Source organism: Myotis yumanensis, unplaced genomic scaffold (genome assembly GCF_028538775.1).
Source record: "Myotis yumanensis isolate MYYU_CA2020_CCGP unplaced genomic scaffold, mMyoYum1.0.hap1 SCAF_6, whole genome shotgun sequence".
NCBI lineage: Eukaryota > Metazoa > Chordata > Mammalia > Chiroptera > Vespertilionidae > Myotis > Myotis yumanensis.
The window spans coordinates 90151723-90217681 of record NW_027223757.1 but is presented as its reverse complement, the minus strand read 5'-3'; the positions used below and the strand labels follow the sequence as shown (position 1 = coordinate 90217681).

Here is a 65959-nt window from a genome sequence, read left to right as displayed (position 1 = left end):
CACCCTGGCCATTGTGGCTCAGTTGGTTGGAGTGTCCTCATTTGCACCAAAGGGTCTTGGGTTTGATTCCCAGTTGGCACATGCCCAATTTGCTTTCATGTGGGAGGCAGCCTCTTAATAATAATAATAATAAAGCCTCCTAGCCCTTTCAGGTTACTCTGTTTTCTCCTTCAAACACAACTTTCATTAAACCTACCTCCCACCCCAGGAGCATTTTAAATGACTTCCTTTTGCCTGATTTAGGCTTTTCCCCTGCAAGGACCCTAAAGTGAAGTTCATCCACAGCCTCAGCTATCATTGCAGCGGCGCGCTAACACCACCCACAAGTCAGATTTCTGTAACTTCCTCGCACAAACCGTTTCTCCTTTCGCTTTTCCTCCCCATTGTCCCCCGCTGTCTGTTTTTCCTTCTGACCTTGACGTGGATCCCCTGTTAGCTCTGTCATTGACTCTGCCTTAAATGGCTACCGAACTTTTTGTGTATATTTGGTCCTTTCAGACCGTTCCATGTAAGGCAGCCACAGAGTGTTGTCTTGCATCATTTTGTATCTTCCACAGCACCAAATACGGGGATATACTTGCAGTTAATGTTCAGTAAATTCTTTGTAAGTGATTGAATAATTTCCCTAAGCAAAGGCATTAAAGTAAAAATAGAGGTCAGTTCAAACAGACACATAGGAAACCAAACAGAAGCAAATATATAACTGTACTATGGCTATAGTTCCACAACCCAGGGCTCATAGGAACACCAAGAGAGAGAAAAGTTCACAACCAAAAAATTACAAACCCCTCAAAAACACATCCCATCATGACAGTGAATGGCCAAAATAGGAAGCTTACTACTCCCGGGAACTTCACACAAAGAGCAATCTGAAAGAAACGTTAAGGGAGAAAATGTCGTTTTCAAATAAAAAATAAAAAAAAGATAAAGAATAGAAAGTATAAGAAAAAGACACTGTGAACAAAGAACAGGTACATTTGAAAAAAGGAATCCAACAGATGGGCTGGAAATGGACGCACGCTCCCTGCAATGGCTGAATGAAAGAAAAGCCTGCTCAGAGTTCACTCCGCGGAGCAGCTGGTCGTGTGTGTGCAGTGGTCCCTGGGCCAGTTGGTGCCCCTGCCCTGCCCCATGCTCCCGTTTGTCCGTAGTCACCACCCCAGAGTGCTCGCCACACTGTGCTGTGGCTTCTGCTTTGTCAGTCTCCCCCGTTAGAGCGCAGGGACTGTCCTATTCATGGTTGGCACAGCGCCTGGCACATGGCAGGAACCCCCTGTTTTCCAAGAAAATGTATGAAAAAGCAAAAATAATTTTAACAAAGATAAAATTTGTGGTAACGCCACTTACAGAATGCAAACTTTAGCAAGACCTATATGCCCCAAATTAGGATCCAACAACAGCAGGAAATGAACAAGAACTACGACTCTTGTAGACTTTATTGCCAAGGATATAAACCACCGTCCCTGGAACCCCGCGGGAAACTAATGAAAAGGGAATACAGCCCCACCCGGTTTGGCTCAGTGGACAGAGCGTTGGCCTGCGGACTGAAGGGTCCCGGGTTCAATTCCGGTCAAGGGCATGTACCAGTAGGGGGTGTGCAGGAGGCAGCTGATCGATGTTTCTCTCTCATCCATGTCTCTAACTCTCTATCCTTCTCCCTTCCTCTCTGTAAAAAAAATCAATGAAATATATATTTCTAAAAAAAAGAGAATACAAAATAGTAAGTACCCACTATTGCAGCTAAACAGACATCAAACTAATCAGGTCGGGAGTGAACTTGAGATGATGTCAAGGTCAGCCTGAGAGTGCAGGCCTCATCCGGGGACGGGCAAGGCACAGCAGGTGTCAGGAGACTTTACCCCGGTGGAAAGCCTGGGTGTAGGCTCCCAGTTTACTAGTTCTGGGTGAGAACATTCTGGCTGCACTGTTCACCTGTTGGCCTGGGTAGGGGTAGGGAGCACTGGCCTTCCTTCTGTCTGGACCTCTAGGGTCCCATACCCAGACATCAACCCCACCCAGAGACCAAGCTGCAAAAGGAACCAATTTTAGGTTCTGGCATCCCTGCCCCTACTGCTCCCCACCCTTCCCCAAAGCACGTAGGATTCTACTGCGCAGTTTTAAGAGCTAAATTCAACCAGCTGTCCTATTTTCAGGGACTCTTCAGCTAAGTGCAGTGAGGCCTGCCTACACAGGTACCCAGGTCCTCCCAGACAAGGTTGCTACTGGCTTTACCTATATTAACTCCAGTGATTATTTCAATACTAGTGCCCCAGTGCACAGATTTGTGCACATGTAAAGGAAATTAATTAGAAGGTGGCCGCCGGGGAAGGACTGGGCGAGACAGGGCCAGACACGCCCTGGAGCCAACCTCCCTCGGTCCCTCCCAGATGGCTGCACCTAGGGCGGCGCTGTGGCTCCAAGAGTATCTGTGGAGTGAGTGGGGTCCCTCCACCTGACCTGTGGGGAAATCATTCTGAAACCGGCTCTCCCACATCCCCCGAGGGGTCCCGGATTGTGAGAGGACGGTTCACCACAGCTTGGTAGCTCCTGCATCGAGCATCTGCCCCCTAGTGGTCATTGCATGTCATAGCTACCAGTTGGATGGTCACTTAGCCTTTTATATATATAGACTAGAAGGCCCATGCACAAGAATTTGTGCACTGGCAGGGGAGGGGGGGGGGTCCTTCAGCCCAACCTGTGCCCTCTCACAGTCTGGGACCCCCTCGGGAGAGAACCACCTGCTGGCTTAGGTCCTCTCCCCGGGTGGCAAATGGCACGCCCAATCCCTCAGTGACTGCCCCGTCTCCCCTGGTCAAAGATGGCAGGCCAGGATTCGCGCTGGGGCGAGTGGCAGCTCGGATCATGCTGCCGCTCACCCCGCCCACCCCGCCCAAGACATAGCAGGCCAGGATCTCGCGCTGGGGTGGTGCAGCGGGATCTGCCTGCAGTATGCAAATTAGCCGCCATCTTTGTTGGCAGTTAATTTGCATAACGAGCTGATTAGCCAATGGGAAGTGTAGCGGAGGTACGGTTAATTACCCTTTTGTCTTCTCTTAAAAAGGATGAGGTGGGCTGTGTTGATCATCTTCATTCCACAGGTGAGGAAACAGACCAATACAAGTTACGTAACTTGCCCAGGATTGCACAGCTAATAAGCAGAGCTAATAAGATTCAGATCCAGATCTGCCCGAGTCTGACACTTCACTCTCTCAAATGGAGGTGAAAGAAAATGGACAGTGTCCAGAGTGATGACTCTGGGCCTCCAGGGGCTGCTGCCAGGTGGGCCAGTCACTTTGAGATTGTTGATGCCACAAAGGCCTTCTGGAAGCATGGTCTATGAGAAAGCAAGCTCTCCAGCAGCTGTTGGCCCACATCTACTGATGCACACGCAATGTGGGCACCAAGCTCTTGTGAGCCACAGGGCAGTCTGCTGCCAGCCTCACTCTGATCTTCCTCCTCCATTTCTTCATACGTCCGGTGAAGAAGCACCTCCTTAAAAGCTCATCACTTTCCCCTGAGATTACACTCTGCAGGCCCCGCCCAGCCTGGGGTGCTCCACATTTGCTGACTGATCTGGAAACAGCCTACCTGATGGAGGAAACATGCTATCTGGAGTCAAAGGGGTCTTGCTGAGTCCTGGGATTGCTGCTCCCAGCTATGCAGCCCTAGAGGCTCTCTGAGCCTCAGTTTCCCCGGGTGTGCAATGAGACTGGGGATAAGGAATGTGATAGAGTGATGGAACCACCTGCTCAATAACTGCTGGCTGTTAGTAATGCAAAAAATATCCAGGGTTTGAGCATTTCCTCCATGGATGGCTTTGAATATTTTCCCAGCCTCCCGTCATTCCCTTCTTTGTTGGTAGCTCTTCATCGGTACAGTCCAACCGTTTCTTGCTGGTATGGGACCACCTCCACCCAGGAAGTTATAGCCTCTGAATTAAGGGAGCGAAGAACTATGTGCAAAGGCCCTGAGTGGAAGTTGGCCTGGTAGATTGTAGGGCAGCGAGGAGGCCACGTGTCCAGAGCAGAGTAAGTGAAGGGCAGCTGGTGAAAATGAGATCAGGGAGTTGGGCCTTGAGGCCATTGGCTATGATGCCTAATGAGACATAAACCAGATATATCCCTAATTTAGACCACAGGAAGGCGGCCCTTCAAAAAGTCGGGAAGCTCTGGCTAGTGTGGCTCAGTTGGTTGAGCATCATCCCATGCACGGAAATGTCACTGGTTCAATTCCCGGTCAGGCTTCAGGTTTGATCCCTAGTTGGGTTGTGTACGGGAGGTAAACAATCCATGTTTCTTTCCCTCTCACATCAATGTTTCTCTCTCTCCCTCTCCCTTCCTCTCTCTCTAAAATCAATTTTAAAAAAAACATTTTAAAAAATGGGTGAAAACTGAGGCTAGCTGAGTGGCCATTTAGCCAGCAAATCTCTCTGATTTGCCCTGTGGGGGATGGTGAGGGAGGAGGGAGGGGGCTCACTCACATTGAGTCCCAAGGGCCCTGGGGGAGGAGGGAGGGTCAGGGCTGGGCCTTGCTGGAACCTGGTTAGGGTGGACAGTGAGGGTGGGGGGACACCAAAGCCAAATCAGAGAGGGCAGAAGACGGAGAAAAGAAAATGTTACATCTTCCCACAGCCCCTCCCTCCGTGCACAGAAAGTCCTGCTCCCTACTCACGAAAGATTGTGGAGGGCAGACTGTGTGGCAGGCACTGTGCTAACACCTGGGGACACCACACCTGGGGACACAGAGGCAAATAAGCCAGGGCCCTGCCTCTCAGGGTCTCGTAAGGACTAAGTGTCAGGTTTGATCAAGCAATTGAATTGATACCTCTCCCCCAGGAACTGGCTTTTCAGGCTACTTCACTATGGACATTCACTTTGCTGAGACCACGTTTCATTTGTGGTGACCACATTCCATTCTCTCCCCTCCGGGTGTGCATAAAGAAGTGTCCGCCCAGAAAAAAGTTCACCAAAAGTCCTTTAAAAGCGGCTGACTCCATCACGGGGTGCTAGAGCCTGGTGTGCGGATGATCGAACAAATTCGTACTCGCTCACCACTCTGGCCTCTCCTCTGGCGACCTAACACTCAGTCCCCAGGCAAGCGTGGCTTGTCACATTTCCCCGGTTCTGAGCACAGGGCTCCTTGTTGACAGATGGGAGGAAGGGAGAAGCCTGGGGGCAGGAAGGAAGGAAGGAAGCGTGCAGCTCTGTGATGGGAGAGTGGATTTTAGTGGCGTCTGAGCGGCTGGCTAGATAACAGCTCTCCGGGAAGTGTGTGCGAGAGCTCAGGGAAGGTGCAGAGAAACTCCTGCCCTCGTGTGGCTCAGACTGGGAAGGGGGTCAGGGCAGGAGGGTCGCCCGTGGCAGGGCAGCTGTCTGTGCCACAGTTGGTTCCCTTTTTCCCCTTGAAAACCTGTCGATGGTCTTCAGGCTGCGCTGCTGTGGGGGACCCAGCAGCCCTGGAGAAAGGCCACGGCTGTTTGGAGATCAAAGGAGCCTGACCTGGGGTGAGGCCCTGTACACTGGCTGCTTGCTCGCGCTCTGGACGCCTCCTCTGGCACAGCCTGGCACCATTCCTGGGCTCCCGCCTTGCTTTGCTGGCTCCCTCTGGCGCCTTCCTGTCCAGATCCTGGCTCTGGCTCCGAGGGGCCCTCTCTCCTCCCCAGAAACACATCCTTCCCTCTGCCCCCTCCCAGCCCCGGGGCATAGCTCCTGCCTCTTGCTCATTGGCTGTTTGTTGGTCCAGCCCCGATGGTAGGCCCCCCTCTTCAGTCCCGTTTCCCAGGACACCTCCCTCCGCCCCACCTGCTGTCAGCCTGGCCTCGGGCGACCTTGAGTCCTTCCTGAATAGCAGGCGGGTGCCAGGGCCTGGCACAAGCCTTGTCCAGTCCCCGAGAATGCCAGCTGTGACACTCGATCGTGCACACCGAGCTGTTTACGACTTCACTGACGTCCTCTGGCCACCCACGTCAGGACTGACACACTTGCTGCCTTGTCTTTCCGCTGTCTTTGCACCTTTGAGGGGACCGGCTGCCGGGGCAGCCAGCCCCAGGCTGGGCTCCTGCGTGAGGGAGGTTGGATTTGGCCTCCCCAAGTCCCTCTTGGAACAGACTGGCTCTGAGTAATTGCAGCCTCAGACTGACATACAACTTAGGAGCACCCAGACCAGCAAGGGGAGGGGCCCGCAGACGCCCGAATGTGGGAAGCGTCCTGGAAAAGGTGAAGGGCAGGAAGGAGGAAGCCTGCGGGCTGGACCCAGACCTCCCAAAGGGCAGCCTGAGCCCTCCCAGACCACAGCCCTGAGTGGACCCAGGGGAGGAAGTACTGGTTGTTTGGGAGGGGACAGGCCGGCTCCTCAGTGAGGGAAGCGAGCTTCCATTGGCTTCCTCCCTCCAAGTCAGGGGCTGGTGACAAAGGCCATGGCTGCCATTGGCACTCTGGTGTGGCCTCTGCTCACCATGTGGCTGCCCAGATAGCCCCTGCCGGGCCTCCTGAAGGCCAGGGGGAGTAGGAGCTGAGGGGGAAGGGAGGCTGTGCAGAGGGCATGGAGGGGGCAGCAAAGGCTACACCAGCCGCAGGAGCAGGTTTCAGTGGGCTGCCTGCATCTTCCCTGAGCCATGCCACCCCTGCTCACAGGCCTGTGTGTCACAGGCCATTAAGCTCTCAGCAGGTGCTTGGCTGAGGCTGGGACTAGGCAGGCAGGGGGGTTGGGGACACGGGGAGCCTAGGGGACATGCCCAGCCAGCCTGTCCCCTCCGGCCTTGGCTTATGGAGGATAAATGCTCCTCTGGGGAGTCCTCACTCTCCCCTGAAAAAGTTACATCCTCGTGAACCTTTGGACATTCCCTGCATGTGCACACACACACACACACACACACATGCATCACCCCCCCACACGTACAGGCCACCATTACACAGCACACCCACAGCACATATATGCACATACACACCACATGCACCACACACACATCACACACACAAATCACACACCACACATAGCACACATATACATGCACACCACATCACCACACATACATGCCACATATATACCATGCACATGCATATCCTACATACACATACATACCTCACACATACATACAGGAGTTGGCAAAAGTAGGTTTACACTTGTGAATATGCAAAACAGAGTTTATTCTTGTATTATTTATTAATTATTATATTATTTATGTGTATTATAACTATAAACCTAATTTTGCCCACCCCTGTATACATCACATATGCACACCACAAATAGACCACATATACCACACACATCACACCCCCATATACGCACATAGTAAACACATCACGCACCACACACATACAACACATATCAGGCATACACATGCATACATGCTACACACATCCCACATGCATATATATGCTATATACACACCACACATACCACATACACAAATACCACACACACCCCACACATACACACACCACATATACACACATCACACATATACACACACCACACACACATGCACACACCACACATACATATACACACACACCACACACTCCCTGGCAGCCCCAATGCCCACTGCTGCCCCAAGGCTCGTGTTCAGAGGCCTTTTGGGTGCCCCCAGTCTGCACACAGAGCCCTCTTTGCATCCCAGGGCAGGGCTTTCTCACCAGCCAGCCAGCCAGCCAGCCACGTGATCGCCCAGCCCTGTGGTTTGTGCTGGTTTGTGCTGGGGTCTCCCCCTTCCCTCTGTCTCCACCCTTGGAGAACTGAGCTGCAGGGAGCGGAGCTCTTCCACCCTTAGGCCTTGAAAGCAGAGAAGAGGAGAGAAAGCAGAAGGCTATTCATGCCAATGACCCAAACAGCCCTGAAACGCAGACACTGCTCCCACTCAGAGGGTCATGTGTTCACGCCCACTGAATCAGGGGCTCCTCTCCTTAAAACTCTGTACCCACTCCCCTTAGCTCGCAAGCACCTCAACTCAGCAGACAAAGCCTGCCCGGGCCAGGCTCCTGGCCCCTCAGCCCCTGTCCCGCATTCCCCAGCCCCTGGACTCCCGAGGTACTGAATCCCTGCTCTCCTTCCTGGTCTCGCCTTGGTCTCTCAAGCCCACACCCTTCGCACATGCTGTTCCTTCTGTTTTGAATGCCTTTTCTCTCCTTGCCCACCTGGAGAGTTAACAGCCTTCACCCTGCGTGTTGCTTCTGCTAGGAAGCCTTCCTCTGTTCTCAGGAGACTTCGGTGCCCCTTCTTTGGGAGCAGACAACTCCCTGTGCAAAGCTTTTCCCACATCGAATTTTAGTGGTTAAGAGACCTCATTACACTGTGACCTAAGGGGCAGGGGACTGAGATTAATCCATAACCACAGTGCTGACACATAGTAGGTGTCCAAGAATACTTGTCAACTGAATTTACCACTTAGTGAATGGGGTGGAAGAGATGGAAGTAAGCAGAGCGGCCCCGGCCAGTGGGCTTAATTGGTTGAGCATTGTCCCAGGCACCCAAAGGTCCTGGTGCGATTCCAGGTCAGGGCACATGGCCGGCTTTCGGATTGAGTGCTCAGTCCCCAGTAGGGGGCATGCAAGAAGCAGCCAATTGATGTTTCTCATATCAATGTTTCTCTCTCTCCCTCTCCTTTCCTGTCTCTCTCTTTTTTTTTTTTGTTAATCCTCACCCAAGGATATTTTTCCATTGATTTTTAGGGAGAGTGGAAGGGAGAGGGGAAAGACTGATAGAAACATTGATGTGAGAGAAACACATCGATTTGTTGCCTCCTGCACGAACCCCAACCAGGGTCTGGGCTGGGGAGGAGCCTGCAACCAAGGTTATGTGCCCTTGACTGGAAGCGAACCTGGGACCCTTTGGTCCACAGGCCGGTGCTCTATCCACTGAGTCAAACCAGCTGGGGCTCCTTTCCTGTCTAAAATCAGTAAAAACATTTTTTGAAGCTATTTTATTTTTTATATTTATTTTTGTTTTCTTTTCTTTTGGGTTTTTTTGGGGGCGTGTGGGGGGGGGGTAATGAGGGAATGAGGACACATATGCAATACCTTAATCAACAAAGAAATTTTTAAAAACATTAAAAAAACTAAGCAAAAGGGAGCACCAGGTCTGAGGAGGAAAGGCATTCCAGTGGTAGCTATCAAGGAAGGCCCCCTGGGGAAAGTGACTAGGCTGCTGACAGTGTACAGAACTCGCTGGTCACGGCGCAGGGAGGAAAGGTCTTCTGACAGGAGTAGGGACGTTTGTAGCCAACGTTCACTGAGCACCTCACTCTAAGTCCTCACAGACATTATTACTCATCGAATCGTCAACACCACAGGAGGCTGGCACTGTGATCACCCCATTTCACAGGCGGGGAAAGTGACATTCAGTTGCTGTGCAAGGCATATAGGTCAGATTCGATGGGAGGGACAGAGCAGCCAGAGTGAGACAGAAAGTGGGATTTGACTTTATACAGTGGGGAAGCTACTTGAAGAATTGATGCTGATGATGTCCTGGTTGGTTTTCTCAGTGGTCAGAGCATCAGCCCCCAAGACTGAAGGGTCGAGGGTTCGATTCCCGGGCAAGGACACATACCTAGGTGCCGGTTCGATCCCTGCGTGTGAGGTGTCTCTCTCATATCAATGTTTCTCTCTCTCCCCTGCCAACCTCCCTTCCACTCTCTCTCTAAAGATCAATGTGTCAGCCAACTTGTGGGAACGCCGAGTCAGGAACTGTGGTTCAGCTTAGCTCAGCTGACACAGCACGGGGCCACCACTTAAGGTCACCACCCAGCCCCAGGGGCGGGGTGAGGAAGGAATGGCTGGGAAGGTGGGTCAGAGCAGACTGGGATCTTGGGAAGCTTTCCTGGGACCATGGGCTGGTTTGAGAGACTGCGTGTTGAGATGGAAGTGAAGGTGGGACCTGTCCCAGGCGATGTCCTGAAGGTGTTGAGATACTCAGGCTGGGGCAGGACAGGAACCTGGGCTAGATTCTGAATTGGGTGGCGCTGGGTGTGTGTGAGGGAGACCAGGGGCTGGGGCTGAGCCTCGGGTGATGCCTGCAGATGAGACACAAATCAGGCAGAAAGGCTGCCGAATTGTGAGGGGCCAAGGGCAGGGAGGTGGGGGTAGGCGGGGGGGCAGAGCCCTGGAAGGTGGTTTGGGGACGTGGGCATCTTGGCCCTCCTTCCTGGGCAGATGCGGCTTTGACGGTGCCCGTGTTATATTCAAAGCTGGGCTATTAGGTGGCCTCCTGCAGGGATCTCTACCCACTCTCCTGTCTCCGCGTGAGGGGCAGGTCCTGCTGTTTAGGCCCAGACTCTACTCTGGAAGCTCAGCACTGGATGCTAAGTATGCAATGAGCTCTGGGTTCAGGTGGCACATTTGTCCATTCCACATGCCTTCTGAGGCCCTATTGTGTGCGGGACACTGGGCCGGGCTAGGCACCAGCCGCGAGTCTGTGTGCTCTGGCCCTGCCTGCAGGGTGTCAGGGTGCAGTCTGCTAGAGGCAGAAGAGGAACCAGGCACTGCAGGCGAGGGGAGAGGAGCACCCAGGAAGGAGGCCTCCCCAAGCCCTGGGAGGCATCCAGGAAGAAGTGGCATTTAAGTATGAGTCTGGTCAAGGCCCTCAATCTAACCATCACGAACAGGAAATCAGGACTGGCACTGGCATCGCGCTGTCTGAGGGGCCTGTCGGGCCAGCACCCGGGGTCCTCTGAGCTGCACTGCGCAGGAAACGGAGCCCGTGGCTGACAGGACAGCTAGCAGGCAGGACAGCTCGCTGTGCCAGCGGGGGCTTATTTGGGTCCCGATTTTTAAAAGAATATATATTTTATTGATTTTTTTACAGAGAGGAAAGGAGAGGGATAGAGAGTTAGATACATCGATCAGCTGCCTCCTGCACACTCCCTACTGGGGATGTGCCCGCAACCAAGGTACATGCCCTTGACCGGATTCGAACCTGGGACCCTTGAGTCTGCAGGCCGATGCTCTATCCACTGAGCTAAACCGGTTAGGGCATGGATCCTGATTTTTTGAAAATGATGATGAATTACTCTGCTCAGGCTGCCATAACAAAATACAGTGGACGGGGGAAGCTTAACGACAATAGCACTTATTTCTCACAGTGCTGGAGGCATGACATCCAGTTCAAGGTCTGTCGGGGCTCCGATTCCAGAGGAGGGGTCTCTTCCTGCTTGTCCTCGGCCACTTGTCCTCACATGGCCTTTCCTGGGCAGGGGGCCAGGGGCTGGGGGGGTAGGGGTGAGAGAGATCACTTCCTCTTCTTACAAGGCCACCAGTCCGATCAGATTTGAGCCCCACTCTTTTGACCTCATTTAACCTGAACCAACTCCCAAAGGCCCTATTTCCAAACCCAGCCACATTGGGAGTCAGGACTTAAATACGTGAACTTGGGGGACACATTTCAGGCCACAGCAGGCGATATTGCTGAAGAACTGGCCTGTGAATGCTGGCGAGTATTTGATTACATTGAGGAAGGATTGCTAAACGCCTCCTCGGGGTGATAATGGGGATATTGTCTCCCAGATACGTACACGTGCAGTTGAACTTTAAAGGATGCCAACCTCCCACCGTCAAAAGTGCAAGTGCGATTTAAGCAGCCCTCCGCGTCATGATGCGGGGCCAATTGAAAATGCCATCAAGCCCGCATTGTTCAGGGTAGACTGTATGTAACACGTATAAGACATACGTCTGCGTGCATATATAGGATACATCACCATCCTGTGAGGGTGAGTGTGAGTGTGTATGTACTTTCAGGTGCACAGGAAATGTTTAGGGGTGAAATCATCTGATGTCTGGGATTTGCTTCCAATGGTGGCGGGGGGGCGGGGGGGGTGGGGGCGGGACGGGCAATGAATGTGGCTGCACGTGAAGCAAGGCTGACCATGAGCCGGTGGCTGCTGGCCTGGGTTACAGGCTCATGGGGTGCATAAAAAGTGAAAGCTAAAGGGAGGAGGATTAGTAAAGTTTAGGGTTGGGGGAGGAGCCAGGCACCTGCTGGCAGAAATCGCTGAGGCGAAGCTCTGAGAGAGGCTGTGGCCTGTGAGCCGGGTTCACAGGCGCTGGAGCCTGAAGCGCTGCCAGGCACTCGGTGCCAAGTCCCTGCACTGCAGGACAAAGACCAGTCTCAACGGAGGCCTGGCTCAGGCCCAGCGGCCAGAACCCAGGGGGAGGGCCCGGAAGGCCTGTGAGGCTAGAACGAGGAGCGGAGGCAGTGCGACTCTGGAAGGGCTGGGAGCCCAGGCGGCCGGGGAGACTTCAGGCAGGGCCGCCCCGGCGCACTGGGAGCTGGGAAGCCCGAGGGTGGGGCAGTCAGAGCTCAGCCAGGCTCCCAACCAGCTCTCCGCCAGAACTGGGGGGCGTTCACCGTGGCTTTGGAAACATGACTTCTTTTGTGTTCTTACTGGGTGACTGGGAGCAAGTTACTTAACCTCTCTGATCCTCATTTTTTTCTTCTGAGTGGCTCAGTGGATAGAGCGTCAGCCCATGGGCTGAAGGGTCCTGGGTTCGATTCTGGTCAAGGGCACGTACTTCAGTTGCAGGCTCGATCCCTGGCCCTGGTTGGGGTACATGCAGGAAGCATGGTTCTCTCTCAATCTCCCCCTCCTGTCTACTCTCTCCTGGAATAACCATATACAGGGGCCTTGACTTACGAATTCCCGGAGACCGAGCTCGTTAAGGAGCTCGTTAACTCAAATTACTCTGTCAACTCAATGCAAAAAATCAGCCGAGAGACAGCTGGTATCTCAAAAACTGGTTAGTGGGGACACTTGTAAATCAAGGCCCCACTGTAATCTATCACTCAAATCAATGGAAAAATATCCTCAGGTGAGGATTAACAACAAAGAAATGGAGTGGTAAAATGAGGGCAGTAATAGAACCCACTTCACAAGCTGTTATGGAATGGAATGAGAAAATACTTGTAACACTATAAAGAGTGTGTTTGCTATTCTTATCATCAGCAGTTTCAGGGAGGAAGGCACCCTCCCCTGGGGCATTAAAATGAGAGCCCCAGTGGGAGGTGCCCTAGTGGGGAGGGGAGGCCATCACATACTCCTCCTGCCGGGCCTTCACAGGCTTGTAACTTATTTTTAATTTTTAATATACTTTTATTGACTTCAGAGAGGAAGGGAGAGAGAGAGGGAGATAGAAACATCAATGATGAGAGAGAATCATTGATTGGCCACCTCCTGCACACCCCCTACCGGGGATTGAGCCCGAAACCCGGGCATGTGGCCTGACTGGGAATTGAACCGTGACCTCCTGGTTAATAGGTCGATGCTTAACCACTGAGCCACGCCGGCTGGGCTACTTTTAAATTTTTGTAAGCTGTTTTCACAGCAGTGAACAGGGTCAGATGCAGAGAAGAAGTGGTTGAGGACCAAGTAGAATCCACTGAGCCCTGTAACAGGGAAAGTGTGGTTGACTAGAGATGCTCTGGCCAAGAGTCCAGCCAAGGACACAGCCCCAGAAACTACCCCCGGCCATTGCCCCCCTGTTGTGTGGCTTCTGGAACTGGGGGTCCACGGGAGCAAAAGTTCAGCCCCCATGAGGGAGGGGTGGGGCCGAGCAGACTCCTCCCTCTGCGGGGAGCACCGGCCTTTCCCCTTTGGGGCTGTGGCTCTGGGACAACTTCCTCCTTCTTCACTCTGAACCCGGAGCAGGCCTGCTGAGCTCTTGGGAAAGACAGGAGTAGATGCCTGATGCTTTAGCCCACCTGTGACCCCAGGTGGGGTGGTGAGGGTGCCGGCTGGAGGCCTCTCTTTCTGCCTCAGGGGACCCTGGAGGCCTGCAGGATGGAGGGGGCGAGTAAGGAGAAGCTGGCATCTGTGTCCGATCTGGTGACTGTATTTGAGAACAGCAGGTATGGGGTGGTGGGGGTGGGAAGGGTCACCATGCCCACCCTGGGCCTCTGGGCAGTACAGGCCCTCCAGGCCCGGGAGCAGGCCCAGGGCCCCCTGGGCGCTCAGTGAGCAGCCCTCTCTCTGGGCCTGTCCGGGACACCCCTCCTGACTGGGCCGTGGGCCACTTGGTCATGGGTTCCTTGGGGCCTAGGAGAACGTTGTTGGGGCAGCCAGGAGCTGGGCAGCGGGGAGAGTGTGTCGATGTGTTGGGGAGAGTCCCGATGTGTGTAATGATGAGAGAGATGAACTTCAACCCCACCCACGGCCCCTCCCACAGAATTAGAGCTAATACTGACCACGCACTTACTCCTCCTGACTGGGAAAACCATATAACCTGTCACTCAAACCAGGACACGTTGACACCGAGCGTGAATGGCACTGACTTGTCCGGGTGGGGTGGGGGCAGTAGGAAAAGCTGGGATTGTATCACACAACTGGGGTGTAGGGTCGGCTCACCTACAGGACGCTAAGTGTTTTTGTTACCTCATTGCTCATCTAACAGCCTAACAGGGGAGGTTCTATTTCTATCTACAGATGAGAAAATAAAGGTGCAGAGAGGGGAGGAGGCTTTAAATTCATGGGCAAACGGCAGTGCAGGGGCTTCCGTCTGAAGGGGAAAGGCCAAGTCACGTGTGTGGAGGTCATCGGTGGCCCTGGCAGGGGTGGTGCACGTGTAGGTGCGTGCATGTGTGTGTGCCTGTGTGTGTGCCTATGTGTGTGTGCGTGACATTAATCCACGCTGCAGGCTTGTCAGGGTCTGTGCTAGGGACTGTCATGCTGGGTCCTTGGGAGATAGACTCTGAGGTGGAGGTTTCCTTCAGGGGATCTCTGGGGACGTGCGTGGGGCAGAGGCCCATCCCGTCCCAGGGAGTGCGGAACTGGGTGCCTCTCAGGCTGTTCCCACTGAGGCAAGGTGGACTTGATCTTGGGTGAGGCAGCTCTCTTCTGGAGCCGGGGCCATTGCCAGCAGCTGCAGGGACGGTGCCTCTGCCCTGCGGGGCTGTAGGTGTCACAACCCAGCACCCCCAGGAGTCAGCAGACGTGGGGGCTAAAGAATGACCCCTGCCCAGAGACTTTTGTCTTTGATGCTAGGCTCCTAGAAAATAGATATCCCGGGAGGGCGCTGAGCACACAGGGCCTCCTCGGCTTCCTGGCAGAGTGGCCCAGACGGGGACCCAGAGGACAGCTCCACTCCCAGAGCCGGTGACCTGGCCCTGCCTCTGCCAGGGCCCTTTGCCAAGCATTTCAGCACCGAGGACAGCTCTGCAGCCACCTGCTGGGCCCACCACCCCCTTGGGTGTGGGGAGAGGGCATCACCCCACCCAGTGCCCCAGGCACGCCCAGTGGAGACCCTTAGCACGTGTGCTCTGCCGGGCAACACCCCTAGCAGGAGGAGGCAGCCCTCAGACCAGAATTCGGTCAGAGGAGGCCCTTAGGGGGGTGAACATCACCCTTACTGTGTGAGGCAGGTGCCCCCATGCCCGCTGCCTGGGCCCGGGCTTTCTGGTGAGGTCTCCAGCGCGTTAGCTGATCTGGAACCGAGGGGTGAAGAGGAAACCAGCTGGCCTGGGCGCTCAGAGAGAAATGCAGAAGCTGGAACCACATGTAGAACAGAAAGCCCGAGGCCCAGCTGCTTCCACGAGCTGCAGCCCTGCGGCCTGGGGAACCGGGCACTGGGCACCGAGCGGTGGAGGAGCCCGTGGGGGGCCGTCGGAGGCCGGTCCCGATCCCCTCTCTGCTACCAACCAGCTGTGTGACTTGGGCCAGGCCTCTCTGGACCTATTTCTCCTCAACTCAGGTGGGGAGGGGCAGTTGGGAGGAAGGCTCAGGAGCCAGCCCGCCTGACCGGAATCCCACCTCTGCCACCCCCTCGCTGAGAGATGATCCCTTCTGCCTCAGCTGGAAAGGGGGTAACGGAACACTTTCTCCGAGAATATTGGAGATTCCGTACCTGGCTGGTGTCCACTTCCCAGCCTGTCTTCCTCCTAGGATGCCTGTCTGTGCTGTCATCGCAAGCCTTCCCACAGCAAAGGCAGTAGGTCCCGCCCACGTCGTTGAATATACAGGGAGGTGGCCTCTGTTACCTAAAGGGTTTAGTGGCCTGCAGACCCCGTAGGCAGGGTGACCAAGCTGCCCTCTGAACCCCATCGCTGGGAGCCCAGGAAAACTGCTCAGACCGGCCTTCTCCACGTCCCCCGCTGGAGGCACAGGGGAGGTGCACAGGGAGGGTGGTTGGCAGCGGGTGGTTGGCAGCGGAGGGTTGGGGCACTCAAACCTCTGTGTGCAGGCGGGGTTCCTGGCTGCATTTCTCGGGGCGGGGGCGGGGGGAGGCTGTTCCCTGGTACAGGTCTTAAACGTTGGGAGGGCAGGATGTGGGGTTCAGATCTTCGCTCCTCGGGGAGCAGCTCTGGTTTGATTCCTCCAGACAGTGGGCGGCACCGGGAGTGGGTTCTGTGGCGAGATCGTGTCCCGTCCCTCCTGCCTGTTAAGTGTGGGCCTTCCCTCGTTCGCCTAATGCAGTGGTTGGCAAACTGCGGCTCACCAGCCACATGCGGCTCTTTGGCCCCTTGAGTGTGGCTCTTCCTAAGCCTTAGGAGGACCCTAATTAAGTTAATAACAATGTACCTACCTATATAGTTTAAGTTTAAAAAATTTGGCTCTCAAAAGAAATTTCAATCGTTGTACTGTTGGTATTTGGCTCTGCTGACTAATGAGTTTGCTGACCACTGGCCCTAATGCGAAGGAGTCCAGGTGTCAGCAGCTGATGCTCAGGGTGTTTCGGAGGAAGTTGTTTCATGTGTGGGATTGGTTGTCTAGGTCTGTGTGTAGATTTGGTCTGAAGGGTCCTCTCACATCCCCATCTGGACACCCCCCAGCACACTGACTTCTAACTTAGGTCTGCGCGCGTGGTTGCAGGATTGCTGTGTCAGCTCCTAGCATCTCCCTGCACAGCGGGGAGAGGCCTCCTGGCTGCATGTTAAACAGGGAAGTACGCAGTTCACGCTGACTCATTCTGAAGACCGGAGTTCCCTCCGAGAGAGTTTGGAGGGAAGTGGATGTTTACTTAGCGACTCCTCCTGAGGGCCACTGCACCCCTGTGATTTGCATCAACCACCCCAACTGCCCACCACGCAGGTGCTGTTCCCCCCACTCTACAGACAGGCACCCTCAGGTGTGCTCTCTCCGCAGGACGCCAGGAGCAGCGCCCGGGGCCCACCATGCCGGGTGCAGGTCTCCCCCACCCGAGGACCCGGGGGAGAAGCCCAGCGTCGGGGAGGCCCTGGAGTCCGGGCCCAGGACGGTCAGCAGGAGGTACCTGAGCTCCCTGAAGAACAAGCTGTCCAGTGGGGCCTGGAGGAAATCTTGCCAGCTCAGCAGCTGCCCCGAGCCAGGGACACAGGTGCCTGAGGGCTGGGGTAGAAATGGGGAGCTGGGGTCCCCTCCACTGACCCCCGCCCCATACAGTCTCTCCCAGCCAGCGCCAGCACTTCCCCACTGGAAGCGAACCCCTCCCAGTTAAAGGCTTTTGATTAAGTGTCTAGCGTGTACCCCGCTGCTGGGATTTCACGTACCTCTCTGTGCAGGCATCTGTCAGGCCAGGACAGCCAAGCTGAGACAGCTTAAGGGAACTGTCCAAGGCCACATAGCTTGGAACAGTCTCCAACCTGTAAACCAGGTACCCTTCCCAGTGGGGCCTCAGTTTGCCCACTGAAGGAGGTAACAACCCCATCTAGAAGCAGAGGTCAGTGCTAATTCCTGTCCTTAGACTGATCCCAGGAAGGTCACCTCCTTTCTCTGGGTTTCAGGGTCCTCGTCTGTGCAGTTCAAAGGCGAGGCTGCAAGATGCTTGGCCCTGGGGCCAGACTGCCCGGGCTCACTCCCCCCTCTTCTGCTTGCTAACTGTGCGACCGAGGGCAAGTCCTTTTAACCTCCCTGCACCTTAGCTTCCTCACTTGCAAATGGAGATGATGATCACAATAGCACGTCTGGTTATTAATCGCCACATAACAAACCACCCCAACACGCCGTTGCCGAATGGTTTATAATTCCTTACAATTCTGTGGGTTGCCTGGAGTACAACTGGGTGGTTTTTCTATTGGTCTCGCTTGGGGTTTGTCCTAGTCACCCTGGGCTGTCATAGCACAATACCACAGCCTGGGTGACTGAAAGGACAGAAACGTATTTTCCCACAATTCTGGAGCTGGAAGTCCAAGGTCAAGGTGCCGCAGGGCTGGTTTCTGGTGAGGCCTCTCTCCCTGGCTTGCAGGTGGCTGTCTTCTTGCCATGTCCTTGCGTGGCCTCTTCTCTGTGCACTGCTTTCCTGTGTTGCTTCCTCTTCCTATCCAACACCAGTGGATGAGGGCCCCGCCTCAATTCACCTTAACTACCTCCTGAAAGGCTCTAAACAGTCATGTTAGAGGTTAGGGCTTCAACATACAAATTTGAGAGGGACATAACTTAGTCCATGACAGGGTCTGTCATGTGGCTGCAGTCAGATGGTAGCTGGGGCTGGACTGCCCCCAAAGCTTAACCCTCCAGCCTGGTGCCTGGCCAGCGATGGCCAGAGGCTGGGCTCAGCTGGGCCGTGGCATAGTGGCCCCTGGCTCTGTCCGTAGAATCTCAGGGCTCCTCCTCCCCACGGGGTCTCTCCGCCAGGGCCACCAGACCTCCAGATGCACTGAGGGCATGAGTACTGAGAGGGCATGAATGCCAGGAGGTGCGTTTCACCGGAGCATCTTTAAAGACAGTGCCCCAGGTACCCATCAGAGGAGACCAAAGCTGTTCCTCTCCTTCTCCCTCCACACCCCCTGCAGGAGCCTGAGAAGAGGATCGTCCAGGAGCTGCTGGAGACCGAGCAGGCCTACGTGGCCCGCCTGCACCTGCTGGACCAGGCCAGTGGCTAGGACACCCCCACCTGAGCCCTAACACCTGGTCTCCTCACCTCATCCCTGCTTTCCCTCCCGACCCACCTCACCAGAGCTGAGAGTTAGGACCCCTCGACCTGATTCTAGGAGGCCCGAGTCCTTTAGCCCCGCTGGCTGGAGCAGGCAGAAACCAGGACAGCCCATCAGCGCCACTCCCCACTCCCCCTTGGTGCCTGGCGCCTCACCTGTGCCGAGTACACACCAGCCAGTCCTTGCAGGCCCCCACAGCATCCTTACCCCAAGGCAAACATCCTCACCTATCATCCCTTCACACTTTCTTAAAGAGCCCAAGGCGAGGGGGTCCAATCACTGCACCCGAGTAGAGGCACCTTTAGGCTGGCAAAGTCTAAGACCCCGACAGCCCAGACTGGCCCATTTCTGACATTCATCAGCCGCCTGCCTTTGGCCAAGTCCGCGAGTCCCTAGGCCAGGGTTTGCCCATCTGTAAAGTGGCTGGAATAGAGTTTTCCCTGCCCGTGTCACCTGGGGTTGTTGGGAGGATGCGGGGGCTTAGGGAGGTGAGAGCACTCAGTAAGCGGGAGCTTGACCTGGGGCAGGGCGTGTCCCCCCGGGCTGCCGGGGGGCTCCCTCTCTGCGCGGGCCCCCTGACCCTGTGGCGGCTGCAGGTGTTCTTCCAGGAGCTGCTGGAGGAGGCCCGTAGCAGCAAGGCCTTCCCCGAGGACGTGGTCCGGCTCATCTTCTCCAACATCTCCTCCATCTACCAGTTCCACGCGCAGTTCTTCCTCCCAGAGCTCCAGCGGCGGCTGGATGACTGGTGAGGTCCACCAGGAGCCCCGAGTCCCCCCGACCACAGCCCCGGGGCCTGGTCCGGGTGCTGCCCCCAGGGCCCTGGCTGTGTGGCCAGGAGGGTCTCCTGCTCTGTGCTCACTGTCTGCACAGTGAGGGGCTTGGATGAATGAGCCCTGGGTGTGTGTGTCCGGGGAAGGGGTGGACCAGGTCCTCACTAGGCTGGGTGACGTAGGAGGCGGGACGAACCTTCCTCCATGCCGGGCCGGGGGCTTTCTACCTGTTCACTCATTTAATCTTCAGATCAGCCCCCTGTGTGATGGGGGCACGTAGTCATGCAAGAAACCCTCTTTGTTTTCAGAAGTGACCACTCAGGTATCTGGTGGTAAAAGTACTTGCTTTATGTATTTTGCCAAAGAAATGCTACAATGTCTGGGATGTCCTTTAAGATTCTTCAGCAAAGAAGGATGTTAGTGATTGTTCAATCCAGTGATGAATATGTAGTTCATTGTTGTATTCTTTTGACTTTATACGTATTTTTAAAGTCAACCCTCCGAGGTCACCTGCCATCATTTTCACTTTTCCAGATGGGAAAACTGAACTATAGAGAGGCTAGTTGACTTGCCCATGAAACTCACCTAGAATAAGAGGCAGCTAGACTAAGAGACGCAGCTGGGAATCACATGCAGATGGGCCAGCTCCCGACTGCTCTGCTTTTTAAAAAAATATATATATATATATATATATATTATTGATTCTTTACAGAGAGGAAGGGAGAGGGATAGAGAGTTAGAAACATCAATGAGAGAGAAGCATCGACCAGCTGCCTCCTGCACACCCCCTCCTGGGGATGTGCCCGCAACCAAGGCACATGCTCTTGACCGGAATCGAACCTGGGACCTTTCAGTCCCCAGGCCGACGCTCTATCCAGTGAGCCAAACTGGCTAGGGCTGCTCTGCTCTTATAGTTCCTGGGTTGCATGGCCTGTAGCCCCTTCCACGGGCGACCCTGGACGAGTTCTTCCCCTGGGTCTCCATGTCCTCCTCCAAGCAGGGCTGCGAGACTGAGTGAGAGGAGGAGTGCAGTGCCCGGCACGCAGCCCTCGTTACTGTCACAGGAACAAGTACCCAGCGGGTACTGAACGCCTGTCCTGGGCCCGGCCGGTGCTGGCCTTTGGGGGAGCCTAGTCCGTGGGAGAGAACATGCCCCCCCCCTCACACACGTGTGGGATGACACGCCCCATGACTGCACCCAGAAGCGCAGTGGGAAGGCTGCTTTGGGGGGTCAGGGGCCGGGCCTCACCCACCTGCCGGGAGGGAGAGGAGGCCCTCAGGCCGCGGGCCATACCTGGACGCCCCTCCCGCAGGTCAGCCACCCCCCGCATCGGGGATGTGATCCAGAAACTGGCCCCCTTCCTGAAGATGTACAGCGAGTATGTCAAGAACTTTGAGCGAGCTGCGGAGCTGCTGGCCACCTGGACTGACAAGTCTCCCCGCTTCCAGGAGGTTCTCACTCGAATTCAGGTGAGCTTGGGTGGGGGCGGGGCAGAGCCTGCACCGCCACCCCCAGGCGCAGTGGCTGCATTTCCCCTGCGATCTGGGGCACCTCCCTGGCTCAGCCTTCCCTCGATTCCCTCGCCCCTCCCGCTCTCACCCCACACTCTTCCTCTCCTTATCCCTCCCCAAGAGCAGCGAGGCCTCAGGCAGCCTGACCCTGCAGCACCACATGCTGGAACCTGTGCAGAGAATCCCACGCTACGAGCTGCTGCTCAAGGAGTACGTCCAGAAGCTGCCAGCCCAGGCCCCGGACCGGGATGATGCCCAGAGTGAGGACACGCCTGGGGCACCCAGGGTTGGGGAGGCCGCGCTGCTCCCATATAGTCACTGAGCACCTGCTAAAATGTTATAATAGCATCAGCCATCAACCATTGGTGCTTGGTAGACATTATCTATACCATTAGCTATTTTTTGTTGTTGTTAACACTCACCTGAGGATATTTTTCCATTGATTTTTAGAGAGAGTGGAAGGGAGTTAGGGAGGGGGAGAGAGAGAGAAACATCAATGTGACAGAGACACATGGATTGGTTGCCTCTCGCACATGCCCCAACCCGGGGTGGGGGATTGAACCTGCAACCCAGGTACATGCCCTTGACCGAGAATCAAACCCGGGGCCCTTCGGTGTGAGTGCCGATGCTCTAACCACTGAGCCACACTGGCCAGGACCCACTAGCCATATTTTGCAGGCAAGGACATTGAGGTCCAGAGAGGTTAAGTGACTTGCTCGATGTCACACAGCCAGAAAGGGGCGGAGCGGGGCTTTGAAGCCAGGCCTTTCCAGTGCCCCCCTGGGTCCGGGGAGCAGTGGGAGAGACAGACGCCGGCCGCCTGAGCCCCGTCTTGCGGTGGCTCCCAGCTCTCCAGCCTGGAGGGAAGTGGCCCCCATCACCAGCTCAGGGCCCTGCCTCAGCCTCCAGCCGGATTTTCAGGGGATAACTCTGGTTCTGCCCCGCCCTCCAGAAGCCCTCGACTTGATCTTCTCAGCCGCGCAACACTCCAACGCAGCCATCAAGGAGATGGTGAGCAGCCCCGCCCGCAGGGGAGGGGGCAGGGGGGCCCCTGGGGCCCTGCCTCCTCCTTCCTGCAGCTCTCAGCCTCCCCAGCCCACCCAGGTGTCTGCATCCGCCCATCCCTGGTTCCTCACCCCCTCACCCCCCCCCCCCACCCGTCCCAGAAGGAGGTGGGCCCTGCGCGTGACTGAGGGTACACCGTCCCCAGGAGCGGCTGCAGGACCTGTGGGAAGTGTACCAGCGCCTGGGCCTGGAGGACGACATCGTGGACCCCTCCAACGCCCTGCTCCGCGAGGGCCCCGTGCTCAAGATCTCCTTCCGCCGCAGAGACCCCACGGAGCGTTACCTTTTCCTGGTAGGGGAGGCGGGGTGTCACACCGCCGGGTCCTGCCCAGGCTCTGGGCACTACCCACGGGAGGAGCAGGGAAGAGCCTGCTGACCCGTCCGCTGCTGTGGCACCAGCGGCCTCCGGGCCTGGGGGCTCCCCGGGGAGCCACAGCGTTGGCATCTGAACCCAGACCCTTTGTCTCCGAAGCCTGTGGTGTGATCTGTGCTCTAGGCGGCACAGAGGGCGTTTAGGTTAGCTACTAGGAGGAACTGCCTGGTTGGCACCGGAGACCGGGAAGCTGGTCCTGCCTGGTGGGCGGGGTGCAGGGAGCTCCTGCCCCCTTAAGCCCTGAGAAAGGCCTCCCAGGTTTCTGGGCTCTGCCGTGGTCCCTGGATGCCCACTGGCAGGGCAGCCCTGCAGTGACATCCTAGTTCTAGTTCAGTGATGGCGAACCTACGACACGCGTGTCAGAGGTGACACGCGAACTCATTTTTTGGTTGATTTTCTTTGTTAAACGGCATTTAAATATATCAAATAAATATCGAAAATATAAGTCTTTGTTTTACTATGGTTGCAAATATCAAAAAACTTCTATATGTGACACGGCGCCAGAGTTAAGTTAGGGTTTTTTAAAATGCTGACACGCCGAGCTCAAAAGGTTCGCCATCACTGCCCTAGTTGGATTCGGGGCCAGACAACCCCTTCCTCCCCACGCGTGACATCCTGGGAGCTGGCCCAGAGTGTGGCCAGAGGGGCAGGCCCTGGCGCTGGGGCCCGTCAGGGAGCCCGCCTGGCCGTCTCCCGCCCCCCACTGCACACGCCTGTGCTGTGTCTCCTGCAGTTCAACAACATGCTGCTCTACTGCGTGCCTCGGGTGATCCAGGTGGGCGCCCACTTCCAGGTGCGGACCCGCATCGACGTGGCCGGCATGAAGGTGAGAGGCGCCCCAGCCACTGTCAGGCTGCACCCCGAGGGTGGGCCCAAGTGGAGGGGTGAGCAGGAGGGGCCCGCCGGTTCTCAGGCCAGGAACCCAGGCCTGGCAGGGCCCAAGCCAGCGAGGATGTGGGAAATTTGGGGTTAGAGCTGCCCACCGGGGCTCCCAGCCCTCCTGCCAGGGCCCTTCCAGGCCCCATGGGCCTTTGGGGTCCACCCCCCCTGCCCCAGCAGGTGTCACTTGGCTTTCCCCACTGTCTGCACCGGCACTTCCAGAACTCTCATGTGTGCATGAGTCCCTGGGGGTCTGGTTAAAATGCGGGTTCTGACTCAGTGGCGGGGGGTGGGGGGGTGGTTTCTAGCCAGCTCCCGGGCGATGCTGACACTGCAGGTCCACAGGCCACACTGAGTAGCAAGGGGTCACACCGTCATGTCCCCATCGAGAGATGGCCTCAGCGTCGGTGACAGCGCCCGCTGACAGCAGTCGCCATGGGCCGGCCCTGCTTCACCCCCCCACGTCCTCACAGCCCTGTGAGGTGGGGCTCTTATTGTTCCCGGCCTTTGTGGGTTTAAAAATCTTTTAAAAATAATAATTTTATTACTTTAAGAATATAGATAATACACATGCCAAAATCGAACAATATGAAGAATACATGCAATGCAAAGTCCCCTCCCCAGGCATCCCCTAAGTCCCTTCGTGGCGGCAGCCTAGGCCTCGTGGGGGGCCTGCCGGTGGTCTTTGCGTACGAATGAGCACTGTAATCACTATTGCTCCCTTTTGTTTCGAGTAAACAGTGGAACTGCCTTCCACACACACTGTTCTGCACTTTGCTTGTTGGACTAATCCTGGTTCTGGAGACCGATGTGTGGGGCACACATGAGGTGCGAGTCTTGCTTTTGCTCAGCTGCGTAGTGTCCCGGGGCGTGGTGAGCCGTGACTCACTCGGCCAGGCCTCTACTGAGCGGCGTGTAGGTTGTTTGCAGTTGTCAGTCTCTGCAAATGAGTTGAATAACTGTGTGCATTTGGCCGTGTGTGAGTGTATCTGTAGTTAATTCTATTTTTAAGAATAAGGCGATACGCCCTAGCTGGTTTGGCTCAATAGATAGAGCGGCGGCCTGTGGACCGAAGGGTCCCTGGTTTGATTCCGGTCAAGGGCGCATGCCCAGGGTTTCAGGAGTGATCGCCAGTAGGGGGCGTGCAGGAGGCAGCCAATCAATGATCCTCTCTCATCATTGGTGTTTCTAGGTCTCTCTCTTTCCCTCTCCCTTCCTCTCTGAAATCAATAAAAGTATATTTTTAAAAAAAGAAAAAAAGAATAAGGCAGTAGCCCTGGCCTATGTGGCCCAATCGGTTGGAGCATTGTCCCATGCACCAAAGAGTGGTAGATTCCATTCCCGGTCAGGGCACATACCCACGTTTCAGATTCCATCCCTGGTTGGGGCCTGAATGGGTGGTGGCTGTTAGATGTTTCTCTCCCACATTGATGTCTGTCTATCTCTCTCGGTCTCCCTCTCCCTTCTTCTCTCTAAAATAATTTCTGAGTCAAAGATAGTTTAAAAAAATAAGGCAGTAAACTCTGATCCATACAGACAATGGAATATTTTTCAGTGATAAGAAGAAGTGAGCTATCAAACCATGAAAAGACGTGGGGAAACATGAATGCCTGACTGTGTGAAAGAAGCAGCCTGAAAAGGCAAATACTACGCAATTCTAACTATAGGACATGGAAAGGCAAACAATGGAGACAGTAGAAGGACCAGTAGTTGCCAGGTGGTGGGGGAGAGAGGGACGAGTAGGCAAAGCACAGAGGATTTTTAGGGCACTGAAAGTATTTTGTATGATATGATAATGGCAGATACATGTCATTACCCGTTTTTCCAAACCCATAGAATGTACAACACCAAGCATGAACCCTGACGTAAACTGCGAACCTTAGGTGTGTCCATGTAGGTTCATTGATGGTAGGTAATGAATGCTCCACTCTGGGGTGGGGGTTGATAATGGGGGAGGCTGTGCATGTGTGGAGGCAGGGCTATATGGGAATTCTCTGTACCTTCCTCTCGATTTTGCTGTGAACTTAAAACTGTTCTAAAAGTTGTCTTTTAAAAAAATAAGGAGACCAAGCCCCAGAAAAGTTAAGTGACTTGCTTGGGGTCAGACCAGGACTGAAGATTCAGGTATAACAGAGTCCAGAGCCCCTGTACCGAATTGCCTTACTACGCTGGTTCCTATTAAGGCTTCAACCCAGAGGGATAAAGCTTATGGCAGAATTGCAGACACAGTGGCAGAAATGGTGGGGAACCTTCTTGATCACTCCTCTCTGATCCCTCCTGAGTCCAGGTGTGTCCTGAGGGCTGGGGATGGAAGAAGCATGTGCAGGTGTGTTTGTCTTTACAAAAATTTTCAATATATTCAATGTTATTTTAGTATTGATATTCATTTCAGGTGTACAGCACAGAATGTGTACACATTATAGTGGTTAGACAATCATATACTCTGCAAAGTGTTCCTTCTAATATTTTCAATATGCACCTGACACTATATATAGTTATTACAATACTAGAGGCCCAGTGCACAAATTCATGCACCAGTGGGGTCCCTTGGCCTGGCCTGTGGGATCAGGCCAAAACTGGGTCTTTGACATCCCTCGAGGGGTCCTGGATTGCAAGAGGGTGCAGGCCAGGCCGAGGGACCCCACTGGTGCACAATTGAGGCCGGGGAGGAACAGGGGAGGTTGGCCAGCGGGAGGACTCCAGGGCATGTCCAGCCCATCTTGCTCAGTCCCGATCCGCCAGACCCCAGTAGCAAGCTAACTTACTGGTCAGAATGTCTGCCCCCTGGTGGTCAGTGCATGTCACAGCGAGTGGTTGAGTGGCCTTAGCATATTATTAGCATATTATGCTTTGACCAGACAACCAGACACTTAGCATATTAGGCTTTTATTATATAGGATTATTATACTTCATATCCCCATGACTATTTTGTAACTATCAATTTATACTTCTTGCCCTAGCTGGTTTGGCTCAGTGGATAGAGCATCGGCCTGTGGACTGAAGGATCCCGGGTTTGATTCCAGTCAAGGGCACATGCCCAGGTTGCAGGCTCAATCCCCAGTAGGGGGTGTGCAGGAGGCAGGTGATCAATGATTCTCTCTCATCATTGATGTTTCTCTCTCTCTCTCTCTCCCTCTCTGAAATCAATAAAAAATATATATTAAAAAAATTTGTACTTCTTTAAAACAATTTTTTTTTATTAATCCTCACCTGAGGATATTTTTTCCATTGATTTTTGGAGAGAGTGGCAGGGGAGGGGGAAAAGATGGAGAGAAAGAGAGAGAGAATGAGTGAGTGAGAGAGAGAAACATCGATGTGAGAGAGACACATTGATCAGTTGCCTCCTGTATGTGCCCCGACTGGGGGCCTGGGATTGAACCTGCAACCCTGATACATGCCCTTGACCAGGAATCCACCTTGAGATCTTTCGGTGTGCAGGCTGATGCTCTCATCACTGAGTCACACTGGCCAGGAACATTTGTACTATTTTTTAAAAAGCAAATTCACTTTTTTAAAAAAAGATTTTTATTGATTTTTAGAGAGAGAGAAAGGGAGAAGGATAGAGAGGTAGAAACGATGAGAGAGAAACATCGATCAGCTGCCTTCTGCATGCCCCCCACTGGGGATCGAGCCTGCAACCTGGGTATGTGCTCTAACCGGTGATCAGACTGGTGACGTCTTGGTTCATGGTTTGATGCTTAACCACTGAGCCACACCGGCTTGGGCCCATTTGTGCTTCTTAATCCCTTCATCTTTTCACCTAGTCCAGTGATGGCGAGCCTTTTGAGCTCGGCGTGTCAGCATTTTGAAAAATCCTAACTTAACTCTGGTGCCGTGTCAGATATAGAAATTTTTTGATATTTGCAACCATAGTAAAACGAAGACATATATATATTTTTTAAATATATTTTATTGATTTTTCACAGAGAGAAAGGGAGAGGGATAGAGAGTTAGAAACATCGATGAGAGAGGAACATCGATCAGCTGCCTCCTGCACACCCCCTACTGGGGATGTGCCCGCAACCAAGGTACATGCCCTTGCCTGGAATTGAACCTGGGACCTTTCAGTCCGTAGGCTGATGCTCTATCCACTGAGCCAAACCGGTTAAGGCAAGACTTATATTTTTGATATTTACTTTATATATTTAAATGCCATTTAACAAAGAAAAATCAACCAAAAAAATGAGTTCGCGTGTCACCTCTGACACGCGTGTCATAGGTTCGCCATCACTGACCAAGGCCCTCAACTTCCTCCCTCTGGCAGCCATCAGTCTGCTCTCTGTATTTATGACTCTATTTCAAATTTGTTCATTTATTTTGTTCTTTAGATTCTACATACAAGTGAAATCATATGGTAGTTGTCTTTTTCCGACTGACTTATTTCACTTAGTGTAATACCCTTTAGGTCTAGCCATGCTGTGGCAGATGGAGGGATTCATTCTTTTTTGTAGCTGAGTAATATCTAATTGTGTACATGTACCACAGCATTTTTATCCACTCACCTCCTGTGGGCAGTTGGGCTGCTTCTAGGCCTTACCTATTGTAAATAGCGCTGCTGTGAAATAGGGGTGCATATATTCTTTCGGATTAGTGTTTTGAGTTTTTTAAATATATATATGCCCAGAAGTGGAATTGCTAAGTCATAATGCAGTTCCATTTTTAATTTTTTGAGGCCCCTCCATACTGTTTTCCATAGTGGCTGCACCAGTCTGCATTCCCACCAACAGTGCCTGAGGGTTCCCTTTTCTCCACATCCTCGCCAGCACTTGTCGTTTGTTGATTTATTGATGACAGCCATCCTGGCAGGTGTGAGGTGCTATCTCACTGTGGTTTTAATTTGCATCTCTCTGATGATTAGTGATGTTGAGCATTTTTCATGTCTATTGGCCAATTGTATGACCTCTTTGGAGAAATGTTCAGGTCTTCTGCCCATTTTTTCATTGGATTGTTTGTTTTCTTTGTGTTGAGTTGTCGTTCTTTATAAATTCTGGATATTAACTTCTTATCAGATCTATCATTGGCAAATATGCTCTCCCATTCAGTAGGTTGTTTTGTTTTGTTGATGGTTTCCTTTGCTGTGCAAAAACTTTTTAGTTTGATGTAGTTTCATTTGTTTATTTTTCTTTTGTTTCCCTTGCCTGAGGAGATATAGCAGAAAAATATTGCTAAGAGAGATTGTGGGGAACCTATATAGGGTTGGGCCTCGGACTGACCTGCTGGCAAAGTCACAAACAAGTCCCAGCTTAGAGGGCTCAGTCCCCTTAGCATAATTAGGCTTGACCTTATAACACTCCCCAGATCTTATCTGGGAAGCTAATGGGCTGAAGGAAGTGCAGGAAGTGTAACTATGGTCAAAACAAGTGAAACTCACAAGAACAGTGTAACTATGATAACCACTACTTTGTTTACCTCTGACTATAAAATGGTTGGTGCGGCCTGAGCACAGGTGGAAGTCCTTCCTCTTGAGTTGGACTTACCCGCCTGGCCCCCCAATATTCCCAAATTATCTCTTGTCTTTTCTCTTTCATTTGTGTGCGGCTCCTCTTCCAGATCTTGAACCCTGAACCATGCGGGACGTGGAGGGAAACATTTACAACAAGAGATGTCAGAGGTTTTACTGCCTGTTTTCTTCTAAGAATTTTATGGTTTCAAGTGTTACATTTGTCTAATTCATTTTGAGTGCATTCTTGTGTATGATGTAAGAAGGTGGTCTAGTTTCATTTTTTGGCATGTATCTGTCCAATTTCCCAACACGATTTATTGAAGAGACTGTCTTTATCCCATTGTATGCCTTTGCCTCCTTTGTCAAATATTACTTAACCATAGAGGCCTGGGTTTATTTCTGGGCTCTGTATTCTGCTTCATGGATCTATATGTCTGCTTTTATGCTTGTACTATGCTGCTTTGGTTACTATGGCTTTGTAGTATAGTTTGATTTCAGTCAGTGTGGTTCCTCCAACTTTGTTCTTCTTTCTCAAGATTGCTGTGGCTATTGGGGGTCTTTTTTTAGTTCCATATAAATTTTTGGATTATTTATTCTAGTTCTGTGAAGTATGCCATTAGTATTTTTATAAGAATTGCATTGAATCTATAGATTTAGGTAGTATGGACATTTTAATGATGTTAATTCTTCCTATCCATGAGCACAATATATTTATTTATATCTTCTTCAATTTCTTTTTTCAGTGTTTTATAATGTTTCAAGTACAGGTCTTTTACCTCCTTGGTTAAATTTAGTCTTAGGTACATTTTAATGCAATTGTAAATGGGATTGTTTTCTTAGTTTCCCTGCTTGCCCTTTCTAATAGCTCATTATTGGTGTATAAAAATGCAACCAATTTCCGAATATTTATTTTGTATCCTGCTCCTTTACTGGATTCCTTTATCAGTTTTAGTAGCCTTTTGGTGGAATCTTTAGGGTTCTCTCTATATATATCAGAATTAAGTCATCTGCAAATAATGACTTTACTTCTTTCTGATTTGGATATCTTTTATTTCCTCTTCTTGTCTGATTGAGTGGCTAGGACTTACAGTACTATGTTGAATAAGAGTGATAAAGCCCTAGATCAGCGGTTCTCAACCTGTGGGTCACGGCCCCTTTGGCGATCGAACGACCCTTTCACAGGGGTCGCTTAAGACCATCCTGCATATCAGATATTTACACTACGATTCAGCAGCATTACAGTTATGAAGTAGCAACGAAAATAATTTTATGGTTGGGTCACAACATCAGGACCTGTATTTAAAGGGCCAGAAGGTTGAGAACCACTGCCCTAGATCAAGCATGTGAAACTCGAGGCATGAGTTTGACATGCTCAATGGTTTGGCTCATTGGCTAGAGCGTTGGCCCTTGGACAGAAGGGTTGCGGGTTCGATTCTGGTTGAGAGCATGTGCTTCTGATGGTCCGGGCATGTGCAAAAGGCAACCAATTGATGTGTCTGTCTCACCAATTGATGTGTCTTGCTCACGATGTCTCTCCTGCCTTTCACTCTCTCTCTCTCAAAAAAAAAAAAAAAAAAGTGGTGCCCGGCCGGCGGTGTGGCTCAGTGATTGAACATCGACCTATGAACCAGGAGATCCCGGTTCAGTTCTCAGTGAGGGCACATGCCAGTTTGTGGGCTCCATCCCCAGTAGGGGGCGTGCAGGAGGCAGCCAATTGATGATTCTCTCTCATCATTGATATTTCTATCCCTCTCTCCCTCTTCTTTCCTCTAGGAAGTTAATAAAATATATTTTTTTTTAAAAAGAAAAGATATTTTTTAAATACATCCCTATCTTATTGTGATATTAAGGGAAACACTTTTAACTTCTCCCCATTGAGTATGATGTTAGATGTGTTTGTCATATATGGCCTTTGTTATGTTAAAGTATGCTCCCTCTGTTCCCACTTTGCTGAGTTTTTATCATAAAGGGTGCTGAATTTTGTCAGATGCTTTTTCTGCATCTATTGCTATCTATTGATCATATCTATTGGTATGACCATATGATTTTAATCCTTCATTTTGTTTATATGATGAATCACATTAATTAATTTGCTGATATTGCACCAACCTTGCATCCCTGGAATAAATCCCATATGGTCGTGGTGTGTTATCTTTTGAATGTATTGCTTGATCCGATTTGCTAATATTTTGTTGAGGATTTTTCCATCTATATCCATCAGGGATGCTGGCCTATAATTTTCTTTCTTTGTGGTGTCTTTATCTGGGTTTGGATTAGGATAATGCTGGCGCATGTGCAGGCTTGTATTTCTGGGTGCCTGGGTGAGTGAGACCGAGAAAGGCAGGTTTGTGAGGAGTTATGCAGACAGACAAATGGAGACGGGCAGCCCTGTCTTAGGATTGGCAGAAGCCCAGGCATAGAAAAGAAGAGGCAGAGACTGACAGAGAAAAGCCAAGAAACACAGAGACTAAAAGAGTCATAGCGATGGGGCTGAGACTCAGACACTTCGGGCTCATAGGCCAGCGTGTGCCAGTCCCGGAGAGCGAGTTCCTCACAGGGCGTTCTGTGCTCCAGCAGCCACACAGCGCCCTCTCCTGGATGGCACAGGCCTGGCAGGCGCAGAGCCGGCCACCCTCCAGCGTCTGCATGGGAACCATTTTCTGAGCCTGAGGTTTGGAGGCAGGTCTGGCCTTCAGCCACCATGATGCTCCCATTGGCCTACGGCCCCTGGCCTCCTCCTCCTGGATGTCAGGGAGGACCGCTCTGAGCAGCTGATTGTCCCCGAGGTCCGACTGGGTCCTAACGCTGTGCCATCCTGCCCAGGGCCAGCCCGAGAAGCAGGAGGATGTGAGACACTCCCCAGGGTCTCCATGCACAGCTTGGGAGGCGTGCACTGTGGGGCACACCTCATCCACAGCCACCCGCACAGAGGGAGTATTCACCACCCTCCTTGGCCAGCAGAGGGCAGTCAAGTATCTTGTTCCAACCAAACCTGACGATTATGCCCGTCTGCCAACAGATGTCAGTAAGGTGTTTTGAGGAAGCCATGTCTTGTGCTAGTCTTGTGCTAATTGACACAAAGGGGCCTGACCCAGCCCAGACTTGGGGGAGGTTGAGACTGGGATCAGGAAGGTGTCCTCTAGAAGCCTCCATCCTGCCTCGGCAAAGGCAGGTGGTCCTGGACCCCCAGGTCAGGAGCTGCCCATTTCTATGAAAAGCATCGGATTTCTTCCTACCTCTGGACTCCAAACCTGGGCTTCTCCCTTCTTTGCCCTCTCCCCTCGCCCTCACCACTTAGTCCTGGAGTCTGGCCAGGTTTCCTGGTATTGTCCCCCAGTAGGAATTCTTCCTGCTCCCCAGGTGCAGGCAGGCCTCCACCATTCAGGGCACCCCTCCCTGGCTGGCCTTTGGGAGTACTGGTTTGTCCCATTTCCCCCCAAAGCAGCCCTTCGTCCCTTACACACAGCTGCAGAGTGACTGCCCAGCACCTCTTCCCACCTGAGCGACTCCATTTATAAACTCTCGGAGCTTCCCGGTGGCCCAGAGTGTCAGTCCAATCACATCAGGCCGTTACCAGGGAGGCGGACTGGCTCTGTGGGCCCCGAAGGGTAGCCTGGGCCTTGCATGGGGAAGGGTGTTCCCAGGGCCATGCTCTCTGGGATGTGGTGAGCCGCCCTGAAAGGTCACACATGGCGGGGGGCTAGCCAGAGGGGTTCAATGACAACAGAGGTCCCCAGGCCGGGGCTCCTGGGCTCCAGGTCTGTCTCGGAGCTTCCCCGTGTGACTCCACACACTGGGAGAGGACCGTGCTTCCAGGACTCGGGGGTTAGCTGGAAACAGGTGTTCTTCCGTTTTATCCTTGGGGCCCAAAACCCAAGTTTGAATCCTCATTCTGTCAGTTAGATGCTGTGTGCCCTCAGGTAGGTCTCTTGCCCTCTCTGAGTCTCCATCTCCTCATCTCCTAAATGAGGATGATGATACCTGCCTCCCAAGATTGCTGTGAAGATTTTAACTTTTTATTATGAACATTTAAAAATATATTTTTTTATTGATTTTAGAGAGGAAGGGAGAGGGAGAGGGAGAAACATCCATCATGAGAGAAAATATACTCATCACCAGGCTTCAGCAATTGCCAACTCAGGGCCAGTCTTGTTTGCTCAGCATTCCACTTCTTAATCCCCTTTTTCCCCTGGACTATTGAAGAGCAAATCCCAGTCACATAAGTATTTCACCTGTAAGTACTTCAGTATGTCTCTGTCAGAGATAAGAACTTTTTTTTTTTTTTGCCTAAAAGATGACAGCAGTACCATTATCACCTCTGACAAATTTATAACAATTATTTAATAATATTAAGATCCTTCGGTTTTCCTTGATTGTCTCATGTCTTCTCACAGCTGATCTGTTTGAATCATTTGTGATATGCTTCTTACGTCCCTTTCAATCCATTACACTTCCCTTTCCCACTTTTTTCCTCGTTTATTTATTGAAAAATCAGATAATTTCTCTGGTGGAGATTCTCATAGCCTAGATGTTGCTGGCTGCACCTCTGTGGTGTCGTTTAACATGACCCACGGGCTCACGTATTTCTTGTAAACTGGTAGATAACCCAGAGACCTAAGCGGAGTCAGCTATGCAGGGAGCCTGCAGCTGGAGAGAGACAGTACTGCTGCCCTCGGGAGGCACAGAATGGCTGAGTGTAGGGCTGCTCAGTGGGTTCAGCATTTCATGGATGGAGTGAGAACGTGTATGGAGAGCCCTGAACTCGTGGCCTCACTGAGTAAGCTGGTTGGTGGCTTTCACAACGGCCTTGGGACCCTGGGAAGAGGATAGTGAAAGGCAAGAAGGAGTTGATCGCCCAGTTCTTGGATCCATTTGAGGTGGTTCTGCGTGATCCATAAGTTGGGTAACCAATTCCTACATTCGCTGTATGGGGTAGAGCAGTGGTTCTCAACCTTCCTAATGCCGCGACCTTTTAATACAGTTCCTCATGTTGTGGTGACCCCCAATTTCATTGTTACAAATTGAACATAATTAAAGCATAGTGATGAATCGCAAAAACAATATGTAACTATATATGTGTTTTCCGGTGGTCTTAGGCGACCCCTGTGAAAGGGTCGTTCAACCCCCAAAGAAGTCGCGACCCACAGGTTGAGAACCGCTGGGGTAGAGGGTCTTATCTAGGCTCTAGGTCTGCTCTTTGCAAAAGCTGTGTCCCCAAGCCCGATTTGTGACCCAGTTTCCATTTCTGGTGAGTCATTTGTCAGGAACTGTCACCCCTCTCTCACTTTGGGCCAACGGAGCTGCTGCTAAACTTCCAGGAGCCATAAGCGGCCTTCGCTTGGCTCCGAGGGACCAGGGAGGGATGAGCCAGCTCCCATCCCTGTCCCTGGCGTCGGCATGGCCCCTGGGGCACAGTCCCCATCCCTCCACCCCAGCGTGCCTGGCGGGCGCGGGGCAAGTCTGAACGCCCTCCCTGTATCCGAGCAGGTGCGGGAGCTGACGGACGCCGAGTTCCCGCACTCCTTCCTGGTGTCCGGGAAGCAGCGCACCCTGCAGCTGCAGGCCAGGTGGGCGGCGGCTGCGGGCGGGGTGGGGGGGGCGGGGAAGAGGGAGGGCCCATCTCACACCGTGTTCACTTTCCGAGCAGGTCCCAGGAGGAAATGATTTCTTGGATGCAGGTATCAGACCAACCCAGGGCCCCTGGGATTCTGACCCACCACCCAGGCAGAGGGGGAGGGAGGGGGGAGGCGCATGCCTGGGAGGGGTGGGGCGGGCGGGTTTTGTGCCCGCTGCTCCCTGCTCTTCCTCTGGAGCTGCCCGGTGGCAGTTTGGAGTCACACCTGAGTTAGAATTTTGCTGCCTCTCACTGTCTAGCTGGGTGGCCTGGAACAAGTCAGTCCACACCCCTGAACCTCAGTGTTCACATCTGTAATCTGGGGGTGATGGTTTCTCTCCTGGAGTCAGCCCGTGTGCGCTGAGTATCCAGCGCCCAGCAGCTCTCAGCAGTGTCTGCCGAGTGTGTGGATGGATGGACCGATGAATAAGCCCCCCTGTCCCCCCTTTAACGACTCCCTTGCCCCCTCCCCAGGCCTGCCAAGCAGCTATTGACCAAATCGAGAAGCGGAATGAAACCTTCAAGGCTGCGGTGCAGGGCCCCGAGGGAGCCGCCCAGGGCCAGGAGGTAAGGAAGACTGGCAGCTCCGAGGGCGGGGGTGTCACCCAGGAGTGATTTGAAGGGACCGGGGAAGCCCACCCACCCCAGCAGCACCCTGTCAGAGACTCAGTGCCAGAGGTTCCCACCGGCAAACAATCCCCTTGGCGGCCTCCAGGCCCCTAGCCCCAGGGAGGCCTCAGCCTCCTCCAGGCACCTAGCCCCAGGGAGGCCTCAGCCTCCTCCAGGCACCTAGCCCCAGGGAGGCCTCAGCCTCCTCCAGGCACCTAGCCCCAGGGAGGCCTCAGCCTCCTCCAGGCACCTAGCCCCAGGGAGGCCTCAGCCTTGCAGCCCTGGCTGGGCGGGGCTAGGGGTGCAGGTTTGGGTTGAAAGCACCTGAGAAATGTAAGCCTGGGGGAAGATGGAGGCAGGAGGGGTGGGTCAGGGAGAGGGTGACTCCTTTCAGACCTGAGCTCTGAACACTGGCTTGCTGGGGGGCTGTGTGGAGTCACTAGACCGCTCTGGGCCTCAGTTTGCTCACGTGTGAAATGGGAACGATAGTAACTGAGCTGCCCTGCGGCCTCGCCCGTTCAGTCCGCTCCCCGGGGGTGAGGCACTGGGAAGCCCACACGAATCTCGCCGAGCAGGTGGGCAGGGCCCGGGCTCCGGAGTGGGCAAAAGAGGGTGATGAAGTGTCCGCCATGCTGCCCCCAGCTGCAGTCGGAGGAGCTGGGCCTGCGGGCGCCACAGTGGGTCCGGGACAACATGGTGACCATGTGCATGCGCTGCCAGGAGCCCTTCAACGCCCTGACGCGCCGCCGCCACCACTGCCGGGCTTGTGGCTACGTAAGTGCCCTGCTGGCACCCCTGCCGGCACCCCCTCCCTGCCAACTAGCCCGCTCCAACCAGTGCAGCCCAGAGGGGCTGGCATGAGCTGTGCCAGGCTTGGGAGGGGCCTGTCTGGACCTCACAGTGCCCACCGGTGAAGCAGGACCCGCATCCTCCCCCTAAACTACGTGCTCAGGACACTCCCCAAAGTGGCCCTATTAACTCACCTGCTCCCTTACCATTTCCCGAGGCCCCCAGACCGGGCACCGGGACATGGTCTCCAGTGTCAGGGGGAGGGGCATGCAAGTCCCAGCCTTTCTCCGGCCTTGCACCCACCTCGTCAGCCCCACGCCTGTAACGCTGCCCTCGTCCTCTCCTCATGACTACTCCTTGTCCTCTCTTCACTAGCTGTCCTCTCCTCTCCGCTCCTTCCAAGCCCTCAGCACTGCAGCATCTGAGTTCCGTAGCTAACTCTCCCGCCCAGCTCTGGCCTCAGCTTCCTCACCTGTGCAGTGGGGATGGTAATGCCTGCCTGCAGGAGGGTAGTGAGGCCTGGGCTAAGGAAGGTGCCCCTTCCCTCTCCTCCTTCTTTCCTCCCTCCCCCAGGGCTCAGGCCCCTCAGAGGAGGAGTCACAGGCGAAGGAGGAAGGGGCCTGGCCCTCCAGGCAGAGCTCACCGGCTGTGTAACACCTGCCGCACTGAGCTGCTCTCTGCTGACATCACAGCCACCACCCCCCCCTTCTCTCTGCAAACAGAGAAGCGCACCTTAGTCTTAATGAACTCTGGGGATGGGGACCGGAGGCCAGCTGGGCAGGCTGGCTCAGGGAGGTGTCCCCGAATGGAGTTAAAGTGCAATCAGAACACAGGGCGAATGTCTAGGACTGGGACACACCTATGTGGAGATTGAAGAGAGTTAATCCCGGATCTGGGGATTAGCCACTGTTCTCGGTGATTCACGTCTGTAAATAAGACTTGAGTCCATTCACACTTGGGATGTAGTAAGTAGTTCCTAAAAAAATATTTAAAGTAGTTAAGAAGTATAAACAGGCACGAAGGACAATATACCAACCCGGGAGGCAGGTACATGGGAGCAATAAAATATTCTGACAACGAAATGAAATGTATGATCCTGGATCCTGGATCAGAAACAGAAGCAGTCCCAGAGGTGGTTGCTGGGACACGGAGGGGCGGGGCTTGCTGGGAGCCGCACCTACATAATGACATTGTGTCCATGCGAAACCTCCTGGCAGTGAGTGTAGGCAGGAGCGTGCTCTAGCTCCTGGGAGATCCCAGCTGCATAATTAAGGGTGAGGCGTCACGATGACAATAATTTACATTCAAATGGTTCTGAAAAAAAAAATACACATATACAGAGAGAGGTAACGCAGATGTGGCAAAAATGTTAACAGTTGGGGAATGGGTGGTGGTGGGGAGTATCATTGAATTATTCTTTCACCTTGGCTGCAGGTTTGAAATTTTTCAAAATGAAAAGTTGGAGGAGGAGAAAAGAAATACACACTAATAACATTTAACAATTAAATCCCAATAAAAATAAAATAAAATACTCCCAAGGTAGTCGAAGCCCCCAATGTGCGGATGTGAGGTGCCCTTGGCCCGGCGAGGGTTCCTCCCGCCTGGGATACCTTTGTACTGCGTGAGTCATCCTCTCGGTGGTTGGGTGCCCAGTTTCTGTCTCCCGCCTGCCAGACGGGAATCCTAGCGAGGGCGGGGCCCTCGGGCCCCCGCTGAGCTGGGCGCACCCCGGGTAGCCCTCTCCTCTCCCCTCTCTCTCTTGCCCTCGTTTCCAAGCCCACATCCTGGACACACAGTGGCACCCCAGTCTTCCTGGAAGTCATGTCCTATAGCGCCCCGAGTTTTTTTCGAGCCTCATCATGCCTCTTTCACCCGGTCGCCCCAGGCCTGATCTACGTGGCCTTCTTGGGGCCTCTGCGTGGTGGAGTAACCAGGGCAGGTCTTCCTGGCAAAACAACCAGCCGTCATTTCTGTACTGGAACAGGCTTGGTTTCTGGGATTGAGCGGAATGCAAAATTTGCATGAATCTTACATCTAAACTGGGGAAGGACACGTCCTGTTGGTGGAGGGCCAGTTGCAGCCAGTGAGCTGTGCGGCCCTGGCAAGTGGCCGCCCCTCTGGCTGCCCCGAGTTCCCTGTGAGGCGAGGACAGAGGCCCCGCCTGGCTGCTGGGAGAGGGAGTGGGATGCAGAGGGGACTGAGAGCACCGGGAGAAGGGAATCAGGTGCAGGAGTGCAGGGAAGCGCGGGGATTGACAGCTGCCTGCACTCAGGGCACCTGGAGGGGAGAGAAGCCTGGCACCAGCACCAGCACCGGCAGAGGCACCCGGCGTCAGCCCCCGGCTGGGGAGGCCCAGTCTGGACCCTCCTCCTGCTGTGGGCTGCGGGCAGCAGGCTCTCTGCCCACGCAGGGATGCCCCTCTGTCTGCCTTCCTCTCTGAGCCTTGCCTTTCTTCCTCCTGCCCCTCCCCAGCTACTCTCACCCCCCTCCCCCACTCCCAGCCAAGGTACCACATGGTCCTCCCGCCTCACCCAAGGCCACGGCCCCCCCGCCCTCCTCCCTCAGGTGGTGTGCGCCAGGTGCTCCGACTACCGGGCTGAGCTCAAATATGACGCCAACAGGCCCAACCGCGTCTGCCTCCGCTGCTACACTTTCCTCACCGGCCACGTGCTCCCTGAGGACAAGGAGGACAAGAGGCGGGGCATCCTGGAGGTGAGGGCGCCATCCTCCATTCAGCCAAGGGCTGCGGGGGCTGCCACTCGCGGGCACTGTCCTGGGTGCGGAGGAAAGGCCCGCCTGGCCACATTCTCCCTCCTCCCTCTGCCCACGGTACCCCCTCCCGCCCCTCCCCCAGCAGCCTGCTGTCCCCAGAGGAAAGCAGCTTTGGGTCCAGGCTGTCGCCCAGGCTCTGCCACCTTCCCTGTGTCCCCACCCAGTGACCGCACAGCCTCTCCGGACAGTCCCTGTTCACGTCCCCAGCAGATGAAGAGGGGGGGGGGGGTACGATTCCATTTTACAGATGGGGAAACTGAGGCTCCAGGTCAGGGTCTCACTGCTGGGAAGAGGCAGATGGGAGACTCCATTCTAACCAGAAGGGACTCAGGGACCTGTCTCATGGGAACCAAGGCCCCGAGCAGCGACTTGCCCGCGGTAACCCAGTGAGTTAGGAGCCAGCGCCATGGCCTCCCCACAGCCGTCCTCGCGGCTGCCCTCGGGCCTGGCTGAGCGGCTCACCCGCCAGGCCCTCCCAGCTGCTCCCTCGCTGCTGGGCAGCACCTGTGGGCGCCAGCTGTATTCAGCTTCGTGCTACAAACACAGTGTGACCCGGCCTGGCACAGTGTGCCCTCTGCCCCCCTCACTAGAGGCCAGTGGGCATCCCACTGCCCCTGGGAGGGGAGAAGACCAGCCTATTCCAGCCAAACACAGCTCCCGGGCTTCCAGCTGGTCCCTTTCCATGGGCATCTGCCTGCCTTCCAATCCTCCCCACTGTGCTAGGTCCAGCTCCCGTCACGCCCTCGCTGACCATTAGGCAACACAGCCCGCCCCTGGAGAGAGGGGAGCGCCAGCCCCTTCTCAGGCCCTAATTGTGTTCCCTGGGGGAACTTTCAGGTGAAAAGCCCCCCAGCACCTGCCCCAGTTCAGGCTGACCAGGGTTTGACCAGCTCTGCCACTGGCCAGCTGGTGACCACAGGCCCATGATGGCACCTCTCTGAGCCTCAGGGACCAAGAACTGCCCTGCAGGGTGGCTGCAGGACCAGAAACAGTGACTGTCCAGCTCCCAGAGTGACGCGGTCACACAGCGGGCTGTGTCCTCTGGTTGTAGAAAGGGTCCACGGCGGGGGCCGAGCGGAGCCTCATGAGCAGCTTCCTGCAGCTCGTCGGGGACAAGTGGGGCAAGAGCAGCACCCGGGGCTGGTGTGTGATCCCCCGGGACGACCCCCTCGTGCTCTACATCTATGCGGCCCCCCAGGTAATGCCCCCGCCTGCCCCCAGGCCTGGGCCTTCTCACAGCATGTGGGGTGGGCGAGGGGATGTTGTTGGCCCCATACCTCAGATTTGGAGACTGAGGCCCAATGCGGACATAGTTCTCTGGAGCCACAGGATTAGTGGCTTTCAAGGCTGGGCCCAGACTCCAGGGCACAACCGCTTTGTCCTTAAGGGGCAGCCAATTCTCCTGTCTCCTGATGCCCTCCCACCAGCCCTCCTCCCTCCCGGGTCTGTGGGAAGTGGGGGCAGGTGTGTGACTGTCTGAGGCAGCGGGGCTGAATGGGAGGACAGCGGCCCATGGCTCTCTCCTCCCTCCCAGGACATCCGGGCTCACACCTCCATCCCCCTGCTGGGCTACCAGGTGACCACGGGGCCCCAGGGGGACCCCCGAGTCTTCCAGCTGCAGCAATCCGGCCAGCTGTACACCTTCAAGGCCGACACCGAGGAGCTGCGGGGCCGCTGGGTGAAAGCCATGGAGCGGGCAGCCAGCGGCTGGAGCCCTGGTGACCCCGAGGATGGAGACCTGTCTGACTGAGCCCAGCGGCCGCTCTCCCGCTCAGGGCCTGGCTCCTGCCACGGCTGCCCCGTGGCCTCTGACCACCACCCCACGCTGAGCCCAGTCGCTCTCTAGTTACCGGTGCCCAGGCCGTGTGTCCTGATTTGGTGACCGAGCCTCCCGGTTTGCCCAGTGCTGGGGAGGATCCCGGGACATGGGCCTTTCAGTGGTAAAGCCGGAATGTCCGAGGTCACTGGGGCGGCTGGTCACCAGTGTGGTTCTCACCTTGGGCTGCACGTTAGTATCACCTGGGGTCTTTCAAACAGACCCCTAGAAATATAACAATAAACTAAAAATTGGAAATGCCACCGCCTGTAGCCGTCACCAAAGACTTCTGACTTCCTTGGTCTGGGATGGGAGGCACGGGTGTGTTTCAGGAGCGCCCACGGGAGTCTCACGTGCAGCCTGGCCTCCCCGATGGGGCAGAGAGAGAACAAGGCCCCTGGCTGAGCATCTGAGTGCCAGGTGTGATGGGCAGCAGCAGCAGAACCATCACCACCATCATCAGCACCTGCTGGGCCAGGCGCTGTGCTGGGAGCCTGACATGGATGATCTCCTTTCACCCTCAGGAGTAATGCCCCCATTTTCCAGGTGGGACACTGAGCCTTAGAGTGGTTTCATCCCTGGCTCAGGCTCACACAGCTGGTGGATGCCAGGGCCAGGCTGTAGCCTGGTGCACGCAGATCAAAGCTCTCTCAGGCAGCAGAGCAATAGAGCAAAGCCAAGGGGGGAAGACAGGAGGGGAGAGGTGGGTGGAGGAGGGGAGGCAGGCACCTCTCTTAGGCCCCCTGGCTTGGGGGGGGCGGGGGGGCTGCTTTTTCATAAGAAACCACTAGGGGGTGGCAGTGGTCAGCAGGCCACCTGCAGCGGCCCCAGCCTGGGCCCAGACACCCTCAGCCACTTCCACCAGGTCCAGACGCTGCCAGCTCCTGCCCTTGAGGATGGCCGACAGTCAAGTCGTAGATCTTTGCCCATTTCCAGGCCCAGCACTCTGCCTACTCCCAACCTGAGGCTGCCTGCCTCCTGGAGGGTGTTTTAAAAGCCCCAGAACACCTCCTTGGCACAGTCTCTGGGGACCAGGCTGGCCACAGGCCCATCCCCTCATTCAACAGTTTCTGTCGAGCATCTTCTGTGAGCCCAGCACGGCTGCTGTACTGGGGATGCAGCAGTCAACGAGGCAGACGAAAAGTTCTGCTTTCGTGGAGTGTAGCTTCTAGTCGGGGAGCTAATCCACAGCAGAGTATGTAAATGTGGAGCATATCTGGTATGACGTGTGCTTACGTATGGTGACGCACCATCCTGGACTTTCCCAGTTTTACAACCCAAAGTCCCAGGAAACCCCGCAGCTCCAGACAACCAGGATGGTTGGCCTCCCTCGTGGAAGAAAAAGTAAAAGGGGAATGAGAGAGAATGGTGCGTGTGCGTGTGCGTGTGCGTGTGCGTGTTTAAAAGGAATATCAAGGAAGGCCTCACTGAGAAGTTAATGTTTGAAAACAACCTCAAGGAAGGAAATAAGGGAGGGAGCTGTGCAGACATCTTGGGGAAGAGCATTCCAGGCGGTGGGCGGGGGAGGGGGGAGGAGGACAGCCAGTGCAAAGGGCCTGAGGCAGGAGCCTGCCTGGTGTGTGCAAAGAACAATGAGGAGGTGAGTGACTGGAGCAGAGTAGACAGGAAGGAGATGGTAGATGTTAGATGATCCTTAAGCCAAGGTTGGGGTCAGGGGAGGCAGATGGGAGGCCTTCAGAGGGCTGGGCGAAAGGGGAGTCATTGGAGGGGTCTGGTTTGTTTGAACAAACCCTCCTGCTGCTTGTTGCAATAGACCAGTGATGGCGAACCTTTTGAGCTTGGCGTGTCAGCATTTTGAAAAACCCTAACTTAACTCTGGTGCCGTGTCACACATAGAAATTTTTTGATCTTTACAACCAGAGTAAAACAAAGACTTATGTTTTTGATATTTATTTTATATATTTAAATGCCATTTAACAAAGAAAAATCAACCAAAAAAATGAGTTTGCGTGTCACCTCTGACACGCGTGTCATGGGTTCGCCATCACTGCAATAGACCAAGGGGGCGAGCATGGAAGCAGTTTGCAGGCTGTTGCAAGGATCCCAGTGAGAGAGGTGGTGGCTTACGTCAGGGTTGGAGCGGTGGTGGGAGGGACAGCCTTCTGGATTGTTGTGGAGGTGGGTGAAGAGACTCCCCACAGTGGATGGTGGGAGAGAGGAGGAGCCAGCGCCAACCCCGGCCCTCTGACCAGAGACATGGAGGACGGAGCTGCCGCTGACCCGAGGTGAGAGACTGGGGGGGGGGGGGGGGGGGGCGGGGGGGGGACAGGAGGGGAGCAGCACATCCATCCAGAGTTCTGCCGTGACATGACACTCACATCCGAGGTGCCCTCACGGTCACGGCCAGCGGTGGGTATCTGGGCTCAGGCGCCAGGTCTGGGCTGGGGTGTAGATGTGGGAGCCGTCATCCCACAGATGGGGTTTAAAGTGTGCGTGAGACTAAAGGAAGAGGTCCAAGGACTGAGCCCTGTGCACCCCAACATTCTAGCTACACACTCCACAACATTCTAGCTACATGCACCCTGACATTCTAACTGCACTCACCCCAACATTCTAGGTAACTCACCCCAATATTCTAACTACACGTTCCCCAACATTCTAGCTACATACTCCCCAACATTCTAGCTACATGCACCCTGACATTCTAACTACATGCACCCCGACATTCTAGCTGCACTCACCCCCACATTCTAGTAACTCACCCGAACATTCTAACTATACTCACCCCGATATTCTAGCTGCACTCACCCTGACATTCTAACTAGACACTCCCCAACATTCTAGCTCATGCACCCCCCGACATTCTAACTGCACTCTCCCCGATATTCTAGCTGCACACACCCCAACATTCTAGCTACATGCACCCCGACATTCTCACTGCACTCACCCCAACATTCTAGGTAACTCACCCCAATATTCTAACTACACATTCCCCAACATTCTAGCTACATGCACCCCTATATTCTAGCAATACTCACCCCAACATACTTTTATAAAAAAGAAAATGGAGTTTATTTAAGGAAAAGTGGACAGGGGATGGGACTATCCAAAGCGAAGGGCCACACAGCACTGGGCCAAAGGGTAACGGGTCCAGGATGGCAGCAAAAACATACTTGGGACAGTGACACCGGGACGGGCCCAGAAGAAGCAACAGGAGAGCGCAGGCGGGGCTGCTCTAGCTCACTGAGAGGTCAGAGGGAAGGGCCTTGGAGACGGTGCAGGGGTTGGCCTGGGGCGAGCTACCGCTGCCCATGGCTCCCCTGGTTGCAAGTCTCATGGGGTCCCTTAGAGATTGGGAGGTACGTGCCTGTGGGGGGATGGCACGGACATGCTCATTGGAGGGGGAGTGTGCCTCACCCTGACATTCTAACTACATGCATCCCAATGTTCTAGCTGCACTCACCCCGACATTCTAACCCTGAGAATTTACTCCAAGGAGACAGGCCAGTGTGACAAGACAGGGGAACGTGTAGAAACAAAACAAAAGGAAGACACACCAAGCCTGGAGCCCTTGTTTAGTTCACGTAGTCCCGCACACGGAAAGGGCTGCGTGGGCGGGCCGCAGGTGGCTACCCACCTGCCAGCTGAGGACATCCGGGTTATTCCCAGGGCGGGCAGTTATGAATAACGCCGCTCTGAACTATCAGCATTCGTGTTCAGGTTTTGTGTGAGCACACATTTTTACTTCTCTCGGGTAAGTACCTAGAACTGGACCACGAGGTCGTATGGCAAGCACATGATTAACTTTCTCGGAAACTGCCAAGCTGTCTTCTACGGGGGCTGTGCCATTTGCATTCGCATCAGCAATGATGAGCATTCCCATTGCCCGAATCCTTGCCAGCATTTGGCACGGTCGGGGTTTTGGTTGTTATATTTGTTTTTAATTTTAGCCATTCCGGTGGATGTGTACTGCTTACAGCCTTGTAAGTTTATGACTGGCCTTGGCTGGTGTGTTCAGTGGTTAGAGTGTTGGCCCAGGCCCCCAAAGGGTCATGGGTTCGATTCCCAGTCAAGGGCATGTATCCTGCAGGTTCGATCCCAGTGGGCTTGTGCGGGAGGCAACCAATCCATGTGTCTCTCTCACATCAATCTCTCTCCCTCTTTCTCTCTCCCCTCCTGCTCTCCCCTCCCCTCTCTCTAAAAATGGGAAAAAAATACCCTCCGGTGAGGATTAACAAAAACAAAACGTTTATGACTGTATCAAAACATCACATTGTACACGTTTAATCCACACAATTTTTACTTCTCAATTACAGCTCAATAAAGTTGGGGGGCAGGGGAGTCTGTGAATGTAAAGAAATAGGGGCCCTTAGTAGGAAATCTTTTGTAAACTCACAATCATGTGAGCACCCACTGTGTGTCAGGCAGTATCCTAATCCTCCCAAAGTCCTCCGGGGAAGGGCACCCATGATCACATCCCCGCTCTGCTGTGGGCTCTGAGCAGTCACTCAGCCTCTCTGAGCCTCCAGGTAGTTATTGTAAACAGAGGAAATGCCCCTTGTGGGACAATGAACAAGGTAACTAGGGAGAGCTCCTCGCCCCCAGGAGGGGCTGAACCCCCTGGAGTCCTTAGCTACGTTAGTCCTCCCTGTAGCTGCGTTCCGGGATAGTGTGTTCCAGCAGCTGGTGTGGCTGCTTCTGCCTTCAGGGTGTACCACATGGAGCCTTTCTTCACACCTCACGCCCCGCACAGACCACCCCTCTGTCCAAGCCACCATCATCTCGCTCCCCTCCCTCTTCCCCTTCCCCGCCCTGCTCACCACATCCCCCCCTCTCCCCTCCCCATCCTTCTCCTCCTCACCCCTCCCTTCCCTCTCCCCCTCCCCCTCCCCCTCCCTCTCCCTCTCTTGATTGCAAGAGCTGCTCTCCCTGCTTCTACACTCGCCCCCTGGTGGTCCTTCTGCAAACAGCCCCCAAGGAGTTCTTTTCAGCCCAGCGGTGTGGCTCCGTTTGCTGAGTACGGTCCCAGGCACCAGAGATCACAGATCAGGCGCAGGTCAGGCACATGCCCGGGTTGCAGGCTGGATCCCCTGTAGGAGGCATGCAGGAGACAGTCGGTCAATGTTTCTCTCTCATCGCTGTTTCTATCTCTCTCTCTTCTTCTCTCTCTGAAAAATATCACTACAAACATATTTTTAAAAATAAAAGAGTTCTTTAAATTTTTTAAAAATTTTATTGATTTCAGAGAGGAAGGGAGAGGGAGAGAGAGATAGAAACATCAATGATGAGAGCGAATCATTGATCAGCTGCCTCCTGCACACCCCCTACTGGGGATGGAGTCCGAAACCCGGGCATGTGCCCTTGACCGGAATCGAACCCGGGACCCTTGAGTCTGTAGGCCAGCGCTCTATCCACTGAGCCAAGCCGGCCAGGGCTAAAGGAGTTCTTTTCTATCTGAAACCCTAATCCAGGGTCCTGGTCCCAACCCTCCAGGGGCGTCAGTTAAAATTCCACCTGATCCTCCCTCCCGTGACCCTCCAGGCCTTTTGGGATCTGGTCCCCGGCTGCCTGTCGGAGCTCACCCCTTCCCTTGCCCCATCTCGCCTCTCTCAGGACACTCCCCTCAGAACCTTGGCACCTGCTGTTCCTTCAGCCTAGAAACTCTTCGCCCAGAAATCCGCATGGCACCCCCGCCCCCCCACGCATGTCCCTGCCCCAACGCCCCTCCTTGGCGAGGCTCCCGTCCACCAGCGTACCTAGTGCACCGAGCCCTCTGTTCCCTGCCCCCGCTTCACTTTCTCATCGTCTCACGGTCATCATCCAGCTTCATCTAGCTTGTTTATATGATCAGTGTCTGTCTCCTCCACCAAAGCATGTAAGTTCCCGGAGGACAAAGCCGTTGTCTGCTCGCCGCCACTGTCCCCAGCATCTGGCCCCCCGTTCGCGTCACTAGAGTTCTGAGACCGCTGGATGGATTGCGTGGCTCAGACTCAGCAAGGCGGTCACCTTGTTCTTACCCACCAATGGCTACATCGATGAGGTCATAGGATGTTCATGCCTGCCCGCCCCCAGCACTGCCCCTCACCCCCCATCAAGAGGTTGTTCGTTTTTGCCAGCGCACCACTGGGCGCGGGGCTGGCACGCTGAGGGAAAGAAGTCAGGCCACCTCAGCTCACCTGTCCGCATCTTGAGTTACATCCAGGCCATGAGCCTTTCCCTCTCATTTCTCCCCTGCTGGGCCTCACGCTCTGTCTGGACCAGCACCCCTAGGCCCATGCAAACTGTGAGCTTCTGCAGGTGGCAGGCCAAGGTAGGGGTGAGGCACCTGCCTACTGGTGCTCCTGGCCCGACCCTGGCCTCTGCCTAGTCACCCCCTTCCTGTTGTCACTGGCTGGGCAGGAGATGCGCGTGGACGTGCTGTGGCCGTTTCTGCCTCTGAATTGTCCTCCTCACCCGCTTCTCTGCATGATTCTCATTTCTCCTCTTTGCCATTCTCCTCGTGTCTCTCTTTGTCTCTGGGAATAACAACAAAAGCTAACTTTTGATGAGCACCTCCGATGTGCTTTCCACGTATCAGCTCATTTCTTCTTCACATCAGCTCCGTTGTCCGGATGAGACTAGGGAGGCACCGAGATTCGGTGACTTGCCCGAAATCAGCCGCTGGCAAGTGGGGACGTCAGGGCTGGCTCGACGCCCGGTGGCCTCTCTGGGAAGCAGCGAGAAGCACATGGGACTTGGAACTGCGTGTCTCGGGTTTGAGTCCTGGCTCTGTCACCTCCTTGTGACTTCGCTCTCCAGGCCTCAGCTTCCTTCCTCATTCATGAAACGGGGTGACCAACACGTGCCCAGTCCATTCATCAGGGTTTTACAGGTCAAACGATATAATGGACAGGCAAGGGCTCTGAAAACGGCAAAATGCTGAGCAAGTGAGTATCAGTAAATGGTTTCGTTCTCCAGTTTTCATTTCCTCTCTTGCCTCTCAGAAGGGTTCTTTGTCAGCCTCAGTGGTGCCAGGATGCGCAGGGGGCAGCAGGCTCCCGGTTGCTGAGGCTCCGTGGGACTTTTCCTCTGTCCTTCGCTGGGCTCTTATTTGTCAAGCTCTCGGGGACACTGGCCACCTCTCCCCTCGGTCACTGTCGTTACGCCCAGACGCAGAGGGCGGAGGCTCACCAGGCAGTGCATCCTGGTCTGACGTTATTTTTCTTTTGAAAACATTATTTTTAATATGTTTAATTTTTTTCATGAAAAGACATCACTTGCTGCCAGAACACACAGTAATATTTAATCTGTGGGTTCATAAACATTTAGGCTCTAATTCAAACATGATGTAAGCCGTTTTAAAATCTATTTGCTAACGAATCATATTTTATGTTATATAGTTAACTTAGGATGAATTAAGCATTTTATGTTACTTGTTAAATGGCGAAAAGATGGCTGCTTTCCTTGATTTATTATAAATATTAAATGTAGTAATAAAATCTTATTTCATACCAAGAAAAGACACCATTTTCTTGAAAGTATAACATGTGACGAAGTGCATGTCTACAGTTTGATGGCTTTCCACGTGTATTCACCCACATGACCACCTCAGACCCAGGTCCAGAATGCTCCAGCACCCTGGGCTCCCTCGTGCCCCCACAGCACTGACTGATTCCAAAGTACGAGGGTAACCCCAACCCTCCCCCATCCTGCTGTCAGACACCCCTGCCTTCCTCCCAAGAGTCATTATTACTGGTTTCTTATACTTTTTTTTTTTAAATATATTTTATTTATTTTTTACAGAGAGGAAGGGAGAGAGATAGAGAGTCAGAAACATCGATGAGAGAGAAACATGGATCAGCCGCCTCCTGCACACCTGGGATGTGCGCGCAACCCAGGTACATGCCCTTGACCAGAATCGAACCTGGGACCCCTCAGTCCACAGGCCAACGCTCTATCCACTGAGCCAAACCGGTTTCGGCATCTTATAGATACTTTTAAGGAAAGGAGATAGTACACACACTCACCACCACCCCCCCCCACCCCCCGCCCCATGCATTATGTTATAGTCTATATTTTTCTCCCCCTTTTACACAACAGGTTCTTAACTATGCAGTTCTTGTATACCTTGGTTGTTGTTTTTTTTCACGTAATACACCTTACAACACTAGAATAATTTAAGTAACTATCAAGTTAATATCTTTACCAAAAAGCTGTTCCTTACAAAAAACTTGGTTTATAAAAAAAAAAAATCCAAATGTTATTACCAAATAATTCTATGCTCAGCCTTGCAGACCTCTTAGGCAGCAGGTTCTACTACTACTTCAAAAAAAAATGCAATTCAATTAGGGAGATGTGATTCATGAAATTGTTTGACACCCAATAAAGCATCCTGTGAGATTCTGTCTTACTGGTATTATCTTCTTCTTTTGTAGCTCTTTTTAACATTTATTTTTAGAGAGAGGGAAACATCAATTTGTTGTTCCACTTATTTATACATTCATTGGTTGCTTCTTGTATGTGCCCTAATGGATCAAGCCCACAACCTGGGCATATTGGGACGATGTTCTAACCCACTGAGCTACCCAGCCAGGGCCTTCCTTTTATAGCTCTTATCAAAACAACATCCCGGGTTTATACCCTCAATAACACATGAGCTCTAGATGACAGGTGTGAGAGACCCTCCCCCCCAAAAAAGTGACTAAAATTTGGAGCATAAACTGTAGAATTTCTCAAAGGCCTAAAATACTGGCGCTTATTAAGTTGTGGTAAATAAAAGGGAAGAGAAATATTTTGTACTTTCAGGCAGATTATGCAGTTTTTCTGGGAAATTGGTCAAGAGAAGGAACTTCCCCAAAAGGAGGGCGGGCCCTGCCAGAGGGCAATTAGGAGGGCTGGGCTGGGTCGTGAGTTCCTGGAAGCAGGGAGGGGCTGGCCAGGAGCAGGACGCTGGAAGGTAATCCAAATCAAAGTCCTCAGATGTGTCAGCAAGGCCAAAGGGCATAAACAGGGCCCCAAACCAGACACAGCCAGTGACCAGGCTTCTGGGCCGAGCTGGATGAGAATGGAATTAGGAACAAGCGGGAAGGCACCAGGCCAAGAGTAAAGCCAAAGTTCATTGGTCTCTGGGTTCGTGAGTGGGGCGTGCTGACCCAGCGCTTGGACTCCGTACACCATCCTAAGATTGTAACAGCCATAGCTCCCAACAGAATTACCCCCACCCTTGGTCCTTGGCAATGGACTCTGCTGTTCCTACTACCACAAGGTGGCATCTATGCCACCTCCCCTGGAGTCTGCGTTGGCTTTGTGACTTGCTTTGACCAATAGGATGTGGTAGGAGTGATGCTGTCCACCTTCTGAGGCTGGGCTCCCTTTCAGAATGTTTCTATCATCAAGTAAAGAAGCCCAGCATGGAAGACTGGAGGAGAGGAAGCCTGGGCATCCCAACCATGCCACGCTGCCAACGGACGGCAGCTGCATGAATAAGACAAGCAGAGGAACTGCCCGCCCAACTCACAGAACCGTAAGAAGCAATAAATTGTTTTAAGTCATTAAATTTGGGGATGGTTGTTACACAGCAACAGATAACTGACACATCGCTCTACCCTATACATTTATAAAGGGTCTTTCATGTTGGGCAAGCTCAGAATTGTGAGAGCCAAAGTTACAAATGTCTTATGTGTTAATTTATTACATTCTCAGAACCCCTTCACATACACTAAGTTAATCGTCATGACAATACAGTGAGGAAGAGGAAGAGGGAATGTGGCATATCTCCCTTACACAGATGAGAAAACTGAGGCACAGAAAGATATGTGACTTCCCCAAAATTGATCAGCAAGTCAGTAGGGATGCTATTATGGACTGAATCGTATCCTTCAAAATTCATATATTGAAGCCCTAACCCCCCCCCCCCCCGAGTTATTATATTTGGAGACAGGGCCCTTAAATAGCTAATAGTTAAATGAGGTCATAAGAGTATGTCTTAACCTAAGAGGACATGCACAGATAAAAGGCCATGTAAGGACACAGTAAGAAGGCTGCTGTCTGCAAGCCAAGGAGAGAGGCCTCAGGAGAAACCACACCTGTTCACACCTGGATTTCCAGGCTCCTATGAGAAAACTATGAGAAAACACATTTCTGTTGTCAAAGCCACCCAATGTGTGGTCTTGCATTATGGCAGCCCCAGCAAACAAATACAGATGCCGAGCCCTAACCGGTTTGGCTCAGTGGATAGAGCGTCAGCCTGCGGACTCAAGGGTCCCAGGTTCGATTCCGGTCAAGGGCATGTACCTTGGTTGTGGGCACTTCCCCAGTGGGAGGTGTGCAGGAGGCAGCTGATCAATGTTTCTCTCTCCTCGATGTTTCTAGCTCTCTATCCCTCTCTCTTCCTCTCTGTAAAAAAAATCAATAAAATATATTTTTTAAAAACACAGATGCCGATAGTCAAATTTAGGTCTTCTACTTTCTTAGAAGGAATTTTCTTAAGACAATGAGATACCATTTCTTGCATAACAAATTGGCAAAGATTTTTGAAAGATAAACTTAGCAGCAGTGAGGGTGTGGAGAAATGGACTTTCTCAATCACCACAGGTGGGAGTCTGAATTGGTACAACTTTCTAGAGGGAATTTGGTAATCATATCAAAGGTCTTAACTGTACTTACCATCCTCTTCTCCTAAGGGCAAAAGACTGAAGATGACCCATGGCAGGCTGTCTTTTCTAAAGATGGAAGCAGCAATAGATCCCATTTCCCAGGCTCTTCTGGCACGGTGATGTTGGCACTCCTCCACTGGGAGGTGGGGTCTATTCCCTCCCCTGGAACCTGGACAGACCCCTGTAGTTGCCACAACCCATAGAATACAGTGGAAGCCAAGGCACGTGACTCCCAAGGCTAGCTGCCACCCCGGCCCCTGGACAGCCCACGCGTGGGATCCAGCCTCCAGCTGTGAGGACGCTGAGCAGCTCTGCGAGGCCCGTGTGGAGTGAACCGAGGCCCCAGCCCACGGCCAGCACCACGTGCCAGCTCCACAAGTGAGGGATTAGGAACCATCCTCCAGGCCCAGGTGACTGCAGGCCCAGAGGCCCCAGGAGAGAACTGCCCCGCTGACTCCTACTCAAATTTCTGACCAACAGAAGCCGTAGAAAAAAAGTAAATTTCTATTGTTCTGTTAACTGCATTTCAGGGCATTTCATTATGCAGCCATATCTAATACACAACCTATATGTCCACCAATAGGGAACTATGTAAATATATTACAGTCTGTGAATATAATGAAACACTGGGCAGCTGTTTTTAAAAATACTTTTTAAAAATCACACATTTTTATTATTTATTGATTGATTTTAGAGAGAGAGAAAGAGAGAGAGAGAATGCATCCATGCATTCATTGGTTGCTTCTTATATGTACCTTGACCAGGCATTGAACCTGCAACCTTGCATATCGGAGATGAAGCTCCAACCAACTGAGCTACCTGGCCAGAGAGAGCAAGTTTTTTATGTACTGACATGGAAAGTTTTCCAACATCATTTTTTAAAATGAAAACTGCAAAGTGCAGAATAGTATATAGAAGATACTAACTACCATTTATGAAAAAAATTGTGTGTGTACATATAGACATATCTATATTCTAGAGGCCTGGTGCATGAAATTTGTGCACAGGCAGGGTCCCTAGACCTGGCTGGCGATCAGGGCTGATCTTTGGGGGCAACCAGTGGGGTGATTGGGGGGCCCCCATTGGCACCCGCATTGGCCGGCCTGGTGCCACCTGCTTGCCAGCCCCACCCCCCACTGCTGCCACCGGTTACCTCCCTCTGTGGGGTGACGGGAGGCAGGGGGGTAGGGGGATGGTGGAGGGAGGGCAGGCCCCCACTGGCATCTGCCTTGGTTGGCCTGGGGCCTGTGGGTTGGGGGCAGCTCCTGTGTTGAGCATCTTCCCCCTGGTGGTCAGTGCGCATCATAGCGACCAGTCTTTCTACCAGTCAGTCGATTTGCATATTAGGCTTTTATTATATAGGAGGATATGTACATATGCATAGTTATAGAGAATGCACACTGGACAGCTCAGACTATATGTATATGCACAGTATCTCTGAGGAGAACATAAAATGCTGGTAATAGTGACTGCCCAGGAGAGATCAGATATGGGTAGATGCCTTTCAAATTTTGAACCAAGGGAATATATTATCTACTCAAAAATAAAGTTCAAAACTTTTAAATAGTGCTTCCTCTTCAACTCAGATATTTTACTTGTAGGAATGTACACTTAGTAAATGATCATGACAAAGATTTAGCTATGAGAAGTTATGAAATGGTATGGTATGACCTTATCTTTAAAGTAAAACTTACCATATAAATGTAGATGGACATGGAGATTAAGACACATGGAGAAATACAGAGAGATACAGAGACCAAAATGCTAGTCAACAGTGGTCATCTCTGCGAGATCAGATTATCATTCATTTTGTTTTCTTCTGTGTTTTCAACAACAAACATGTTACTTTTGTAAAAACACAAATGTTAAGTTTGTCCCTTTTAATAAATATACATGGATGATCCTATAAATAGCAGCCCCAGGTGGAGAATTTGAAACTTTGTTGTTAGAGACACAGCTTTTCAAGGACAAAGATGACCAGACTTGTATTGCTGGGTAGAGAGAGCTGCCCACTCAGCATTTTGGTCACAATGCTGACGCCCTCCCAGCCTGCCCCAGGCTGCGGACCCAAACCTCCCCTGGTCAAAACTGGTAGGCCAGGAGGCTCCCGAACTTCTAGAGGCAATGCAGCTCTAAGGAATGGTCTTGGACCAATCTCCAGCCTGATTTCCAGAGCAGACTCACTGTTTTCCCTTCCGCTGCAGGTAAAAATCAACTATTATGGGCTGAATTGCTTCCCCCCGACCCCCCAAAATTCAGAATGTGCTGTATTTGGAGATTTTACCTTTAAAGAGGGAATTAAGTAAAATGAAGCCACTACAGTGGGCCCTAATCCAATATCTTATATAATAAAAGCCTAATATGCTAAGTGTCCGGTCGTCTGGTTGCTGTGCCACCGCTGGGACCCTGAGAAGCTGGAGCTTTGCCGGTGCCGAGTGACCAGGGCGGCCAGACACCAACAGGATGTCCAGTTAAATTTGAATTCACACAAACAACAATTGTTTTCGCATAAGGATATCCTACATGTTGCTTGTCTGCAACTCAAATGTAACTGTGTGTCCAGTGTGGCCACCCCCCGGGTGTCCCCTGTCCCGGGTCTTTTGCGCCCCCCCCCCTCCCAAGCTGTGAGTCACACAGTGGGGCCCTCTAGGCAAATGTTTCCGAACGGAACAGCATCACGGTTTAGGGAAATCCCCTCACCGTCCCCATAACGCATGTATTGGCAAAGCAGAAACCCGAAAACAATGCCTGCGAGAGGAAAACAGAAGAGGTGAGGGGGTTCCTAGCATCCCGAGGTGGCTTCAGCCTGCTCCTGCCTCCAGGGGGCGCCGCTGTTCTGAGATCCAGGACTCGGGGACCAGACCTTCCCAACTCCCCGCCGCCGCCCCCCAAACCAGGGGCAGATACTCTTCCTTCAGGCGTTTCTGCGAAAAGGTCTGCCCTGCCGGGAGGAGTGGCCCGGGGGCTGTGTGACTGGGCAGGTGCTTGACACGGGGTAACGGATAACCAGTGTGCCCCCTCGGGCATCCCTGTGGGGGTTACAGGAGGAAACGCCTGGCAGGGAGGGGCGCATGCCCGTGCTCCCCACCCGGTGAGGGCCTTTCTTTCCCCCCCGGCCAGTGAGAAGGCAGGTCCTCAGTGCTCTGTGCTCCCAGAGCCTGGCCTCGGGAAGCCCCCCAAATGGGCCCGGCCACTGGACAGGACTCGGCAGTGAGCCCTGTCACCTGTCATTTGGCAGCAGGCCCCGAGGGGCAGGACTCAGAAGACTTTGGTTTTGGACCCCCCCCCACCCCACGTCCCGAGGGCGTGTGAGGGGCCTGGGGGTGTGTGGGGGGATGGTGTGTCCCTGTCGTGGGGTAGGGCCCTGCCTCTTCTGGGGAGGCTGGGCTGCGACCCGGGTGGGGAAGCCCCTGAAGGTCCGCTCTGCCCGGCACCGGCTCTGGCCCTGCCCGGACACCCCGCTTCTTGGAAAGAAACTGAAAGCCGAGGAGAAAGGCCACTTCCCTCCTCGTAAGAGGAACTCGGAGGCGCCCTGGCAGGAAAGTCTCGGTGGGGCTTCTCGGAAGCCACGGCCGCTGCTCTACGGAGGAAAACCGCAGCCCGGCAGCCGCTGGAGCCCCATGGACAGGCCCGGCCACGGCTCACGCCTGCTCTCAGCACCCCACCTCTTGCCAGTCTTCATGCCGCCCCGCTGCCCGGGTGCCCTCCCTTCCCCCCAGAACCCCCAACCAGGACCGTCCAGTGTCAGGGTCTAGGCCCCTCCTCTATCCACCACCCACCACTCACCATGGGCTCCCACCCTCAGGGAGGCGCTGCCCCTCCAGCAGGCCGGCTGGGGCACCCGGGGGCACAAGGAGCTGTGTTTGGAACAGGTCGCATCCCCGGAGCATCTCCGATAGCCTAGTGGGTTGAAGCGAGGGCATTTTCTGGGCACCCAGGGTGCTGAACGGTGACTGCTATGAACTTCATTCATTCTAGACTGGATCTGGCTTCTTTCTCTCAGGGGAGCGGGTGCCTCTCCCATCCTGGGCACACGGGCAGCTGCTGCAGAGAGAGGAGAAGTGCACAGGGACAGTCCCAGCAGGTCAGCCCGGGAGGCCTGAGCCTCAGCACAAACGTGTCCGTGGGCGTGGCACTCGGATCTGGCCCCGGTACTCCTCGCTGAAAACCTTCCGGGGCTCCCACTCTTCCAGGGCTCCGGTCCGGGTGCGAGACCCTTGGCACTGGGTCCCAGCCCTCCTCTTCCGCTCTCGTGGGCTTTGCTCTGATGAGCCTCTGCCTCCTCCACTCAGCCACCCCCGCTCATGCGATAAGACCCCGTGGGGCGTGGATCTGGGGGGTCTTCCCTGCTCCCAGTGCCAGTCCAGATGGGTTAGGAGCTGCCTCCCTGACCTCCCAGGTGCATCCTCACCAACATCACCTGGTGGCTGCCTAGTCCCTTGACCATCACCCAGCCAGTAGGCACCCATAGGGCAGCGACTGTGGGCGCGGCGTATCTCAGTGAACATTTGATGAGTGAACTTAGTTCTATCTACCAGGCTGTGTGGCTGAGAGCCCCACGTGCCCACAGGCCCACCATCCACGTGTGGATGTGTATCCCCTGTGCGGTGGGAGGAGACGCGAGCAAGGCTGTCCTGGTCTTCCTGAGATGTGTCTGGGTCCCTGCATTTACCCACCAGCGTCACTGACAATTTTGGACAGCAGGTGGCGCTGCACCCCTCCTCTGTGTTCATCCATCCTAATGGACCTTGTCATTACCCGAGGGGCCTCAGCAGGCACACCGGGCAACTGGGGGCTGCCTGGGTCTCCTGGGGAATCCGTCTGGTCTTCCGATTGAGCATCCAGGGCTCTGACCCCACAGGACCCAAACCCCAGTTCAACCCATGCCCATGTCACTCTGTATGCCAGCACCCAACTGCACCCCCCAGGAAAGCCTGAAGTCCAGGCGGCTGCAGAGCACAGAGGTGAAAATAAAAGCACGTGCCCAGAGTTCCAGCTCTGTCTCTGGCTGGCTGTGTGACCGTGGGCAAGTCTCTTGACCTCTCTGAGCTCATTTTTATGTCTGTTCAATGGGGATCATGGCAATCTGCGAAAAGACATAACCCGCGTGGAACACGGGTCACAGCGGGGCTGCACTGTAAGGCAGTGGTTCTCAAGCGGTAGCCCTGGAGGGCTCATTAAAATACCGGCGTGGGCATCCCCTCCAGATTGTCAGACTCGGTAGCTTTTCAGTGAATTTGCGTTTCTATTGAGTTCCCGGGTGGTACCGATGCTGCCGGTCGGTCGCTTTGAGACCCACTGGCTATAGGATGCTCACACTCATCAGGGAGACACACAAGGTTAGACACAAAGCAGCCGGCCTCCTGGGATGTGGGATGGAAGGAGAGGACAGGGAGGCAAACTCTGAGAGCTGCAGGGGCGCACGGAGGGGAAACACAGCCTGCGGCCTGGGGAGAAAGAGGGGCCTCCGCGCTCTCCCGCCACAACGTCAGCCCCGCCCCCCCCCCCCCCCCCCCCCCCCCCCCCCCCGGGCAGCCGGTGGCGGGAGGAGGCGAGCCCCGCGCGGGCGCTGGCGGGGAACCAGGCCGGCCTCCCTCCACGTGGCCGCCGCCTTTCCCTGGAAGGGATGGGTCGCTGGTTTTCCTCTCCGGCTTGGCCTCTGCTGTGCTGCCTCAGTTCTGGGAACTCACATTTCCTTTGTCTTTCTTTTTTTAATGCTGCTTTTTCATCAGATTATCGTAAGGGTAACGCACGCTCGTCTTAGAGCGTTTTCACCGGGCAGCAGAGGATGGAGAAGAGAATGAACACAGCAATTGGCAATCGCGGCTTCTTCCCTCAGATATGCGTGTCCTGCGCACGGTTGCAGCCACTTGACATGGTCGCAGGCGCTGTCCTTTGACACGAGCTCTTAGGACAGCGATGTAAGGGCCGCGCAGCGATCTGAGTGCCGCTCTCGCTGCAGGAAGCACAGTCTGTTCCAGGTGACTCACGGGCCGACTTCCTAGGAAGGGACTCACTGGGTCAAAGGGCATGAAAAGTAAACACTTAGGGAAATATTAACAAAGTAAGTGTAATAGCCATACACGGAGAACTTCAATGTTTTTTAAAAGATCTGAATAAATGAAGAAACATTCCAGGTACTAATTTGGAAAACTCAATATTCCTGAGATGGCGATTCTACTCACATTGATCTATAGATTCAAATGCAACCCTTATAAAAATTCAAGCAGGGTTGTTTTTGTAGGAATTAGCAAATTAATAGGTATGGTGTCAGATGGGTGCTAGACTTGCCGGGGTGATCACTTCATAAGTCATATAAATGTCTAATTACTATGTTGTGTATCTGAGACTAACATAATGTTGTATATCAACTGTAATTGAAAGAAATTTTTAATTGTTTTTTAAAAGAAAGAAATTAGCAAATTAGTCCTAAAATGCACTGTACATAAAAATGGAAAAGACCTAGAATAGCCAATATAAGTTTGGGGGGGAAATTGAAGGATCCACATTACCTTATTTCAAAATTTACTATAAATAACAGTAATGAAGAAAGTGTGATATTGGTATAAGGACAGACATATTGATCAATGGAACAGAATAAAGACCACAGAAATATATATACAGTGGGGCCTTGACTTACGAGTTTAATTCGTTTGGAGACCGAGCTCATTAAGGAGCTCATTAAGGAGCTCGTTAATTCAAATTACTCTATGAACTCAATGCAAAAAAATCAGCGGAGAGACAGCTGGTATCTCAAAAAACTCATTAGTCAGGACACTCATAAGTCAAGGCCCCACTGTATTTTTTATAAAAGGACTCAATGCATATGGACAGACGGCTTTCCAAAAAGGTTGTTCAGTTGAAGCTCCCGCCAAGGGTGGCAGGGTCATAGCAGCTGGAGGACCCATCACAACACTTGAGATGGACCAAGGAGGCTCAGGCAGCTGCAGGGAGCGGCGGGGGGCCCAGCACCCTCCAACCACCTGTCCTCCTGGGCAGTCAGGCCCAGCCGCACTCCAGGTGAAGGACGTGAAACTCACGCCGGATGTGCCCCGGGCAAGGCTGCCCTCCTGTTCTTGGAGCCAGGGTCGTCTTGACCCCTCACTGCCCCTCATCCCTCATGCCCAGTCTGTCTGCAAATGCTGTTAGGCTGCCTTCCAAACACATCTCAGATGTGACCCCCCCACCCCCCCACACCGCCCTGGCCCATCTCTGCCTGGGTGACTCAGCAGCCCTCGTTACCTACCCCCAATCTTTGCCCCATGAGAGTCTGTCCTCCCCAGTAGGCGGAGAGATCTTTTTAAAACAGATCAAATCAGGGTGGTCCCCAGCTCAGAGCCCTCCAGTGGCTCCCATCTCACTGAGTAAAAGCAAGGACTTACCATGTATGACCTACAAGGCTGTTAGGGTATGTGCCTCCCCTATTACCTCTCTGACCTCACTTTCTACCACTCCCTCCCTTACCTACTCGGCTCCCTGGTGTTCCTCAGACTATCCAAGCACATGCCTGCCACAGCCTCGTCTACTCAAATGTCATCTCAAAAACAACCCCAAGCAAATAGGACTATTTTTTTTTCTACCTTTGCAATGACGTATCTCAGTCACTATCTCAACTGCCCACCTCCCTCAGCCCTCAGGCCTTGGAGTCCAGGTGGCATGTGACTTTGCCTCATGTCTGTAGCCCCAGGTCCAAGCTCAGGGCCTGAAACAGAGCAGACACTCCAGACGAGTGGACTGAACGAATGAATAGGCTGAGATGAAACAGGACCTGTTTTGGAAGGTACTCCTGACCACTCGGTCTAAGACAGCACCCTGGCCACTCTTCATTCTCTTCCCCTGAGTCACATATGTCATTACTGTCTGCTTTCCCGCTGGAAGAAAGCCTCCATGAGGGCCATACTCTGCCTACGGTGTTCATTGCTGTACCCCCGGCACCTGACGTACTGCCTGGCGCACAGCAGGTGCTCATTGAAGCTGTTGAATGGATAATTGAAAGAAAGGTGTCACCATCTGGGTGTGTGGTTTCTCCTCTAGACTGTACCTGTGGCCAGCACCCAGCACATAGCCAGTACCCGTCTAGTGTATGAATACATGAAGGGGGCGGGGGGGGGGGGGGGGAGTGGGGTGGGTAGGAAGCAGGGTCCGAGAGACCGCTGATGCCGAGACTGGAGTTCCAGATGAGCCCCTGGGCCATTCGCAATCATCGAGGCCTGGGGCTAGTCACTTCACCTCTTTGAACCTTGGTTTTGTCATCCATAAAATGGGCATGATGACACCTGTGCTGCCTGCGTTACAGGGCTGTGTGAGGATTAAATGACAGATATAGGTCAGCAAAGCGCAAAGGCAGCCCTGCTCAAGCTGCAGCTTCGCTCTGAGGCTCCCCCCCACCCCCGCCCCCACTCACTCCTCCGAGCACCTCTAGACTGTGCGCCCTGGAGTTCGAGGCCAGGTCTTTTCATCTCTGCTCTATCCCCCGGGCACTGTGCCTGGAAGCTGGGCAGTGCCCCTTGGGCATCTGATGACTGATCAACAAATACATTTGTTGACACCTTTAGCCAGTTACCCTGACACGAATAAATCAGGTGGGAAGCTCAGAGCCTGACTGAGGGCTGGGGTGAGGCCACCCAGCTGGGGCTCTGGGTTCCGGGGCAGAGGACCTGCTGGGGCCTCGAGTGCGCCACCTGGGAGGCAGGGAAGGAGGAATGAGATGAGGGACCGGCCTGCTCCCCCCCGGGATGGCACCTGGCAGCCTCCTCCCCAACATCGCCACAGTGGCCACATCTTCTGGGCTGCAGGGCGGAGGCCTGGCTACCCACCTGCATTCCTCGCTGGTCTGCCCATGACCTCATCCCAGCCGGCAGCTGCCCACGGGGAGAGGCTTCGCCCCACTACGCAGATGAGGACACGGAGGCTGGCGGAAATGATGCCCGGTCCCATGGCCTCGGGCCCCCCAGAGGGAGGTGGCATGTGGTCATGGAGGTCACTTTTTGCTGTCCATCGGGCTTAAACACCCCATTGATCCTCTCCTCACCCTTCACAAACTCTGGTTGGCTGGCTGGCTGACTCCCTAGGGCTGCCCGAGGTGCCCTGGGTTTGCCAGGCTCGGCTGCTTCCTCCCCCCCCCCCGCCCCCCCAGGCTCCGTGACCCAGCAGGGCTCGCTGACAGACAGGCCCTGCCGGGAGGGGCGTGGGACGAAGTGAGCGAAACTCCTTTTAGGAAGGAACTCCTGTCAGAGCCAAGGCTGAGAAACCAGCCTCTTGCCAAGACCTGGGGTGGGGAGCCCAGGTGAGGCGACTCAGCCCTCAGGAATGGGTGGGGTCTTGAGGGGAGGCTCGCACTTCCTCCCGCCCCAGCCCAGGGTCCTGCTCAATCCTTACCGAGGAGTTTCCTGGGGACAGGCAGTGACCTGTCGGCCGCCCGTGTGGGAAGCAGCTTGGCGTGGCCCTCACCACCTCGTTAGGGTGACTCACCCCGGACTCACCTGGCTGTCAGGGACCTGTCCCACTCCCCCCAGAACCAGCTCCGCCGGCACGGCACCCGGAGGGGCAGGGGCCTCTGTTCTCCGGCTCCCCATCCTCCCCGGCACTCAGGACAGAGCCTGCCTGGCACACAGGCAGGACTCAGAATTCATTCATTCATATTTGTTCACTCATAGTTATTGAGCACCTACTGTATGCCAGACACTGTGCTAGACGCGAGGGATACAAGGCGAGCCAGGCAAACCCAAGCCCCTGCCCTCCTGGAATGCACATCCTCACGGGGAAAGTCCAACTGTAAACACAGCAGTGAATCATACAAGCTCTCCAAGAGAAAAACAGAGCAAGAAAGTGTGAGATAAAGGTTGCAATTTTTAATAGGGTGTTTGGGTGGCCCTCTCTGAGGTGATATTTGAGCAAAGTCTGATGAAGATGAAGATGAAGATGAAGATGAAGATGAAGATGAAGATGAAGAAGGGAGCTGTGCAGAGAAGGTAGGGGAGCGGTGCACCAGGAGCAGCAAGTGCAAAGGCCCTGGTGTGGTAGTGCTGGGGGCGGGTATTCCCGGACCAGGGAGGAGGCCCGCAGAGCAGGGGCAGAGCGGCTAGGGGAGCGCAGAGGGCGGTGGGAAGATAGAGTCTGTGCAGGGTCTTAAAGGCCTTTGTAAGAACTTTGGCTTTTACTCAGCTGAATTTTGTCAAAATGCTCCCAAATCCCCCTGTTGTACCCCAGACCAGTCCCCCAGACTTCTTCTGCCTGGCTCGGAGCTCAGAGAGCTGAGTCAAGGGTCAGGGGTGATTTCCCTGGGAAGCATCTGGAAGGATGAGTTGGTTTGCCGCCTGTGGAGAATGCATGAGGAGGAAGGTGGCTGTTTGGGGGAAACAGTACCCACCCTACAGGGGTGAGTGGAGAGAGGAAAAGAAGGGAGCAGAGGCTGAAAAAGGAAGGTGAGCCCAGTAAGAGAGAGTCTTGCCCAGCTCTCTCCCACCCCCCAAGCCTGTCTTCCCAGACTCGTCTGGGACACATCCCACCCGACACCCTGCTCCAACCTCTCTCAGCTCTGGGCCTCTGCACATACTCTGCCCTCTGCCGGGATCCTCTGCTGCTCTCTGCCTGTGAGCTCCCACTCCTCCTCGCCAAGGGGTCTCTGAGTCTGCAGAGCGGTGCTCCTGCCACAGCCCCGCACACCCCACTGCAGCACGCCCCACTGAGGGGTCTCATTCTCCTTGAGACCATGGCTGTGGAGACCACGGCTGTGGAGACGATGGCTGTGGAGACCACGGCTGTGGAGACCATGGCTGTGGACCACGCATCCTCAGAGCCTGGAGCAGGTGCTGACCCAGGCGAGTGAGTGCACAAACGCTGGCTAGGATTCCGACACTTCAGTAGGTTTGGAGCAGAGTAACACGATCAGACTCACAGGTGGGGAAGGTGGCTGTCTCTCAGGGCATGTTGGGGGTGGGGAGGTTGGAGGAGGGTAACTGCCCAGAGGCCGCTGCAATGGTCCAGGCAGGGGCCAGAGAGAAGTGAGGGAGGGCAGAACCAGGGTGCCAGCGGCCGGGAGTGAGGAGGGGTAAGAGTGAAACATCCACAGATATCCGCCTGGGCCTGGGCGCGGCGAGGAGGCGGGAGTGGAGGGCGAGGTCCAGCTTTCCCTTTTATTTTGTGTCCTTCCTTCTGCCCTGACCCCGGACGGAAATCACTCACTCCGACAAGATCGCGCAGTGGTGACAAGCATGAGCCTTTGGGGCCCGACTCTGGGTTCAGATCCCATTTCGGCCACACGTGCTGTGTGACATTGGGGCGGTTCCCTCAGCCTCTGGTCCTCGGTTTACCCACCCGTAAGGCAAGGATGACAAGTGAGGATTAGTTGCTGCATTTTATGATTCAAAGAGTCCCATGTCCACAGTTCTGCAATCCGGGTGAATCTTAGAACCAATGGCATAGCACGCATTCTTTAGTGGCACATACATCACAGTGAATCTGAAGACCCGGGGAGCCTTGGCTTTGATGAGACACAAGGTACATGGAGAAAGCAGTCCCTGGCCCGTCATGAGGGCTGAGTGAATGTTAGCTACTGCAATTGTCAGCATTTGCTCTCTGAGCACATCGGTAACCAATGCCCCATCAGAATAAAGAGGTAACTATACTTTGGAGCTAAAACAGAAAAGGAGCTAACTCATAAATAGAGATAAAGGTGAAAACATTTTAGTAATTACCGCCCCCCCCCCCCCAAAAAAAAACACACCCAAAGCCAAATGCTTCCTCTGAAAGATGCCGTGGAATTCTGCCGAAGTTCCAGGGAAAACTTCAGGAATTTCTCCTTCCCGGTGGGGGCCAGGGCTCCTGGCTCCCTGGCCAGCAGGGGGAAGCAGGGCATGTCCCCGTGACTCAGGGTGTTCCCTGCGTCCTTGCAAATTTCCCTGAGTCACCGTTACTCACTGCCCACAATCAGGACTCTGCTGCCTTCTGACCAGGAGACCGATGCCCTGGGATCAAGGGCCGCCCTCAAACAAAAGTGCCATTATAGCAAGTTCAGCGCCCTGTGGGCGTCCCTGCTCAGCAGAGGAGGGTCACCCCCGCCGTCTTATTCTTGGCCTCCTTCCTGGGTTGCGTTCCTGCCTACTGATCTTGCAAATCCCCGGCCACTCGCCTTGTTTTCTCTCCTCACTTAAGTACATGTCTGGGAAAAGCCTCCACCCCCACAGACCCTGCTGTGTGTGGAAACGGTGACAGGCTTGGAGGAGGAGAAGCTGGTGGCTGGTTCGAGGAGCCTCCCTCTGGACGAGGGAGGGAGAGCTGGCCCAGGCAGGCGCTCTGAGGTGCAGCTGCTGGGGGCAGTGACACCCCCAGGGCCAGTCCTGCGTCCCTTTGCCTCGGCCAGGGCGCCCACCCAGCTCTTCTCCTCTCCTCCTCCGACCGCGTTGCCCTGTCCGGCTCCCACGCTTCTCTGGGGACAGGAGCAGGCTCCCTCCTGGGGTTGCAGGCTGTGAGCCTGGGCGCTTAGGAATGTGACCGCACACAGGCAGCGGGCATGTGCTGGACTGACCGTGGGGAGGTGGGGGTGAAAATAGCACCTCCCCCCCCCACGTGCCTGCTCCCGTGAGCTCTCAGCCGGATAGGAGGTGGGAAAAGTGTGCCTGGGGCAGTCTTCCAGGGAAAGTGAGGGCCTGAGGGTCAGCAGTGGGTCTCTTGGAGGCCTTTGGGCAGGACAACTGCCCTCTCTCCTGGGCCCAGACACGCCAGGCCAGTGCTCTTCCAGGGCCATAGCCCAAGCTGTGGCCCTCAGTTTCCTGGCAGCATCACTCCAGACCAGTCCCCTCGAGAGCTGCCTGGAGCCTCTCCTTGGGCTGGGCTGGCGTAGACACCAGGGTGGGCCCCAAGCCTCAGGATGCCGCCTCCCACCCCCATCTGGCAGAAGGCAGGCTCTGCTCAAGCCCAAGAGCCACAGGAGTCCAGAACATAGGGGTGACATCAAGAGGGGACTGGGAGCAGTGCCCACTCGCCATCAGCTCCGCCACGCCTTTATTTTATGTAAAGGCACTTTGCAAATGCTGCCCCGGGCCTCCTAACTCTGCTCCCCAACCTTCCCCACCTCAATATTGAAGTTCCTTGTCCATCACAGATGACTTCCTAAAGGCAGGGTTGGTCGAATTCACCTTTGATCTCCGGCCCCTGGCACAGTTCTGGCACATAGTAGGCATGTCATGAACATTTGTTGCATTAAAGCAGTGTGAGACCTCACCAATGCCTGTGTCAGCCTGGAGTGACAGGCATTATCATTCCCATTCATCATCCCCATTTTATATATGAGCAGATTGCCCGGCCGGCCTGGCTCAGTGGTTGAGCATCAACCTATGAACCAAGAGGTCACAGTTCGATGCCCCAGTTGTGGGCTTGATCCCTAGTGTGGGGCGCACAGGCGGCAGCCGATCAATGATTCTCTCTCATCATTGATGTTTCTCTCTCTCTCTCTTTCTCTCTCTCACTTCCTTCCTCTCTGAAATAAATAAAAAAAATTTTAAATATATCCTCGCCAAACCGGTTTGGCTCAGTGGATAAAGCGTCAGCCTGTGGACTGAAGGGTCCCAGGTTCGATTCCAGTCAAGAGCATGTACCTTGGTTGCGGCACATCCCCAGTAGGAGGTGTGCAGGAGGCAGCTGGTCGATGTTTCTCTCTCATCGATGTTTCTAACTCTCTGTCCCTCTCCCTTCCTCTCTGTAAAAAATCCATAAAAATCCATTTTAAAAATAAATAAATAAATAAATAAATATATCCTCTAGTATATATATACTAGAGGCCCAGTGCATGAATTTGTGCACGGGAGGAGTCCACTTGGCCAGCCCCAATCAGGGCCTATCAGGCTGGGCCAGCCAGGGGGAGGGGACACGGGAGGTTGGCTGGCTGGCCCCAACCCCTGATTGAACTCTCGGTTGAGGGGACAATTTGCATATTAGCCTTTTATGATATAGGACATGAGCAGACTGAAGCCTTTTCTGTGGTCCCACAGTTAACAAGTAGCAGATCTGGGTTTTAAGCAAGGTCTGTCAAACCCGAGAGCCTTCGCTCTTGATCCCTGTATCGTACTGCGTGCCTACAAGGGGCGCTTAGTGAACAACAGCTGTTTGATAAACAGTACTGATTCACGACAATTCATTGAGGTTGTGTTTTTGTTCCCATTTTACAGATAAGGAAACTGAGGCTCAGAGAGCTTCCATAGCTTGCTCAAGACCACACAGTGGTGGAGGCTCATCGGGTTTTCACCTTCGTCTTCTGACTTTACAAGCTGTGATGTAACCACAACACCCACTGTCTCTTTTTGGGGAACACTGTGAGGGCTGGTCAACTGCACCCCTAACAGCCTACTGGTGTTCTCTTTCTGTGGAGCCTCCTGTCTGGAATTTCCTCTTGCCCGTCTCTTTCTCCTGGGCAGCACCTGAGCTTTCAACCCAGCCTCGAAAGTGCAGGGACCTCCTGTGGCTGTGCAGCGCCCAGTGCAGGCCACCTCTGTACTGGGCCATCAATCATGTCTCGAGGCCTTTCCCCAAAGTCCCTTCAACAGAGCCCAACAACCTGGCTTCAAGCTCCTCAACAGGGTCTTCACCAAAGGTACCCTTGGGAGAGATGTCAGGAGTAGATAACAGCGGTGAGAGGCCACCGAGAAGGGTGGCAGGGCAACCGCCACCCTGGCGGGTGCCTTGTTTCCTTGGTGGCATCTTTTCAGCCAAAGCAAATATAGTGGCAAACATGGGCTGCTCGGCACCGCACGTGTGCCCTTCTCCAGCCACGGGCCCTGGAGGACAGCTTTCAGCTGGTCGAAAGCACTGACATCCTGCCCAACTTGGCTCGGCTCTCAAGATCACAGAGGACACTGTCCTTTGACAAATGCTGGGTCAATACCACAATCAGACTCATT

At 53.8% G+C, this 65959-nt stretch overlaps 1 protein-coding gene across 3 annotated transcripts; it reads left to right on the top strand.

Moving 5' to 3' along the window:
* The first annotated feature begins 13607 nt into the window (after positions 1-13607).
* Positions 13608-40733, top strand: FGD2 (FYVE, RhoGEF and PH domain containing 2). Of its 3 annotated transcripts, XM_070418665.1 has the most exons (16): positions 13608-13833; positions 17063-17273; positions 18688-18765; positions 19425-19573; positions 20912-21068; positions 21232-21370; positions 22063-22121; positions 22321-22467; positions 23282-23374; positions 34358-34437; positions 34518-34548; positions 34959-35051; positions 35736-35867; positions 38448-38594; positions 39706-39852; positions 40189-40733. In XM_070418665.1, the coding sequence occupies exons 1-16, from the start codon at positions 13766-13768 to the stop codon at positions 40402-40404; spliced, it is 1947 nt and encodes a 648-aa protein (XP_070274766.1). In that variant the 5' UTR covers positions 13608-13765; the 3' UTR covers positions 40405-40733. The 3 variants fall into 3 exon arrangements, with proteins under 3 accessions (XP_070274766.1, XP_070274767.1, XP_070274768.1); XM_070418666.1 differs by lacking the exon at positions 35736-35867; XM_070418667.1 differs by lacking the exon at positions 39706-39852.
* Positions 40734-65959: the final 25226 nt, after the last annotated feature.

Excerpts from the sequence above, each read along its gene's own strand:
- FGD2 (XM_070418665.1), top strand. The coding sequence starts at position 13,766 with ATGGAGGGGGCGAGTAAGGAGAAGCTGGCATCTGTGTCCGATCTGGTG. Across the intron at positions 21,069-21,231 it reads AGGTTCTCACTCGAATTCAG|AGCAGCGAGGCCTCAGGCAG; the intron begins GTGAGCTTGGGT and ends TCCCTCCCCAAG. Across the intron at positions 22,122-22,320 it reads ACGCAGCCATCAAGGAGATG|GAGCGGCTGCAGGACCTGTG; the intron begins GTGAGCAGCCCC and ends CACCGTCCCCAG.